General features: G+C 36.0%; 8 protein-coding genes and 1 long non-coding RNA gene across 11 annotated transcripts; 6 read left to right on the top strand and 3 right to left on the bottom strand.

Moving 5' to 3' along the window:
- Positions 1-4,609: 4,609 nt before the first annotated feature.
- Positions 4,610-8,833, top strand: LOC130725935 (nucleotide-sugar uncharacterized transporter 1-like). 2 transcript variants are annotated; one of them, XM_057577131.1, is made up of 7 exons: positions 4,610-4,978; positions 5,380-5,531; positions 5,643-5,851; positions 5,931-6,024; positions 6,858-6,964; positions 7,082-7,252; positions 8,184-8,833. In XM_057577131.1, exons 1-7 carry the CDS (start codon positions 4,906-4,908, stop codon positions 8,458-8,460), a joined length of 1,083 nt encoding a protein of 360 aa, XP_057433114.1. In that variant the 5' UTR covers positions 4,610-4,905; the 3' UTR covers positions 8,461-8,833. The 2 variants fall into 2 exon arrangements, with proteins under 2 accessions (XP_057433114.1, XP_057433112.1); XM_057577129.1 differs by having other exon boundaries at positions 4,612-4,978; positions 6,798-6,964.
- Positions 8,834-18,256: 9,423 nt separating this feature from the next.
- LOC130724021 (WRKY transcription factor WRKY51-like) lies at positions 18,257-19,678 on the top strand. The gene is made up of 3 exons (XM_057575182.1): positions 18,257-18,864; positions 18,967-19,092; positions 19,200-19,678. The coding sequence occupies exons 1-3, from the start codon at positions 18,323-18,325 to the stop codon at positions 19,354-19,356; spliced, it is 825 nt and encodes a 274-aa protein (XP_057431165.1). The 5' UTR covers positions 18,257-18,322; the 3' UTR covers positions 19,357-19,678.
- Positions 19,679-27,420: 7,742 nt separating this feature from the next.
- On the bottom strand, positions 27,421-31,372 carry LOC130723355 (putative disease resistance protein At1g50180). The gene is made up of 2 exons (XM_057574360.1): positions 30,009-31,372; positions 27,421-29,336 (listed from the first exon to the last, which is right to left on the bottom strand). The coding sequence occupies exons 1-2, from the start codon at positions 31,066-31,068 to the stop codon at positions 27,616-27,618; spliced, it is 2,781 nt and encodes a 926-aa protein (XP_057430343.1). The 5' UTR covers positions 31,069-31,372; the 3' UTR covers positions 27,421-27,615.
- A 1,191-nt stretch (positions 31,373-32,563) lies between these two features.
- Positions 32,564-33,475, top strand: LOC130724619 (uncharacterized). The gene is made up of 2 exons (XM_057575892.1): positions 32,564-32,904; positions 33,142-33,475. The coding sequence occupies exons 1-2, from the start codon at positions 32,718-32,720 to the stop codon at positions 33,261-33,263; spliced, it is 309 nt and encodes a 102-aa protein (XP_057431875.1). The 5' UTR covers positions 32,564-32,717; the 3' UTR covers positions 33,264-33,475.
- A 2,253-nt stretch (positions 33,476-35,728) lies between these two features.
- Positions 35,729-38,743, top strand: LOC130724618 (uncharacterized). 2 transcript variants are annotated; one of them, XM_057575890.1, is made up of 5 exons: positions 35,729-36,106; positions 36,883-36,959; positions 37,050-37,535; positions 37,633-38,239; positions 38,319-38,743. In XM_057575890.1, the coding sequence occupies exons 2-4, from the start codon at positions 36,885-36,887 to the stop codon at positions 37,894-37,896; spliced, it is 825 nt and encodes a 274-aa protein (XP_057431873.1). In that variant the 5' UTR covers positions 35,729-36,106; positions 36,883-36,884; the 3' UTR covers positions 37,897-38,239; positions 38,319-38,743. The 2 variants fall into 2 exon arrangements, with proteins under 2 accessions (XP_057431873.1, XP_057431874.1); XM_057575891.1 differs by lacking the exon at positions 35,729-36,106 and having other exon boundaries at positions 36,754-36,959.
- An 873-nt stretch (positions 38,744-39,616) lies between these two features.
- LOC130725581 (protein FAR1-RELATED SEQUENCE 5-like) lies at positions 39,617-43,636 on the bottom strand. Its single transcript, XM_057576798.1, has 6 exons — positions 43,158-43,636; positions 41,382-42,457; positions 40,191-41,324; positions 40,038-40,109; positions 39,867-39,944; positions 39,617-39,769 (listed from the first exon to the last, which is right to left on the bottom strand). The coding sequence occupies exons 2-6, from the start codon at positions 42,444-42,446 to the stop codon at positions 39,617-39,619; spliced, it is 2,502 nt and encodes an 833-aa protein (XP_057432781.1). The 5' UTR covers positions 42,447-42,457; positions 43,158-43,636.
- Positions 43,637-45,961: 2,325 nt separating this feature from the next.
- Positions 45,962-48,099, top strand: LOC130726188 (glutaredoxin-C4). Its single transcript, XM_057577417.1, has 4 exons — positions 45,962-46,182; positions 47,118-47,191; positions 47,527-47,625; positions 47,731-48,099. The coding sequence occupies exons 1-4, from the start codon at positions 46,025-46,027 to the stop codon at positions 47,805-47,807; spliced, it is 408 nt and encodes a 135-aa protein (XP_057433400.1). The 5' UTR covers positions 45,962-46,024; the 3' UTR covers positions 47,808-48,099.
- A 4,696-nt stretch (positions 48,100-52,795) lies between these two features.
- LOC130724339 (homeobox-leucine zipper protein HAT22-like) lies at positions 52,796-54,879 on the top strand. Its single transcript, XM_057575541.1, has 3 exons — positions 52,796-53,323; positions 53,552-53,631; positions 54,364-54,879. The coding sequence occupies exons 1-3, from the start codon at positions 52,994-52,996 to the stop codon at positions 54,650-54,652; spliced, it is 699 nt and encodes a 232-aa protein (XP_057431524.1). The 5' UTR covers positions 52,796-52,993; the 3' UTR covers positions 54,653-54,879.
- A 1,337-nt stretch (positions 54,880-56,216) lies between these two features.
- Positions 56,217-59,722, bottom strand: LOC130726689 (uncharacterized). The gene is made up of 2 exons (XR_009014943.1): positions 59,157-59,722; positions 56,217-56,475 (listed from the first exon to the last, which is right to left on the bottom strand). It is a non-coding gene; the product is annotated as an uncharacterized LOC130726689 (long non-coding RNA).
- Positions 59,723-69,830: the final 10,108 nt, after the last annotated feature.

Raw genomic sequence — 69,830 nt, 5'->3', positions numbered from 1 at the left:
GCAGCTCCGGATTGGAGCACGTTGGGCGCGTGCACGACACGCGCCGACAAGGCGCGTGTCGTGTCAGTTGGAGAGGAGAGAGAGGACAGAGAGGATAGGATGGGACGCGTGGCAGCGTCCCATTGGCGGACCGGATTTTTTTTTTTAAAAACTTTAAACTGAATTATCTTGTTGAAAAAAAATAATTTTAATTTTTTTTTTTTTACCAAAATTCATAACTTTTTTTTCTCTATAAATAGAGACTTGGTTTGTTAGATTTGGACACAGAAAAAAAAACCAAGTTTTTCCCCATCTTATTATCTCTCTCACCATCTTATTATCCTTCTATTAGCATTTGTTTTGAAATGGATCCCAACAATCATCATTACAACACCCAGAATTCTTCAAGCTACCCAATTTCCAACCAAAATCCCAACAACTATGAAGATCCAAATCAATTTTCTTACCCACGTCCTCAAAATCCCACCAATTATCAGGTCCCACATCAATTCTCCAACCAACGTCCTCAAAATCCAAACTATTTTCAAGTCCCACATCAATTCTCCAACCAACATCCTCAAAATCCAAACTATTATCCAGATCCAAATCAATATTCGAACCAGTCATCATTTGTTCCAAACTTTCATCCATCTTATGGATCTGTGAGATATCCATCTCAAACACCCCAGTCTAGTGGTTATATGCCAATGGTTCGTGAAAATTTTCCTAGTGTTGATGGACCGGAATTTCCGGAATTTTCAACACAAGTCAATCTTGGTGACGGGTCAGCTGATAATGAAGTCAATGAAGTCACTCCTAAGAGCAAAAAAACGCATGCACCCGCATGGAACACTGCACAAAATTTGGTGCTAATTAGTGGGTGGATTAACTGTGGAACAAGCAGTGTTGTGGGGAAAAACCAGAAAGGAGAAACATTTTGGAGAGATATTGCTGAGTATTGTAATGAGCATTGCTCATTCGATCCTCCGCGTGATGGAATTGCATGTCGAAACCGTTGGAATTATATGAACAAAATACTGGGTAAATGGATTGGCGCTTATGATGCCGCTAAGCGTCAACAAGGAAGCGGTTGGTCGGATAATGATGTTTTGGCAAAAGCGCAGGAATTATTCGCATGTGGGAAGAATGTTCAATTTACTTTGATGGAAGAATGGATCGCTCTCCGTGATCTACCACGTTTTTGTAGTCAAGTAGGAGGAAATGGTGGCTCAGCAAGTAGTGGATCTAAGAGATCTCACGACAGTGATGCATGTGGCTCAACCACTATAGGATCAATTCCTCGTCCAATGGGTAGGGAGGCAGCTAAAAGAAAGAATAAAAAGAAAAGTAAAGAACCTGTCGTTGAGGAGAAGGGGAAAGTTTGGGTTGAATACAAAGATTTGAAGGCTCAAGAGATTGCACGAATTGATAAGCTAACAATGGTGCAAGAACAGACTAACCAATTGATGAAAACCAATTTGTATCTCAAGCTAAGTTCTGAAGAGGATCTCGATGACCGTAAGAAAGAGCTGTTGAGTAAGTTGGCCCAAGACCTATTTGGTAATTAATTTCAATCGAGTATTTGTCTGTATTCGGTCAAACCCGCCAGTGGTGTCAAGTCTGTGGTGTTTGCTTTAACCATTTGTCAGTGTTGTCGTCAAGTATGTTGTGTTTGCTTTAATAATTTGTCAGTGATGGCAAGTCTGTAATGTTCGGCTTTAATGTATGAGTTATTGTGTTTGAATATGTTCCACTCAATTCGAATCTACTCCTTTTCCGATTATTAACTCTAGTGGGTAACTTGTTTCGAATCTGTTAGTGGTGTCAAGTCGGTGGGGTTTGCTTTAATAATTTGCCAGTGGTGTCAAGTCTGCAGTGTTCGGCTTTAGTGTATGGGTTATTGGGTTTGAATATGGTCCACTCAATTCGAATCTACTCCTTTTCCGATTATTAACTCTAGTGTGTAACTTGTTTCGAATCTGTCAGTGGTGTCAAGTCGGTGGGGTTTGCTTTAATAATTTGCCAGTGGTGTCAAGTCTGCAGTGTTCGGCTTTAGTGTATGGGTTATTGGGTTTGAATATGCTCCACTCAATTCGAATCTAGTCCTTTTCCGATTATTAACTCTAGTGGGTAACTTGTTTTGAATCCGTCAGTGTCCACCATTCAATTTACTTATATATATGGATTCATAGATCAATTTATGTACCAATATCCAAAACCTCTTACTTTCTACTTCGAATTTCACAACAAATGGATCCTTTTGATCCTTTTGAGAATCCTTGTGAAAATCCTTTTGATATTGCAACATACCTTCAAAATTCTCAACTTGAAGAAGCTTTTATACTCAACCAATTAGGGTTGGGTCCAAACCAAAATTTGGAAGATAGTGCACCTCGTAGAAAGTATGTCCGTAGAGATCATGCAGCAGCAAACCGAAGGCTAATTGACGACTACTTTGCCAATGAGCCTACATATGACGATTCAATGTTTCGTCGTCGGTACCGGATGCAAAAACACGTTTTCCTTCGAATCGTTGCGGACCTTTCAAGTAGTGATAACTACTTCACCCAGCGAGTTGATGCAGCCAAGAAAGAAGGTATATCACCCTTAGCAAAATGTACCACAGCAATGCGAATGTTAGCATATGGTGTGGCAGCAGATGCAGTCGATGAGTACATCAAAATAGGAGGTACTACAGCACTGGAGTGTTTACGTAGATTCTGTAATGGAATCATACGATTGTATGAGCACGAGTACCTGAGAGCACCAACTCAAGAGGACCTGCAAAGAATACTACAGGTTAGTGAACAAAGGGGGTTCCCAGGCATGATCGGGAGTATTGACTGCATGCACTGGGAGTGGAAAAATTGTCCTAAAGCATGGGAAGGTCAATTTACTAGAGGGGATAAGGGAACCACTACAGTTATTCTTGAAGCAGTTGCATCTCATGATCTATGGATCTGGCATGCCTTTTTTGGATGTCCGGGAACGTTGAACGACATAAACGTTCTAGATCGATCACCAGTGTTTGATGATGTGGAACAGGGAAAGGCTCCAACTGTGAGTTTCATTGTGAATCAACGTCCCTATAATATGGCATACTATCTAGCTGATGGTATCTACCCTTCTTATCCAACTTTCGTCAAATCGATCAGACTTCCTCAAAGTGAACCGGATAAGTTGTTTGCACAAGTTCAGGAGAGATGTCGGAAGGACATCGAACGTGCATTTGGAGTTCTTCAAGCTCGTTTTAAAATCATCCGTGAACCAGCTCGTTTGTGGGACATAGCTGATTTGGGTATCATTATGAGGTCATGCATCATATTACATAATATGATTGTTGAGGATGAACGAGATACATTTGCTCAACGTTGGACCGATTTTGAGCAATCTGGGGAAGGTGGATCTAGTACACCGCAACCATACTCGACCGAGGTGTTACCCGCTTTTGCAAATCATGTGCGTGCTAGATCCGAGTTGCGTGATTCGAACGTTCATCACGAACTGCAAGCAGATCTAGTGAAGCACATATGGACAAAGTTTGCAAATGCTTCGTGATGGAAGATGATTTGTATCGTACTAATTACGTTATTTGTGTGTTGTGTGCTTAGTTTGTTGTCTTGCATTTTAAGTTAAGAAAATAAAATATATTATTGTGTGCTTCGTTTATCGTCTTCCATTTTTTAGTTAAGGAAATAAAATAAATTATTATCTATATTAAAAAAAATTAATTCGTTAAGTGTTTATTATTTAATTTAATTTAAAATAATAATTGTAATTTTATGTAAATAAAAAAAACAAAAACATAAAATTAAATAAAAATATGAAATAAAAAGTGGTGGGGTAGGGTGAGTGGTGGGGTAGGGTGTTGAGAGAGAAAACCATTGGAGTGGGTATTTGTTGAAAGTGTGTTGAATTGGAGAGAGAAGATGATGTGGAGTGTTGGGAAGAGAAAAAGTGGTGTTGAATGGAAAATTTTTGTTTAAACCATTGTACATGGTCTAAATGAAAGTTTGAGCTATATTAATTAATTTTTTCCAATGATGCCCTTATTAATTCTAACTTGTAAAATGTGTCTCATTAATTATTCTCTCTCTTTCCCACTTTCCAACACTAATAACAAAGGGTAATTTTGGAAGTTTATTTTGATTTAAGACAAATTTAATGCATTTTATCTAGTTTAAATATATTTCTTAAACTATGTGAATTTTTTTTTGTTGCTTATAAATAGGATCGGAGGGAGTATTATTCTTCATCCATTTTTTTATTAGGGAATATTGTTATTTTTTTTACCTACTTGTCAAATATTTTCATATATACAATTGCATTATTAAACTCTCAACGCTATCAATTATATAAACAAAACATTAATCAATCTCATCATATATTTTCTTAACAATTGTGCTAAAATGATCTTGTAATTATAAAGAAAGAGCATATCATATGTATTAACTTGATTTTGATGATTCCAAACAAGCACTAAAATGGTGTATTCACTCGAGATTTAAATACACCTGAATCTACTACCCTTTATTCTCTCTGATACTATCATCAATCTTTGTCTAATTTTTTGTTTTTTACTGAATTTCACAATCAATATTTTAGAGTTTCTGACAGCTGCCTGCCACATTTCGCAATTACCGGTGCTAAATCCACGTGTCGTCTCCCTTCTTCCTCTCTCTCTCTCTGACTATTTTCCTGCATTTTGAATTCAACCAAACAAACCTTAACAGCAACTGTTCTTTGCCTAGTGTAGAGTGTAGTGTTTTCCTGTTCTGTTTTCTGTAGCAATTTAGCTACCAAACAACACACAGTCACACACACACACACCCTTTTCACTCTTCTCTACATACACTCCCCTTCATTCATTCAATTGTTATTCTTCTCTGCTTGAGTTGAGCTTCTGCTAGGGTTTGGTTTTGTAAAATGTTTAGCTTCTTAATTAGGAAAGATGCCAGAAAGATTCTCAAGCGCAAAGACAGTGATGCTGGTGAAAAAGGTTCCATTTTCATCCTACCCACTTGTGTTTTTGGATGCTTGTTTATGGCTGCATTTGGAATTCAATATTTTGTCATATGGGTTTGCTTTTTCATGATTGATTAGTGAAGTTTGTCTGCACAATGAAGTTTATTCTGCATTATTAGTAAATACTTAAGTTGTTTTTAGAAAAACACAAATATTAGTTGATTCTTTTGTCATATGGGTTTTGCTTAGTGAAGTTTGACCTGCACAATGGACCCTTTTCAATTTTCATGTACTTAGTTAGTATATACTCAAGTTAATTTTTTGAAAAAGCAAATATTAGTTGATTCTTCTGGGAGAAAAATGAATATAGTTAAAGCAAAATGTTCAAGTAATGGAACCATGTTCTTCCATTAACTTTGTATGGTCATTTTGCAGGAAGAGCTTTGGAAGAATTGAGAGCCTCTCTCTTTAATCGATTCCGATCCCCTGAAGGTGCTAAGCGTCAACAACAGCGTACATGTGGTCCAGCTATTGCACTTTCCTTCAATTTTCTGGTTGCTGTTGGCATTATTTTCATGAACAAAATGGTTTGTTCAATCTGCCTAAAGCTGTGTTCTTTGTTCAAGTTTTGATGTAGGTGTAGCAGGACTTTTTGGTGCTGACTTTTGTTGTTGTTTGGCTTACTTGTTTTGTTTCAGGTGCTTCAAACTATTAAATTCAAATTCCCTATATTTCTTACATTGATTCACTATGGAGTGAGCTGGTTCTTTATGGCTGTACTAAAAGCATTTTCTTTCCTTCCTGCACCTCCTTCCTCGAAATCAACTCGAATGTCCACTTTGTTTTCTCTTGGATTTGTTATGTCTCTATCTACTGGCTTTGCTAATGTCAGCTTGAAGTATAATAGGTAAAGCAACCGTCCCACTAATTACTTTCTTATTCAATTTTTTTGTTTTATACTCTTAATCTAAACTCCATGTCTTCAGCATTGGTTTCTATCAGATGGCAAAGATTGCAGTGACACCATCAATAGTTTTGGCAGAATTTGTATTGTACAGTAAGAAAGTTTCTTTGCCTAAGGTATATTCACTCACTGTGGTTGTGTATGTATTTCTGATTATAATATGTATGAATATACGGGCCTGGCAGGGATACTGGCTATTATATCATTTGTTAGGGTCTAGAGCTTTTATTTAGCTAACTCATTACTCATGAAATATGTATAGAATTTGTACAAGGGAGATATTTAATTTAAACAATATGGAGCTTCCTTCAATATGAGGAAATTGCTGCTCCTTCAATATGAGGCAAAATGCATAACCAATTTGTAATTTGTAAAGCTAATATATGTATTGAACTTCCTCATGAATTATGACACCTATAAGGCACCCATATGTTTGTCGAGGATAACTAATTGTAGTAGATTTGAAGTGATTTCACAAGTGAAATTTCATTGTATGTACTCATAAGATCCTATGAAGGATGCAGCTCAAAATTGTGATCTAAAGAAAGGGTCTAGCCACTGAGACCATAGTTTTAGTGTTTGTGATTTGTGATTTGTTAGTCCATATAGTATTGTTTTAGAAACGACTAGCTTCATCTTGTATTATCTTTGTATGATTTAGCTTCTACGCTCTACATCGAAATGATATCTGCATTGTGTATCCCAAAACAGAAGTTTAACCTTGTTTTCCTCCAAGAACTTTCATGATGACATGGTGTGTGAATATATGTCTGTGTGTGTGTGTGTTTTGTGTTTTTTTTTTGGGGTGGGGGGGAATGGACTTGTGACTTTTATTGTGCTCATCTTGTTCTAGGTTTAAATTCTTACTACAAAATTTGAAACTTCACAGACATTAGCATTGACGGTGGTATGTATTGGTGTTGCCGTGGCTACTGTCACTGATCTGCAGTTCCATTTATTTGGTGCTTGTGTAGCATTGGCATGGATTGTACCAAGTGCTGTAAACAAAATCCTTTGGTCTAGATTGCAGCAGCAAGAGAACTGGACAGCATTGTCGTGAGTAATTTACTATATACCACCCTTATCTCTCCTTCCAAATTTCTAATACTTGGTGCTGATTTGCATCAGAGGATTTCTTTCTCTGTCTTGTCTAATTTGTGGATTGATCAACAGGCTGATGTGGAAAACAACACCTATTACTTTGATTTTCCTGGCTGCTATGTTACCCGGCTTGGACCCTCCAGGTGTACTCTCCTATGATTGGAACTTAAGCAACTCCTTGGTGATTTTTGCATCAGCCATTCTTGGATTTTTGCTTCAGTGGTCGGGTGCTTTAGCACTAGGGTAAGTGACATTTCCAGTTCTTTTACAACCTTCGCTAGAAAAAGGATTTCAATTTCTTAGACAATGTATAGGACCTATTGAGTATAACTTTGTAGAGACCCCACTTGTTTATGATCACTTTAGTGGGCTGTGAAGAACACATTGATGAAGTTTCTTTTAAGAATGAACTCATCTCCAAGGGACCAAGTTTATGTTCTATGATATTTAAAAGTGCAGTAGCATTTCACATTGGAAATTAAGGGTCTATATCACTGTGATGATAGGTTATAGGAAGGCTTGTTAATAGCGCTCTATAGCGTAGTGCCGTGGGGGTTCACCACTACTCCACTATTCACCGCTAAAGCGCTGCAATAGCGCTTGAAATAGCGTTTTTTGGGCTTGCTGCTACGCTACGCTATCCGCCATTAACAACCCTGGTTATAGGTTTACTTTCATTGAATATTTAAATGTTCTCTGTGGCCATTTGGATATCTCTTATGGTTCTAAATACTTAATTGCCCTTATTTTCAAATGATGTCTCTATTGGTTTCGTTTTAGCTAGATACCATCTTCAAGTTACAGATTTATTTAAATTCTTAGAAACATCTAAGAACCCCATCAAGTAAAATATTTTGGAAATTTGTATATTTTTGCACCCCCAACCTTCTGATGTCAGTAATCATCTTGCAACCTGCTATAAAGATTGATGGGCCATTTACTTTCAACTGAAGTTTGTACTAAATGGCATTGCACAATTAATTATGTCCAATATCATGTTGCTAACATTGAATACTAGACCATGTACACATCACAAGCATGAGAATCAAAAGCTTGTAAACCAGAACATTATCTTATCATGTTTTCTTTGGCTAAATACTCTGGATTTACTTCTATTGAGGTTTGCCTTTTTTTTATAAATTGTAATCTACTTATCATGTTTTTTTCTACACAGTGCTACATCTGCCATCTCACACGTTGTTCTTGGGCAGTTTAAGACATGCGTCCTTCTGCTAGGTAACTATTATCTCTTTGGATCCAATCCTGGCACAATCAGTATATGCGGTGCATTCACAGCTATCGCCGGCATGTCTGTTTTCACCTACCTTAATCTGAAGCAACAAACAAACAAGACATCTCCTCGACAAACTTCCTCCACATTACCAAAATCTAAACTTGGCAAAGAAAATGGCAGCACCCATGAGGGACATTATGGGACAGAGTCTGTCTAACTAGATACCTTACTCTGCATTACATGCTGCGATATATGACACATAACCAATCATGTTTCCTTCTTTCTCATGTTCCTAGACTCTGATCGATTCATTTTGGGTGTTATGATGTATTCCACATGGAAGCTACTGTTCTTGGTTGGAAACTTGGAACACAATCTGTATATGAATGATTTGGTGGATTCCATGCTAGAGCCTTTTTTTTCTCTGGCCTTTGTAATAGGAGCAATTTTGTTGTAACAGAAAACCAAACTTTGTTTGTAGCTTTTACATGGCTATCATGATTTGCTGCAAGTTGCCATGGTGCTTTGTAGATTCATGTCAATCTTTACTTGTGGGTTTACATATTGAAGAAAAGGCATGTTTATATTCTTATCTATTTCCTACAAAGAAAAGTTAGAGTTGAAGAAGCACATAGTAATATTACGGGAAGCGCCATTGCCAATGCAAATATCATCCTGCAAAGTTTATAAAGTTTCTTTCAGAATGATAGAAAGAAGAACGCAAGCACATAAATATTGCTGTGACATAGGATTATGGCTGGAGAGAGGTTGATAAGGCCCAAAAGATAGAATCCCATTTGTGCATTGAAGTACTAAGTCCTACTGATTCCAAGCCCAAGAGTGTGTGGTTCATAAGCCCAAGGGGTTGGAAGGTTGTTTTTTCATGTGTAAGTGAGATTTGATTTTCGTTCTTAATTGGAACAAAGTTGTAAAAACACATGCGTTTAGAGAAATTTTTCATTTTTAGTCATTGTTTGAGAATTATCTTAGATAACCATGTCATGTGTATGTTGGAGATGATGTGACACACTACATGTTTTAATGAGGATATCAAAATTAAATATTTTGTTCCGATAACAGTTTTATTATTTCATTAATAAAGTAAGAATAATATTGTGTTCACACTCAAAATCAAACTTCAGCTAGAGATACAAAGAGAATGGAGAAAAATGTTGGATATGATGGGTTGTGTGATAGGAAAAGAAGTAAGAGATAACAAGAGAGATAATGAAAATGAGATGAAAGAGTAAGTGAGGGGTGAATGAATCAAAGGCTCATAAACTAATTAAAAGCTAATTTGAAAGATTAATGAGGGACTAAAATCAAATTTCTTTATCTCCTTCCCATCATGAGTCTTATTTAGTGTTTTTGAGTGTTCATTAATATTCTTAAAATGAGTGTTCATCTTCATAAAACTGAGAAACTCTCGGTGTCTTGCAGGAGCTTTTTGGGAGAAAATTGGCTAGCCAAACACAAACCTAATCTCCCAATTCACCACTGCTATGGACACATTAAGATTGCTAAGTTGTTTGTAAGTTAGTTTTTGGAGGTTTTTATGGCTTTTCCTCCAAAATCTTTCAAAAACTAACCCACAAACAAACCGTAAATGTTGAAGAGTTCCTCAAGGCATTAATGCAATAGGTGAAACTTATAAAGTCAATGATTACTTGGATGTGAAGAATCTGACATATTATTTTAGGTATGGATGCTTCTATCAATGTGTAGCGCTTTGCAAGTTTGGGGTTATTGTTGGGATTTGATTGTCTGTGCAATGTGGTCCCTTGTTGGATATGGTATGCATGCCTAGTAGGAACCCATGTAAGTAGTTTATTCCTGAGGGACTTTGTTGAAGTGCACCAGTGTGTTGACCGAAAAAAAAATTGCACCAATGTGAGCATGTGGTTGCTGAGCAGCCATGGATATTCATATCATAATCAGAGACTTTTTTTGGTCAAATATCATAATCAGACTTGATAATAGCTTGCACACCTAAAATGTACTTGACTTTAGTATTCAACTGGTATTTTTCTTTATGCTACTTGGTCCATTGGGCTTTGGAATTGTATTTCTTGTATTTTCCTTGAGCCCATAGTTTCCATTTTCCATTTTTTCACCAATTTTTTTTCATCGGAATGGAAAATTAAACCATCTAGGAATTGATCTCAAACCTTCACCTCTCAAATTCATATGTTATCTATTCAAATAATAAAAAAATGGCATTAGTTTATACTTGTTCCACTCTTGTGTTTTCTGTAAGATAATTGAATTGGTGAATATTATTCCTGAAATGTTACAATATTTATACAATGTATAGTTGACTAATGCATAAATGCTAAGCCTAATTACAGAGTAATTACAGGTAAACAAATATGGAATAATTGACATATTCCTATTCTATCACACCCCCACAGTCGAAGCGGGAGGTTCACTGACGCTGAGACTGGACCGAAAATCATCAAAGAGAACTCGAGGGAGGCCTTTAGTGAAGATGTCTGCAATCTGGTGACGTGAAGGAACATGAAGGATGCGTGCCTGACCACGGGCGACCTTCTCTCGAACAAAGTGAATGTCCATCGCAATGTGTTTAGTGCGCTGATGCTGGACAGGATTGCCGGATAAGTAGATGGCACTAACATTATCACAGTAGACTAAAGTAGCCTGAGAAAGAGGAAAGTGAAGCTCCAAAAGCAGGTTGCGTAGCCAACATGATTCGGAAACCACCTTAGCAACGCCTCGGTACTCAGCCTCAGCACTGGACCGGGAAAGTGTGGGTTGTCTCTTAGACGACCAAGAAATGAGGTTGTCGCCCGAGAAACACACAATAGCCAGAAGTAGACCGACGAGTGTCAGGACATCCACCCCAATCGGCATCAGTGTAGGAAATAAGCTTCTCGATAGGAGAAGGATAGAGATGCAAACCAAACTGTAAAGTGCCCTGAACATAACGCAGGATGCGCTTCAGGGCAAACATATGCTCTGTGCGAGGGGCATGCATGTGAAGACACACCTGCTGAACAGCATAAGATATGTCAGGACGAGTGAATGTGAGATACTGCAAAGCCCCAGCAAGACGCCGATATAAAGTAGGATCATTACACGGAGTACCAGCAGAAGTACTGAGTTTCTGCTTGGTGTCAACTGGAGTAGCAGAAGGGTTGCACGATGCCATACCGGCTCGAGCAATAATGTCACGTGCATATGTACTCTGACTAAGAAAAAGTCCACCTGCATGTCTGGTGACGGCAATGCCAAGAAAATAGCTCAACGGTCCCAAATCCTTCATAGCAAACTCTGAGGCAAGAAGGGCCATGATAGATTTGCGAAGATCATGAGAGGAGCTGATGAGGATGATGTCATCAACATAGAGCAGGAGGTAAGCCATATCAGAGTCTCGTCTGTAGATGAAAAGAGAGTGATCAGAGGTGCTATGCTGAAACCCAATGGTGGAGACATAGTCGGCAAAACGCTGGTACCAAGCGCGAGGCGCTTGCTTCAACCCATAAAGAGATTTCCGCAAGCGACACACATAATCAGGATGAGTACGGTCACGGAAACCTAGGGGCTGATGCATGTAGACTGTCTCATGCAGATCACCATGGAGAAAAGCATTCTGAACATCTAGCTGGTGAATGGGCCAAGACCTGGAGAGGGCAATGGTGAGAACTGTGCGAATGGTCGCTGGTTTCACCACAGGACTGAAGGTCTCATCACAATCAACACCTGCAATCTGTGACCTGCCATCACCTACAAGACGAGTTTTATAACGCTCAAAACAACCATTAGCTTTCGTCTTATGACGAAAAATCCACATGCAGCGAATGATATTAACATCACTAGGACGAGGAACCAAATCCCAAGTTTTATTTCTAATTAAAGCATCAAATTCAGACTGCATTGCGGATTTCCAATTTGGGTCTGAAAGAGCTAGCTTCGGGTTTTTGGGAATAGGTGAAATGGTGGGATCATCAAAAGAAGAGGAAGAGGTCGTGGGGAGTTGTGGTGTGGTCACGACTAGAGGCACCCCGGTAAGCATCAGTGAGGCCGGAGATGAGCTGCAAAACCAGACGGTGATTGTTCACAGGAGCACCGACATCACGGAGCTGGTCAGAAAGCGTCTTCAGACGCTGACAGTAGGTGGCGACGGTCGGAAATGCCTCCATACGAACAGTAGAGAACTCCTGCTCCAAGGTGACAGCACGGGCGTTCTGATTATCCTGAAATAAATCTGTCAAACGCGTCCAAGCAGTGAAAGCAGTGGAGTCAGGCTCCATGATGGTAGACATTAGATCAATAGAAATGGTGGAATAAATCTACTGAAGGACCGTGACATCCAAAGTGACCCACTGCTCATAAGTAGGGTCTGTTACTTGCGGGGTAGGCTTGTCCGCAGCAGGGGCAATGTGATGCAGAACTCGGTGGGAACGAGCATGAATGCGGAAAAGCTCCGCCCAGGTGCCATAGCGATCGGTCTCCATGTCAAGCATAATAGGAATGTGATTCCTAATATTTGAAACAACGAGCGCCGGGTGAAAATCAGGCTTGGCCGGCGAGGTGGGAGGAGCCACCGGGGGGACTGTAGTCGGAGAGGTGACGGGCACGGGAGTGCTGTCCGATGAGGCTAGAGAAGACATGGCGGTGAAGGGTTTGGCCGAGAGGGAAGAAAAAAAACAGGTTTTTTTTTTTTTTTTTTTTTAAGGTGAAGGTTGCTGGCTGGTCTGGGCGAACCGGTCTGGGCAGAACCGGTCTGGGTGAACCGGGTCACTAAAGTGCTGAACCGGGCAGCAAACAAAGAAACAAATCTCACATAAACACGTTCAAGGTGAGATCTGGAGAAAAATGGACGTTGCAGGTCAAAGCAACAGAAGCAGAAGGGCGTTGCGGGCCTGTGGTCGTGTTGGAGTGGCGTGAAGAGATGAGTGCGGGGCTGGCTGCGGTAACTGGCGGCGTAAGGAGGATGTGGAGATGGTGGTGCGGCCTTTAGTGCAGATCGGGAAAGAGAATGAGTGGAGAGGGTGGCTGCGGGTGTGCTGCAGCGGTGGGAGAGAAGGATTGGAGAGGTTGGCTGCAGAGGTTGTGCAGCGGTGGGGAAGAAGGATTGGAGAGGGTGGGTTGCGGCTGCAAGGGAGAAAGCAGCAGCGTAGAGTGGGAATTGCGGAAGCAAGCGCGGCTGCGGCGGCGGCGCGGGCCTTTGTGCGTTAGGCGGTGCAAGGAAAAAAGAAAGGGGCACGACAGTGATTACGCACGGAGGCTAGGTCTGGATCAGAAAAGCTGCTGATACCATGTAAGATAATTGAATTGGTGAATATTATTCCTGAAATGTTACAATATTTATACAATGTATAGTTGACTAATGCATAAATGCTAAGCCTAATTACAGAGTAATTACAGGTAAACAAATATGGAATAATTGACATATTCCTATTCTATCATTTTCTTTCAACTCAATGTTTTCTTTCTCTTATTTTCTTCCTTTATTGTAAAACATAAATAAAGCACCATCACGTGTTTTAAGTCTATGTTAATGAAAAAAACGGATCAACTTAACCTGATTTATGTTAATTAAGGTTTAATACCAAAAGCTAAACAAAAAGAATGGTTAAAAGGATAACTATTATAAATTGATTGTACATATTAGAGGTCAAATTAAGTAAGTATTAAGATATGGAATATGTTTGTTTCAAAAAAGATATGGAATATGTATGTGGTGATTTTTTAGGGTCTTACTAATCGATCTATTAGGATGACTAGTAAATACACTTTTTTCGGTATGGGACCATATAAATATATTCGCCACAAATGTTATGTTATAGTTATGCTAAAATAATAACCGTGGATGATAATTAAAACTCTCTTCCATTGTATATTCAGCACTTGAACTTACTTTGACTCCTAAGCCATCTATGCGTTAAGTGGTTAATTCAATATTAAATATAGGGATAGATATGTTTCTCCCCTAATATTGATTTTTATCCCTTTAATTTTTCGGTGACTTTGATCTTTTTAAAATAATGAATTATTGATTTTTGTCCTTCTATTCATTTTTGTGGCGGTTCAAACTGTTACTAACACATTTTGTGACAGATTTGTGCATTAGTGATTGTTTTTAAACCGTCATAAAATGTGCTAGTGTCGGTTTAAACTGCCACAAAAACAAATGGAGAGACCGAAATCAATAATTCAATATTTTTTTTTTGGAAAGTTAAATGGTTTCATTTCATCATGAAAAACTTCGAGGCCCAAACAAAGGACAAGAAGGGGAGACAACTCAAATAAAAAGAGGGGCCAAAAACCTTTATAGAGGAGAAAAATAAAAGCCCACCAAATCAATAATTCAATATTTTAAAGGAACCAAAATTAATAAAAGAAAGAGTAAAATACACTCACCCCCCTCAAGGTTTGTGAGAATAACACTTAACTCCATTTTTATCCAAAATATACACTCCACCCCAATAATAATCTCATAATTACACTTAGCTCAATTCTTCTCCGAAATCTTCACTCCACCCCACCCCTTTAACACCATCCAAAAGATGCTAACGGAATATTCCTTTAACTCAAATTATTTAATTAAAATATAAATGATAAATAAATTACATTATCCTCTAACCGAATAATAATTGTACTATAATTTTGTAAATATTCTAAATATTTATAAAATATTTTAAATACCTCCAAATAACAAATAATAATTAAACTTGATGTTTATTATGGTCAAAATATTTCTCTCTCTAATATAACTCAAATTTAAATAGGGAGTGTTTCAGTCAAAATATTTATCAAATGATGAGTTCTTAATACCTGTGTATAACCTTAAACAACTTATATTTTAAAACTTAAAATGCCATGTGCTTAAGTGCTCATACAACCTAATAACTAAGGTAATCACATATCGTCATAACACAATTATATTTTGAAAGTTTAGTAAACTTATTGACAATTTTTTTTAGTAAACTTAGTGGTAAAGTTTTTGAGTTTTGATGGTTCTGACATTGAGTTAAGTTTTGCTAAATTTGTGATGGAAAATGTTGTTGCCTTGAAGAGGATGATTTCAAACTTAGCTGGAAGCTACGTAACTCAGATATGGAAGAAGTAAAACAAAAGTTGTTCTCGTTTAAGAAATGTTCTAGTTCTATGAATTTGGAATTATACCAAGAAGGCCAGAACATGCTTTATTGTAAATCATTTGTGCTACCCTCCAAATAACAAGGATTTATTTACTTGAATGAGCACTGATTATCTCGTGCTACTTTTTTTTTTAAAAGTATATTTATTATTTAGTTAGAAGATAATGTAATGTATTTATATTTAAATTAATTAATTTTGAGTTAAAAGAATATTCCGTTAGCATCTTTTGGATGGTGTTAAAGGGGGTGGGGTGGAGTGTAGAATTTAGAGAAGAATTGAGTTAAGTGTAATTGTGAGATTATTATTGGGGTGGAGTGCATATTTTGGATAAGAATGGAGCTAAGTGTTATTCTCACAAATCTTGAGGGGGTGAGTGTATTTTACTCTAAAAGAAATAAGGGGGCCAAATTCAATAATTCTATATTTTTGGAGGAAAAAATATCTTAACCCTTAAATATATTAACAATTAAAATATTTTTCATTAAATATAATATTTTTAAAATCTCAGTTATCATTTATCTTTTTAAAATTAGTTCAAAAATAATTAGTCATAGCAAGTTGATCATGGCCATCCAAATGGATGTTGGTCACAATGGTTAAGACTTAAGAATAGTTGTGTAATCTTCGAAATTGAAAATTCAATTCTTATTGCAGCTTTAACATTTAGCAAAGATGGATCAAATATGGATTGTTTTAATAAAATGGTAACGTGTACAAATAAAATAAGGTGAATTAAAAAGTTGATCTAGGCCACAAGTCAACAAACACAAAAAAACAAGAAAACCATGAAAATGAGTGCAGATCAAGAAAAAAAATTGTGATTGCATTTGTATCCGACCCTTTAGTTGCCGCTGCGCGCAGATCTAGAAAGACAGACACAAATAGGTGGATTATTGGATTTTGCTGTACCCTCGGTGGCTTTGACCAAAACTTCAATATAAATTTATAAGCATCATGATGTGCTTGCTTTCTAATATTCATCGATTTATTCAAATCTAATCTACTCTTTGGTCAACTACCACAGCCACCACACCATGTGGCCGTTCGATCATCATTGGACTCATCGGACGGTCGTCATAGATCTTGCTTGAGATGCTTTAATTTTTTGTATGGAAGTGGTGAGCTAGTATTGTTACTTGCATTGCACTAAAACATTGAGCACATTATTTTAATTAATTTCGAACAAGTATCATATAAGTGTCAAACCACTAGACCCAACCCTCGTTTTGTTTATTTAAATGATCTAGCTAGCTAGACTTTGACCTCGCAAAAAAGCTCAAAATTAAAGGTGTTATATCCCTTTGACAACATTTTCATATTTATTAAGACTAGTGTAATATGCATGCTGTCCTATAGAGATTCCATACTAAATTTTAAAAATCAAATTAAAGTGGAATGATTTGCTAGCTGTTTGCTTTTCTACCCCTACGTATCAAACATATATGTGGTCAACTTGCCATAAAGAAAAGCACAAGATGAAAAAGAATGGAAGGGCGAGGCTTTTCATGACTCGCATCTTTTGATTTTACTTAACTCGCAATCTTAATGTATTTTTACACCAAATATACACTCACAACAAAAGGTGAGCAAGAAAAAATAATGTGAGATATGTTGTGTAATTTGATGAAAACAAAAATATAAAAAAGGAAAAGAGGTGAAAATGAGAATGAGAAAAAATTGTGTACTATATCAGAGTTCTATTCTTTAGTTCATAAGACATATTGAGCAAGTGACTGTCAAAAAAAAAAAGACATATTGAGCAAGTAAACATTATTATATAAAAAGCAGAAATATTGATTTCTCCATTTTCTAAATATGAATATATATATATATATATATATTATTTCAAATAATTTGATAAAATAATTGTTATCTTAATATCTTTTTATTAGTTGAACATGTTCAATTATATCCTTATAGATATCTTGAGATTTTTTTTTGTTACATCGAAAAAGTGCTAAAATTACAAAAACAAAACTAAGGGGCTCCTAAGGAATCTTGGAGCAACATCACTTGAAGCTCTTGATAAGGACTAACCAATAACTGAAGTTTTCTGTAACCTTGCTTTGCCAACCAATCAGCAATGGAGTTACCTTGATTTAGTTGACCTTTTTATATTTTATATTTTTTGAAATCAGTATTTTATGACTCACCTTTTTTCATTAACATTCACCAATTAACATGATTAATTAATTATATGCAAGACATCGATCATAACTTAAGCGCCCTTGTCCTAACTTAAGCGTCAAAGTATCTTTACAGTTGCAACCTAAATGACAAGTACATTCACCCTAGTTTTTTTAGTAATCACAGCACTATGCTCATGAGTGATTAGTTGGATATTAAAGTAGAAATCTATATATTAAGTAGTGGCATTATTTTTTTTCCCTTACATGTATTTTTAATTTCTTTCTCAACAGTATTTCACCCACAAAGCTCAAATTCTAGACTTTACTACAGGCTTAATTTTTTTTTTGTTACAGGTGGAAGAATTATTAGTTTATTACAGGCTTGATTAAGTGATAGCATTATTGAATATATTCAACGATAATAACCTCATCAGAAATGAAGGCTAACTCAATTTTTTTCCCAACCTTGAAAAGGTAATTTAAATCAAGACTTCAGTAAATTAAAAACAAGTTTTACTTACTTATTTATTTTAGATAGAGATGAATATAAATAAACATTGGCTTACTGTATTGATGTTTGATGAAGTGAGACTGACTCCAAGTGGTAGTGGACCCCACCACCAGCACCTGTTTTTCACCTTTACAGTAACTCATGTTTTTGTCGCTTCTTCCAACCCAATCTCCACCCTTGGATTCGCGAACCTTGTTTGACTTTCCAACACTCCTTTCTCTCTTTTATATTCACCCTTCTCAATCCCCCATTTTCTCCACTCTCCTTCACTTTCCCTTCTCCATAACCTTCTCTGATCTCTCTCACCTCTGTTGATGATCATGGCGGTGGAAACCTTCAACATGATCAGGATGAATGAACACACAGCCATACAAGAAGCTGCTTCAGCTGGCTTAAACAGCATGGAGCATCTCATCCGAATCCTCTCTTCTCAAACCCCTTCTTCTTCAACTCCATCATCATCTCACAGAAACAACAACAACAACAACCTCGACTACTCCGAAATCACCGACTTCACTGTCTCCAAGTTCAAACATGTCATCAACCTCTTGAACCGCACCGGCCACGCCCGATTCCGCCGCGCACCACCACAACCACAACCTCAAACTCAGATCAAAGGCTTAACTCTAGATTTCGCTAAACCCACCAACAAGGACGACACCCTCACCATCTCCACCACCAACACCAACTCCTCCTCCTTCAAATCCTCCATCACCGCCGACGGCAGCGTCTCCGACGGCAAGATCGGCCCCTTCTTAACTCCAGCTGCCAAGCCACCTCTCTCCACCTCTCACCGGAAAAGATGTCACGACGCCGCCGCACTCTCCTCCGGCCCTTGCCATTGCTCCAAGAAAAGGTTTGATAAAATTCTTCCCCTGTTTTCCAACACCCATCTTCCAAAACTCCACAAATTCACTGAAAAAATCAATAATAGCTAATGGGTTTTTGTTATTTTCAGGAAATCACGAGTGAAACAAACGATCCGTGTACCGGCGGTGAGCTCGAAAATCGCCGATATCCCACCGGACGAGTACTCATGGAGGAAGTATGGTCAGAAACCGATCAAGGGTTCACCTTATCCTCGGTATTACTCCATTCCTTTCGGGGTTTTCCCCTCTAATTAGTGCTTGAAAGATGATTAATCGTTGAAAAATGATGGTCACTGATGTTTGGTTTGATTTGATTTTGCAGGGGCTACTACAAGTGCAGCACCGTGAGAGGGTGTCCGGCGAGGAAGCACGTTGAGCGAGCTCAGGATGATCCCAACATGCTGATAGTGACTTACGAGGGCGAGCACCGCCACCAGCAACAGCAAACCGCCGTCGGTTTTAGCCTCCGGTCAAACTGAGCTGATCCACGGCGTCGTTTTGGAAACTCCGTCATCGGCACCGTTAAAGTGGGTCCCTCATTCCGTGACGGTAACGGCGGCCCCGGCTGGCTTTTACGGTGAAGCGTCAAAACAAAGGTTTTGAACTAACGGTGGAACAAACGGAGCAAAAGTCAACTTTCTCATTGTAGAGAGTTTGACGGAGTTGTGTAAAAGTGGGTGAGGACTTTTGTGTAAATTCACTATATTGGACCCAAAAAATGAATATATCTTTTTTTTTCTTTGGCATGTTGGGAATTATTTTTCTATTTATTGAAAGAAAATTGTCAAATTTGATGATGAATTGTTGGCCCCACAACTGTGTTGTTGTATTCATTATTCAATGGTGAGATAATATATGTTGAAAGATTAGAATAGATTCCTTTGGTTGAAAGAAAGAGCATTGTGTTGTGTGAGGAAAAAGTCAAGGTGAGGGGTCCGTAGAAGCACGTGGAGAAGGAATAATGATAAGTTGGTGTTTTGTGGCAGTTGGGGAGGGTCATAGGTCAATGAACATTATGGAGAAAATGGACCCCTACCCCTTCTGCTTCAAATGTGTGGGGCTCTTTGGTCTAAATCCCTTTGACTGAGGTAAGGGGTGGGTGCCTTTAATACGTACCTATCTATCCAACTTAGATGTAAATTTAGTTTACCTTAAACAATGTACTGACTTGGATTTGGTTCCTATTTTTGATTGTATAATGAGGTAGAGGAACTATGATCCATTTAAGTACGTATTAGTTGACCTGGGTTTTCATGTAACCACGGAGGGTCAAAACCGAACCATGTGCATAATTTTCATCTAGATAACATGTTCCTGTCAGGCTGCTAGTTGAAGCTACTATTCCAGCCAATTTGCTTTGTCTTGTTATGAGCATTCTTTGGCCTCAAATTTACTCTTATCTCCTATCACATTGTACATATTCTCGCTTATGTTGGTTATTATTTTCAAGAGGCTGAGTGCCAACCGCTTTGGTTCTATCTTGGCTACCTAGGTTCAAGAATCAAGACTGAACAATGTGCCTATCGTGTGGCCATGGTAAAAGGTTTTTCAGACCGCCAATGAGTAAGAGACTTTGAGACAACTAGAGAGTGGCGAGGATGATGATGGTAGGAGGATCCAAACAAAAGGTTGATAAAATCTTAGAGGGGGGAGAAGGTCGTCACCTAGCGAGTGTTACAAGTCATAGAGACATATCGAGATTCTTTACCAAGGTCTTCTACTTCAGAATCAAATAAGAGACCTCTTCATTCATATGAAATCAAGGAAGAGACGCTTCAACCTACACAAAAATAGGAGAAACTTTTGGTCATTTTCTTTTGAAATTGTCGCGACCGAGATCCTAGACAAATTTAAGACCATGAAGTTGAGCACGTATGAGGGCTCAATTGATCCTAAAGAGCATTTTATGAGGTTCAATGCAAGAATGTAATTTGGAAAGGTTATATGAGCATTATTTGTTAAGAACATTCAAGGAAGTAGGCTTGAACGTGGTTTACGACGATAATACCCCAGTCGATTCAGAGCTTCAGAGAATTCTCAGAAATAATCCAAGCCCGATTCCCTAGTAACGACCTTGGAAGATAACTCATGCATACCTGTTTGATGCAACAATTTCCTAGAGAATTCTTAAGAGAATATATGGATAGGTTCGATCACTTCAGTTGTTGCTAAGTTGCACCCAACTATGTATGTAGTGGTGTTCGAGCACGGTTTGCGTAAGGGCCATTTTGACGATGACTTGGTGACGCAATTGGTTGACTCAATGGAATGAATTTAATTTGCATATAGGCACAAGAGATTTATTGAATTTGAGGAATAAGGCCGTGAAAACAAAAGTTGAGAGCTTGGAGGAAAAGGCATACTGATTAATGCCCTCGTAAAACCCTGATCGAGTACGCAAGCCAGATGGACTGGAGAAGGGCCAACACCTTTTAACATGACATAGGAATTCATCGTTAACAACTGGAAATGCCTGAATGATCGTGGGGTGTGTCAAGAAGTGAGAAAAATCCCTTAGAACGAACATAAAGCCAGAGGTTAGAGCTTTAGACAAATGCCCTAAAAGGAATGATTGGTCGAAGCTTTTCCTATTTTAACTTATAGTAAACAAATCTATAACATAAGCATTCATTATAACATTGTAAGAAAACAGAATAAACACATGTAAATCAGATGCAGGATCGCATGACATTTTGGAATACCATTCGAAGGAAATATCAAATAAAGGTTGAGATTCCCCTTAATATAAGTCCAAGTTGAAAGGCACACGCCATTCTTGAGGTGCCTTGAAGGGGGAATTGATTGGTCGTCGATGAAGGTTGACCGTACCAAAGGCAAAACTTTGCAAAAAATATAGATTTTAGATAGAATTTAATATTTAGGCACTCATAGTGTAAATACTAAATACTTATATGATCAATCATATTCCATAACTTTTTTTTTTAATTTTTTAACTATGATGTGATGATATAGTGGAATTTGATCGAACATCCTTGTAAAAATTGTTCACAAATGTTTAATTAATCATTAAACTCTGCTAGAAATACGTTTTTTTATTTTAATTCAGTGTTAACTTTTGTCCTCTTTTTGCCCTTTATCCAAATGTACTTATTTTTATTATGACTATGTTTGACATGTTTAGTTGATAAGTTAGCTGAAAGCTGAAAAGCTAGTTGAAAGCTTATAAGCTAGCTGATAGCTGAAAGCTGATAAGCTAGCTGAAAGATGATAGCTGAAAGCTGAAAAGCTACGTGATTGAAACAAAAGTGTTTGGTAGAACTAGCTGTTAAACAAGCTGAAATTGTAAAATGACATAAAAGGACATACTTGTATAATTATTTTTATATTTAACATTACTTTATTTTCACATTAATACCAATATGATATTAATATTAAAATTATTATCACTTTAAATATTTTTATTAGCTACAGTTATATATCATCTTAAAAATATAATATTTATTTTTATTAATATAATATTTATAATACTTGTGGTGCGCAGCGGTGTGGCGGGAAAGGTGGCGGAAACTGCATACGTAAGTGTGAGGGAAAAATAAGTTTAGTGTTTTTATAAATATATAAGGGTAATGGTAGAATTTTAATAAAATAATAAGGATAAAAATGAGAATAAATTTAATAAGCTATAAGCTTTAAGCTATAAGCTACCTGAGATAGCTTATAGCTTAAAGCTTTAAGCTACTAAAATAAGCTTCTTCACCAAACACTTTTCAAGAGCTTTTAAGATAGCCAAATAAGCTTTAAGCTAGTCAAATAAGCTATAAGCTAGCTGAAATGGCATGCCAAACAAAGCCTATATAGTTATATAGAGCCCGTATATGGGCCAGTCCTTGTATAAAGCCCATAATGCCAAGGCTAAAAAAGGTTACTTTTTTTGTTTTGGTATTGAAAGCTTCATATAGTTAATTGAAGGTGCAATCATGCGAGCATCTATAACCGCCAGCATGCCGCCACAAACTCGATATCTTGTGATTTTTCCACAAAAGTTTCGTTGGACTTTTCTCGTCAATTTTCTTAAGAAAATGATTATATGAATGAACTCCTTCAGAATATATTTTGTTTAATAATATATATCATTGTTCATGAGTGTGAATATTTACTATGTCCTCAGAAAACATAGGTAGTATGATGTTTCATATGTTATGGCATTTAAAGAGAAAAATATATGTTGCGATATACCAGGTTCTCCACCTCATAATTATGTTCCACCAGAGACATATTCATGTGAGTCACGCAGCCTTTGCTTATTAAAACAGCTATATATGATTATTAGATTTGGATCTAAAGCTATATATAGCTACCGAGTTATGTTGATTGTTGATCCAAGTTAAAAGAAACAGTGATCACATGAGAAAAAGAAGAGCGCCACGTGAAAAGCAATAGTAAGTTGACTTGCATGTAGTTACTAGGGGAAAAGAAAGATAAGAACGTGGATGATGGAAGCAGCAGGGACAGCGAGGCAAAGGCAAAATGGAAGAAAAGGAAGACTAGCAATGAGATTTGGCTTAATTACCTCTCTTTTATAGGTTGTGTGTTCAATTTTTACTGTTGTAAAAGTTATGTTAGTGAACAATCTATCAATATCTCTAAAAATGAAAGAAAATGATGTTGATCCCCACAAGACAAAGACAAACCCGGGAGTGTTGTGGGAGCGACCACAGCTATGGCATCATGTGACATTGCATGTGTCAGATCAAGATCAAGGTTGCTCCAAGCTTCTGCTTCACTTGTTAACTTTTCATTAACAATAATAACAGTAATAATTAATAACAGCACAAAAGTATAATTCTTAAAAACAATCATGCTATTCTTCTAGAAAGTATATGAGATATGTGATAATATCATATACCTCAAGCCAAAGTGTGGCAAGGCAGGGCAGAGCAAGAGGTGGAGAGCAGCTAGTGAAGCGAGTGTACACAGTGGTAGATGTGCTGGCAAATGACACTTCAATGCTCAACTCAGTGAAGGAATTCAAAGAAAATTCTCTAAATATGAAGGAACTATTTTTTCCCCTCTTAAATTTTAATGGCTTGTGATAAGATGATGGTTATGCTTGAGTGGTTTATGGATTATCGACATTGTTAGCTTTGTCTTTGCCCGAGTAGCTGCGGATGGGTCACAACTTTACTTTGATCGACCTAACAACCAACACACGACCTTCATTCTTTGAAGGTTGTCTAACTAGGACGATATTAGGCTTTTTTTATGGTCGAAGAACGATATTAGGCTATGTAAGCATTATTTTATTTTTCAATATCTTTAAACAAACATAAAAATGATGTGAAAATTTATGTGCATACACAACTTCTTTTATTTAGACAACTAATACAACACAAAATGTTATTTTTTCTTAATTTCTCATTCCTCATGCAATACTAGACCACTTATTACATATTATTTATTATCTTTCCTTCCATTTAAGGGATATTCCATTGACTGTTTAAAATTATTTTCCATATTTATCCTTTTCCTTTTTGTCAGTTTTTTTTCTTTCACTTTAATATGTTCCCATTAGGAATTTTCACCCTGTCATCAATCTGTTCCAGTTCTTTTTCTCTCCTAGCTTATACTATACTCTGTTTTCATAGTTATGGTTCCCATGTGTACCCCACAAGCACAACCAACCAATCTATCTCTCTCATATATCTGTCTCTCTTTCACCGCCAGTAATCATCACCTTCTCAATTCCTCTCTGCACGCCATCTCTCTTTCTCTCTCGCTGAAAATCCCACAAAACAAAGACACTTTGCTCTTGTTTTAAAGGGTGCAGATCAAAGTGAATTTCCCTGAATTGGAATAGAAGCTAGTGCTCTAGATTTGGAGGCAAATGGGTATTGAAAACTATGAAGAATTTCGGCCCATTACACCTATTCGAACCACTGTTGTTCCCATCACAGCTAAAACGTCCTTCAAACATGTCACAGAAACAGAGCTATTCAATGCAGAGAAAACAGAGGAGCACAAAAACGAGGTAGATGAAGAGTGTTGCACACCAACATCACCAACTCAAACATTGAGGATCGAACAATTGGTTTGTCCTCCAGCTCCAAAGAAGCCAAGACTAACCAGAAGGAATAAAAATTCAGCAGCACCACCATGTCAAGGGTTCTTTCAAGTGACTCATGATCTGGCTTCTGTGTTTGTAATTCGCAAGTCAATTGTCCTTCCCAACAAGATCAAAGCAAGCTCTTAGCAAGGAACAAATTCCATTCTTGATGAGTTGATTGATGAGGCAATGGAACAATGGTATATATTTGAATGTTATGTTATGTATGTGTTTATTAATGAAGTATTCATTTTATCAAGTATATAGATAGTCTGTTTATTGTTTGCTTGATATTCATTTGTCATGTTATTTTGAATTAATATTAAAGTGTAGACGATTAACTATGGTGTATGATCCAATATTTCTGCCTCTATATATCTAGTGTTGCTGGTAATGGAGCATATGAATTGCTTGTGGTAAATCTAGTTGTATGATCTCTTGCTGTGATGAGGTCTAAATTTGGGTTCTTAGAGACTATGGTAGTGATTATATTGATGGATCTGGAGCTATAGGAATTGGGTATCAAGTTATGAAACTTGAATAGCTAGGCAACTTATGGTTTGGTTGGTTCCATGTGCATTTAATTAAGAAACTCCAGCACTTTCATTGTGAAGTATTACTGACCCAACAACAGTAACTCCCAAAGGTAGTGCTTGGCTGCTTCCTATATTAATGTATCCCTTACAAGTTACCACACCAATCACCCTCACCTTTAGCTGTTTCTAAATATAAACTGTGCTTTTCGTTCTTTGGAATTGAAAAGAACAAAAGCACACAAGCAATAATGTTTTTTCACCTGTTAATTTCACCTTTATTTTATGAGGTAGTGAAGAAATAAGAGATGTGATAGGTGATGTGATTAAAATATAAGAGAGAGATAAAAAATGTATGAAAATGAGATGAAAGAGAAATAAAAGTGTGAATGAATCAATAGTCCGTACACAAGAAAGTTACTGTTTTTATAGTTGGCTGTTCACAAAACCAAATTTTTCAAAAAAAAATTGTTTTAGTGTAAACTTTTTTTACGCACCCAACTTATTTTCATTCAGAAATTTATTTTTATTTTGATTAAAATTAAAAGGACATAAGTCCTAGGTCCGTTTATACCATGAAAAGAAAAATAGATGCAAATATGTATGTGTAAACAACTTAATTAAATCTTTATGTTGATAAATTCTTATCATAATTAATACATTAATAAGCTAATTTGATAAGGGTTGTCGAAACCATTCAAGATTTACATTGGGTAAGATCACCATAGTTTAGGTGATTGAATAATATTTTAACACGTGTCTTAGAAAATTCTTGCTCATTAATTAACACACTTCAAATATTGTTTAAACATGTTGATTTTGCCCAATATTTACCTTGAATGATTTAGACAACCCAATTTGATAAATGTATTGAGATAACCTGAAATTATGTTATAGATATAAATTTAACATCTTATTGTTATGCTAATCAGAACACCTTATAAAAATAAATTAAAAAATAACTTATATGTAGGTCATACAAAAAGACTAGGCTCAAAGAAGTAAAATAGCAACTAAACCTCTCAAAGTTTCGTTTGACTACAAGCTAAGACAACAAACAAGTTTAACTCGACTTGTACATTTAAACTTGAGGAGAGTGTTGGAACTTAATGAAGAAGAAAACAATATTTTATAAGTGAGGATGTTAGAAGTCTACTTGCTATAGAGCTAACTGAAGCCCAAATACTCTCCTACATCCTGAGCACCATTGGGTTAGTCAGGGTCGGTCCCGACATTTTGGAGGCCCTGGGTAAATAATAAAAATGGACCCCTAAATTTTTTTTTAGAGAAAGTTTAATGGGAACACTACGCCAAAAAAGAGCCTTTTACAGCGGTTCGGACCCGCTGTAGAGCTCGCCGCTGTAAAAGACTATACAACGGTCCGATCCGCTGTAAAAGATAGATTATTTACAGCGGTTCGGGCCTGGGCAAGCAGGCTCACAGCCCAGGGCCGGCCCTGGGGTTAGTACACTGTCCTTTTTTTTTTGAACTTGGTTAGTACACTGTCCAGTCCAACAAAACTTGTCTTTAGATAATGATTGGTTTAGATCAAATGAGTGTAGATTACTAGAGAGAAATATAAAAAGAGACGGAGATATAAATGATTAATGTGATATATAATGTGATGTGCTAGAAATAAAGATAGAAAAAAAAAAGAGGTCCTCATCTTTCTAACTAATTCAAAGCAATCAAATGAGAGTGAATAAATAATTGACATACCAACTATTATCATGAGAGAATTTCTGAAATCTATTTCATCTCTCAAACTCCCTGTTGTTACATCCTTCAAGCACGCACGCATACATCAATGCTTCTCTCATCCCTCATTCATTTTACTTTAACTCTAACTAAATCTTTTATAGTATTGAAAAAAATCTGAAGACTACTCGTTATATCTCCTCTCATAATTTGATAGTTGTTCACTTTTTGGGTTTCGAAAAGAATAATTAATCATACGTGTGGCCTCTTGATTTAAAGTGGAGAAATATGTACTATAAGAGTATTACAAAAAATTTCATTCTATACTGTATCCCCTTCTTACTCTTGGTATTCACACCAGAGCCAAGAGAAATAGCCTGAAAATAGAAATAGAAACCAAATAGTTCATTTGCAATTGAAATATCAAGTATGGCCATCACAATCTAATAGTCACAATAATGAAACACCACGGTTGGCACATGTAGGACTTTGTAATGATCCTCTCCTCCCTTTTCAAGTTTTGTTCTGAAACCTGCAAACATTGATCTGATCTCCAAATCCTGAAGACTAGTGACAAACCTTAGCCCCTCTGGAATCATCTTAAGCTTAGTACAATTTGATATCCCAAGCTTGTTAAGACTAGGCATAGCTCCTTTATCCACCTTCCACTCTTCAAGGTTGGTCAAGTCAGACACAACCAGAGACTTCAGCTGAGGGAAACCTTTGCTAGAACAAACAAGTTGCTTCCCCATGAATGAATCAAGTTGCAACTCAAGCAACCTTAAATTGGGAAGCTTCTCCAATGTTCTCATTGGATCTTCAATTAGTCCAGAACCTTGCAACTTCAGCTTGGCAAGCGCGGGAGAAATTTGGTGTGGTTCAGGAAAATTCACAATAGGCCCTTCTATGTGTAGCTTGTAAAGATTGGGACATCCTAAAGCTACTTGGAGAACTGATATTTCCTCAGAGCTAACAAAAAACAATGACTCAAGGTAGTTAAATGTCACATTAGAAGACTTGAAGATATCTCCAAATTTAGGATCATCTATCACCAATTTTCTTAAATTGGTTAGTTTCATAAGATCTCTCACATCACACTTCTCTGCTGGGAAGTTAACCAAGGTCTGCAAGTTTTTCAGATTGCAAAGATCCCATTTTTCAGTGCCATCACCACAAGACTCTGGTAGATATAAGTGTCTCAATCTTTTCATGTCCCCTATTACATTAGGTACTTGCACAGTGGAATTTCCTGTTAGAATATCCAAGGTTTGCAAGCACTTTAAGTTCCCTATTGAGGGAGGTAACTCATCAATTTTTGTGTTTCTTAGACTCAGAAACCTTAGGTGGATCAAGTAGCCAATTTCTTTTGGCAACTTCCCTATCTGACCTTGTATACCTTCCAAGTTTAGGACTCTAAGTAACCTGCATTTTTTGAAAACCTTCTTCACCAAGCTCCACTCACTAAGCCTAGTTGTTTTTTCGTTGTAGCAAAGGAGGGACCTGAGATGGTGGTGACCTTTTAAATTTGAAGGAAAGAATCTATCCATATTGTCTTGATCAAGATACAACGCGACCCTTCGAACTCTTGGTCTCAAGGCCTTAGGATCATCTATATTCCATGAATTAATCAACTCAAGAAAGTGTTCCTGCTTAGCCTTGGATCTGCACAGGTCCCACATGAGGTTATGCATTTGGCAAGTTCTGATTCTTCCAGTTGAACTCTTTTCAACTACCTGAATCATGCACCTTTCCACGAGCTCAGTGAGGTAGCGCTGCGCAACATCCTCAAGAGCTTCCTCACCTTCTTCTCCTTCACTCTGAAGAACCAATGATATGATACCTTCTGCCACCCATATTCTTGTTAGTTTCTTTGTTGGTATCTCTGTGTTTTCTGGGAAATGGGCTAAGTGCAGGAAACATGGTTTCAAATGGTATGGCAATTCGTAATAGCTCAAAGCCAGAACTTCAGATACCCCTAAGTGTTGCTCATGGCCTTTTTCTCTTCTCAAGTATGTATTGATGTTCTGACGCACTGTGTTCCATTCATAAATTGTAGGCTTTGATGCTAGCAGTCCTCCAAGAACAATTATGGCCAGTGGTAAACCTCCACATCTTCCTACCATTTCCTTTCCCAACTTCTCCATCTCTATGCTGATTTTGAAGTCTGTGTAAAACATAAGGAAATGCATGATGATAACTTGAAAATGAATAAGTCCAAATTGGAATAAGTGCAAAACATGTTGTATGATTTGTTAGAGGGTGCGGTTTCCTTTCCATGTGCAAACCCTCTATTTTTCATTCCTTTTAACAAAAATAATTTTAGTTTATGACATTGTTGAACCTTCAAGTGAAAGAGAAGCTGATACAAACATGCTATTAGTATATGACATTGTTGAACCTTCAGCAAGGAATCAATGCATACACTTAAAATGAACACTTAAAATCTGAGGCATAAGAAAACAATTGAAATTGTGAAGTAAGGCGATTTTAAAATTTCATTAATGAATAAATGTGGCTATTTATGACTTCCCAATTCTAAAATGTGCAGAGAAAATTTATAGAGGTCATTACAAGATTTGACAACTGTTACTTTCTTAAATGAGCTCATGCAAGAACAGGAATTCTAGCTCATTTTTTTGTATGTCTGGTTTGCTGAGTTCTATGAACTTATAAACATAGATTAATTGTTTGGTTTCAATCAAAAACCATTCCTTAATTACTAAAAGAAAGTAAAATTTGAAGCTTTAAAATATAGAAACTAGCAATTTATCAACATGTCTAAACAATGTTATGAGCACGTTATATTATAGGAAGAGGGTAATGCAAATCTATGTACCTGGATCATCATTTTCTGGAAATGCCTTCTTTTGGAACAACACCCAGCTGTCATCTTCATCTAAACACCTTGGTTCATGAAGATAGCGAGTAGGTTCCATATGCAATGCAACATCAGTGTTTCTAGTAGTTAGCAATATTTTACTACCAACTGCCGATAGTGATCTCCCAGTTGGGAATGCAGGACTAAGATGACTCCATGTATCTGCACTCCAAATATCATCAAGCACAACCAAGCATTTCTTCTCCACTTGAACTTCCTTAAGCATCCTTGCAAGCTCATCATCTCTCAAATTGGCAATTTCTTCTCTTTGCTCTTTAGAAGGAGAGATCAGCTTAAACAGAATCCCTTCCCACACATACCTTGCTTGGCAATGCTGAGATATGTGAGCCCAAGCAAAGCTATCAAAATGGTGCCTGATATCACTACTATGGTACACTTTTTTAGCCAATGTAGTCTTTCCTAAACCCCCCATCCCACAAATTGCAACTACTCTATAGCTTTTTTTGGTGTCAATCAAACATGACTCCAAAGTCTTCACATCATCATCCACACCAATTATGTCCTCTTCAGTGATATGAGAGTAAGATCTCCTCAAAGATCTCTGTCTCCCTTGCACAGAATCTGAAGCTGCTCCTCTTTCAGATTGAATGCCAAAAGTTTCAAGACTCTTTGTGATGCTAGAGATTCTTTCTATGATGTTATCAACCTGAGATCCAACCTGATGGATTTCTATGAACCGTCTGATGAATAAAGCACACTTTTTGATGAGGTTCAGGTTCAGGGTAGTACCTGCAGTCAAGTTTCTTCTTCCTCTGAGTGCATATGCCTCAATAACATCATCAGAATCATAAGCAGCTTCTCTGATTTCTGAAATCCAGTTGCGGAGGACTTCAGCTTCGTCTTGCCTTCTGTCTGCATCTTGCAAGTAAGACTGCATCATCCTCAATTCAGTTCTCAGCTGCTCCACTTTGTCTTCCACCCCATACAAGAAAACAGCTTCTTGAATGAGCAAATCACCAAGACTTTGCACTATGAAGGTCACTATAGGCTGGGCCATCTTAAAAGATAGCTTCTTTTTTCCACCAAGCAAAAGCTTTTTCCTGATTATCCACTAACCATTTGCTCCAACATGGAGATTCAACCTCAACCTCAAGCTTCTACTCTGCTATCAATTTAACAAAGGGAAGAGCAAAAAGCAAAGATGAAGCTGGGCTTGACTTTGGCATTGACTTACTGCAAACTATAGCAGATCTAACCTTACAATCATTTTCCTTACCACTTTATACATGTGGATTTATAAAAGTCAAAAGTTTGAACCACTAGGTTGTGGAAAATATTGGACTAAAAAGCTAGTTTGGACAATAATTAGCTTGCATCTTCCATGAAATAATATAGAAGAAAATCACCTCAAGTAAGTGTGACAGCTCCAAAACAAAACTGTAAAACGCATGGTGTGACATTTGGGTCCTAACTCCTAAGTCAACAATCAAAACAACCAAATTAAACATTTTTGGAAAAGTAAGGCCGACATGGTGTAAGAACCTTCAGTAAAGGGTGGAACTTTGCCAAATTATCAATTAGCTAAAATGAAAAAAAAAATGTTTAAGATGGGCAAGGAAGAGTTGAATGTTGAAAATTTGGAGCCGTGAGACACTTTGATACATTATTATAAGGAAAAAGTTGTGTTCAAAAATGAAAATAAAAGTGTAAGATGGGTATTGAAAACGTTAATGGAAAAAATTAAAAAATAAGTTGAATAATCATTTAAAACACAATTAGTACTAAAAACTTATTTATATAGCCGAGTTCCTTAAGAGCTAGTGTTAAGCAATTCATTATCTCAAAAACTTAAGCTATTGAATAAGAGTTAAATGAATGATTTTATATTATATTCCAACCGGTAGAGTTCGATCCGTAAACGATCTGTATGGAAAAATATTTGTTTGGAAAAACCTATTCACTTATCGTGATCGTAGTCTCGAGAAATTGGTCTCATAACTATCGGCTATAAAAATACATTGAGAAAGAAAACGAAGCTAATAATTTAGATTGATTGGATTAAACTTAAACAATGATTAAAAATAAAAAATTCATGCTTTGATTGAATATCTTTTCAAAAAAGTAGTTAAATACTAATTTAATTTTTATTTAATATGAAAATTTATGTCAAAAGTTAAAGATATGGCTTCATGAGATTCAAGATTGTGTACTCAAATGTAATGTACGAAGGGTGGATTAAAAATATAACTCATTTTAATTAGCTCAATATTTAAGTATAGGTATTATATTAAAACAGGAAAAATTAATAGTAAATATTAAATTAAAATAGGATAAGATATAACTTATCTTATCTAAACAAGTTTATCCTTACAACCATGAAATAGCATAAGATAAAGTTAAGCTCTACCCATCTCCCTAAAAGGCCAAAATATAAAAACAAAGTTATAAGTAAAAAATAAACAAAATTTCATTTTCTCACAAGAATCCTTGTATTCTCAGAATAGAATATACAAAACCAATAAATATAAATATATATATATTTGATCTATGCTTTGCTTGCTTTGTGAAAAGTCACAATTTGAGAACACCCAACCAACTCCATAGAGTCTTGAAAAGCAAGCGAAAGCTGAATTCAACCCACCGCCACCTCCACCGCCGTCTCAACCCAACGCAACCCCTTCTCCTCCACCCAAATCTACAACAACAATGGCATACGTAGATCACGCTTTCTCCATCACAGACGAAGATCTCTTCGAAACCTCCTACACCGTCAACAACAAGCCACCCATCAAGGAGATCGGCCTCGCCGTTTCCCTTCTCGTCTTCGGCGTTCTCGGCATCGTCATCGGCTCCCTCATGGCCTACAACCATGTCGGTGGTGACAGAGCTCACGGTATCAAAAACCCTCTTTTAAATTCCATCTGGGTCTTCTCAAAACCCCTCAAAATTTGATTTTTACATTTCTAATTCTAGAAAAGATATTAAATTTCGGATTAGAGGGTAGAGATTGTAAATGGGTAGCTGGGGAATTAGAGATTGCTGCTAAAGTTGAAAACTTTTTTACTATTGTTCTATATTTCTATTTTTGATTGATTTTTGGTTTTTTTTTGTTTGTTTGAATGGTTGATAGGGCTGTTCTTTGCAATACTGGGAATGCTCTTGTTCATACCTGGTTTCTACTACACAAGGATTGCATATTATGCCTACAAGGGTTACAAAGGGTTCTCTTTCTCTAACATACCTCCTGTTTAGCATCTTCCTAGCTAGTAGCTATGGTTATAATTTAAGATCACATAGTGTCCACTTGTACAGAACTACAGATCTTCCCTGGTTGTACTCTATGTTCTTTCTTTCTTTATTGTGTTTTGGTTCTTTTTTGTTTTCCTTACATATATTGAGTATTTAGATTGTAATTTGTAATTGACCTCATGAGCTGAATATAAACTGCTACTTATTAGTTATTAGTATTACTGTTAAGGTTTTGTTATATGGTGTCAATTGTCCTGCTCTGATGAATGGTTATATTTTGATTTTCTGTAATAATAGAGTAGAAGCACAATTTGAGGACTTGTTTACTTTTTTTTTTCTCCTATACTACTTCATATTTGTTGCATTGCATTGCCCTGTACTTGTTGCATTAACCTTCAACTGGTGGTCTGGATGTGAGTTGTAGAAATTTTATATCATCACCTGTCTTTTGTTTTTGGTGTTCTCTCGTGGCTTCTTCTTCCATTTGAACAACGGTAGGAAGTGAGATTATGGGTCCTTTATGTGCCAACCTGTGATGTATATGCTTATTTATCATGTAACTATATATGTTTCATGCAGTTTTGATATCTGATTTTGCTCAAACTGAAACTAGGCTGTGGGTATTGGCAGTTATATTGGGAACTTGGGGGAAGATTTGATTGAATTATTTTATGTGGGAGGTATATTTGCGAATAACCATCATCAAGTTTTTAGGTGCTCATATGGAGCTCAATTTGCAGGTTGAGTCAAACTTCATTGTTGTTTTCTTATTCATTGTGAAGATTGGTTACCAAGATCCTATAAACCAAATGGAGTGGTGACCTTGTGAGTGTCACCATCTATTCTGAATTCTGCATCTTCGACCATTCCGTTGTGTATATTGTTTTTTGCATACTTGTTTGAGATTTTTTAAACCATTTACAACATCATTCTCCCCATGATATCAGTTATGCATGCGAGGAGAAGATAGCTACCGCAGGAACTGAAAATCAAACATAGATGGTTAAGACTTAAGACTTGTGATGCCCAGTTGAAAATATATACATCATTGAAAATTTAGCACAGAGTAGTAGTCATGGCAGTTTTTAAATGCTAGGTGTATTACTCAGGAAATCACAAGTCTTAAGTTTAAATCCGTGATTTGAAAATTGAAATACTTGAACTGATACTTGCCTTAGTGGACATCTCATATCTTTGCAGTCATCCTTTGCTGTATTGTGCTGCAAACTTGCAAAGGGACTTAGAAAAGCTTGGTAGTGTAGGGAAGGTTGCCATTGAAGTTAGTCCATAGCAATCAAATGTGGGATGGAACTATTGACTTCCAAACACCTATATTTTGTCGGGAACTGTTGAGAACAGAACGAGCGAATGATGTTGGAGATGTGATAACATGCAAAGTAGTGGTGATAGGATTTGTTCACTGTTCTGTATGGTGCTGAGTTAAGAGAAGCTCTTCTGAATAAAGCTAGTCTTGCATGATTCACACTTTTAAATTCCACGATTGGCACTGCCTCTACCAAAACTTCCACTATATATTTGCTTTGCCAATACAAGGCATGTGATGTAGCATTACTCTGTTTTTCTTGTTATTGCGATATTTATTTCATGTGCAGCAACATAAAGTTTGCTATTGTCAGGTTCTGCTCGTAAAATGGACTCAATTTTTGGGTCTGAGTGGATAGATTGACATCAATATTTTATTCGTTGGAATAACAGAGATTATGTGAAAAAGAGACTCTAACGCTTAGGCCATTATATGATAGAGCAGAATAACATTATAGAGAAAGTGTGTACACATTATAATATCAACCTGATGAGCCCTACCCTTTGGACACAATCATGAGACCCTAACTTCTCAGTGACGCATTCTCCTCTCTTTAACAAGGAGAAAAATTCTTTGTTGTTTTGGTCTATTTTTGATTGAACAAGACTTCAACTCCAACAGCAGACAAACATAAAATTTTAATTTTGACAATTTTCACATCACAATTTAGACCCTACCAGAGGGTTTACACGGCAACCACCACCATTTTTTCCAAATTTGGGGAGGGGAGTTCTTCCCATTAGTGTTCATTTACCCATTTTAGAGGGTCCTCTCTCCATTATAAGAGTTTCTCTAATTTTTTTTTTTTTTTTTTTGCGTTTTGGTCTTGTTAGAGCATTTCCAATGCAAGGTTTTTAGTTCTTATTTTAGAGTTAAGAACTAAGAACTAAGAATTTTACCATTGGAGGTGCTGACATGGACTCCTTAGTTCTTAAAAATAAGAACTCAGTTCTTATATAAGAAGTTTTGTTTTTTGAGTTCTTAGCTTAAAATATTAATTATTTCTCTCTCATCCAAATTACTTTATTACTTTATGAGTTTTATTTTATTGGTGTCTGCTGTGGTGCCTCCCTTCAAATGAGGGTGTGGTGCCTCTGTCTGCTTGGACCAGTAGGAACCCGCCCTGTATTAAATGAGCTTTTTTTTTTCCGGAATGATTTTAAATTAGTGGAAAGTAATTTTGAAAAAACCGTTTAAAATAAAAATAAAGTTAATTATATTGCAAACTGGTCCCTCCCTAATTCAGTTACCATGGTTAAAGTAAGTTTTTTTAACCTTTCAGATTAATTGACTTGACTGTTCAGTTTCCCTCTCTTTTGAAAACTGAAACATTCATAATTGTTCATCATTCTCCATACTCCTCCCTTCCTCATTCACTATACTAAACGTTTCAGAGAAAAAGAGAGAGTTAGCAGAGACGACTAGGGTTCTTTGAGGTCCTGCGGCGGAAAGCACGACGCCAGCGAGAACGACGGTGGTTTTGTGAGATCGACGACGGGAAGGCGCGGTTTCACCGACCAAGGTATGCTCCATTCACATGCACTCGCTTTTGAACAAGTTGAATTAAAATGTTTTGATTTTTTCGTCAAGATCGGCTAAATCCTTGAGAAAAAATCTTTGTTTTTCACCGTATATCATGCAAAGGAAACTTTGATGTTGATGGCTTCCTTCGTTGAATGATTTTTTTGCTGGAGAAACTTTGAAGTTGATTCAACCCCGTTTCCATCCCCAACCGTTTTTTCACTCACTGTCTGCTTAAAAGTTATGATTTTTATGCTGTTGCATGACGTTTTGCATATGATTTGTTGGATGGCCTGATTTTTTTTCCGATTGCATGGTTGCTTGAATTGGTTGTTTGGAAAGAACAAATGTTTTCATGCTCCTTGTTTCCATCCCCAAGCTTCTTTGAAAAAAGTTTTGATTTTTATATTGTGGATCATGTTTATATTATGAAGAACATATGCATGTACGGTTTTCTTGTGATTGAATCTGGCCTGAACTGGAAAAAGGAGTTTTGAATGTTAAATTTAGCCTCTATTTAGGCTACAAGTTTGGGTTTGGAATTGTTTTGTACTGAACATAACTGTAAAAATGAGTTTTTTTTTTATTTGTTAAATTTACCCTCTATTTTTTCCTCTACCTGTCCTAAACATATGCATGTATTAAGTTTTGTACTGAAAGAGAAAGGGCTACACTTGAAGATATAATTTATTTTGCATGGTTGTTGTTGAATGCATGGAATGCTTTGACTTACATCTATATGTGTGGATTATTAACTGATTTACTGTATTTTTGAAGAGATGAGTCCTGTCAAAAAGTACGCCCTGAAACCCTCTACTTGGCCTGATTTCAGTGTAGAGTTAGACCCAAAAATGGTAATCCTGTTTTTTTTAAATTTGAATTTGAATTTTTGTAGTATAGTCTTTTGTTTTTAAGTTTTAATAGGTTTATTTGTAAATTCTTAGGAGCACCTGCAAGTACCGAGTGATTTTTATGAGAAACATAAAACTGCCTTGGGGGATCGTGTTGTCATTATGGATCCAGTAGGTGGGGAGTTCTCTTTTAGGTTACTTGATGGGAACTTAGGGGGCTTGATTTTTGAATGTGTTGCTGAATTTGTAAGGAGATATGGCCTGAAAGAAAATCACTTATGTGATTTTTTCTATTTTGGAAAAAACACATTTATTGTGAAGATTTTGGATGGTACCCTGAAAGAAATTAGCTATGGTGTTGGCACTTCCCTAAGCCAACCTATAGTAATTGATGATGGTGATGAGGAGGCTGTGGATGATGAGGATCCAGTGGGAGATGATGAGGATGCTGAAGAAGATGAGGAGGATGATGGAATTATGGAAGTTAGTGAAGGAGAGGAAGAAAATGGTGTGAACAGGGTTCTTCACCCATTTGATAAGGTGATTACTAAATCAGATTCAAAAGGAGATCAGACTTTGGTAAGTTCTAAAATAGATGAAGAAGTGTATAAAAGTTCATTTTGCTCAAATGAAAGTTTCAAATTTAATCCAATTCTGTATTTTTTATTTTTTGCAGTCACTACCCATGATGTATGTTCGGAACCATGTTAGGCCAAATTGGCAGCACGTTGTTCTACAAACCCCGGAGGGTAGAACCTACGCTTGTGAGTTGAAAAGGAGGAATCCAGGAGAGGATGATACTCCATGCAACATTGGGAAGGATTGGAATAAGTACGTTAAGGAGAACAAGTTGAAGAGGGGGGACACCGTGCACTTTAGACCAGATAGCGTAGCTAATAATATGATTTACGTTAGTATTATTCGTAGGAAGCAGCGTTGAATTTTTGAAGTTCTTGGTTATGTAACTTTTGGTGGTTTGGTGTGAACTTTGGAATGATTATGATGAATTTTGTGGTTGTTTTTGTATGGATGATGTTTGTTTGTTACAGTTTATGGATGCTTTTAAAAATTGCAATGTCATTATGTTTTAGGTTTCAATCTATTGACTTTATATTAGTAGATTTTGTAGAAAATTATCTATGGCATCTCAATCTTTTTGTTCACCACAAAGAAGAAATATTTATGTTGATGGAAGGTTATGCAACTGCGGTCTTGTTCCAGTCATTAGGACATCATGGTCCAGTGATAACTACGGACGAAGATATTATAAGTGTCCTTTGCAGGTATAATTTTTTTTTTACTTTTATTGTATTGTATTGTATGCAAGGAACTTAAAGCTTATGTAATGTTAAATATTTGTAGGCATGTGGGTATTTTGACTGGATTGATGCTCCTGGGCAAGGTGTTGTTGAAACCTCTGTGGCTCCTGTGGTGCATAATTTGCATTCTAATGCACTAGTTGTGGCACCAATTGCGGATAACTTTGAAGGCTTAGAGAGGACACAAGCTTTGATCGCTGAATACAAGAGAAGGGAGCAAATGTATCTGATCATTGTTGTTGTCTCATTGGTTGTTTCAATTCTATTAATTTTGTTTAAGTGAATTAAATGTGGTTATGTGAAACAGTAAACATGAGACGTGGTGAGATTGGTTGGATTGTTATGTTTAAGCTATTGACATTTGTAGTATTTTTTGAAGCTTTGGTCCCATGTGAAGTAAACATGAGACGTGGTGAGATTGGTTGGATTGTTATGTTTAAGCTATTGACATTTGTAGTATTTTTTGAAGCTTTGGCCCCATGTGAGTTTGCAATTGGAAACTTAAGTTCTTTTAAGCCAAATTGGTAGTCTATTTGGTTGTAAAAAACTTTGGAAAAAATTAGATAAGATAGAGGGAAAATAAAATTAAGTGTTTAGGATCAATTTAAGCCAAAACGCAACTTAAGTGTTTAGGATCAATTTAAGCCAAAACGCAACTTAAGTGTTTAGAATCACTTAAGTCTTTAGAAACACTTAATAATACTACAAGTGTGTGGAAAATACTTTGGAAACGCAACTTAAGTTTAGGATCAATTTAAGCCAAAACGCAATTTAAGTGTTTAGGATCAATTTAAGCCAAAACGCAACTTAAGTGTTTAGGATCAATTTCAACCAAAACGCAACTTAAGTGTTTAGAATCACTTAAGTCTTTAGAAACACTTAATAATACTACAAGTGTGTGGTATAGCCACCTAAACCTAAGTCAACTTAAGTCTTTAGAATCACTTAATTGAAAAATGATAGGTGATTTCTCTGAATCTTTTCTTTTTCAGATCAAGTGTAAACAAACCATAAGTCCACTTGTTTTTCCAGAGTAACGAGAATAAGCCATGACATGTAGTAAGAAACCTTGTCATAAAGTGAAATATCAAGTAAAAAAAGACTTAACAATTTTGATTTAATGAAAATAGATTAACTGTAGGAAGGCAATGTCATCAAAAGACAGTCAAAAGGCAGTGTATTAAAATCGAAAGATCACCAAAACAAAATCCAGCATACAAAATCAAAATTGGCTTAAAGTTTAACAAAATGGCTACAATGACAAGCGTCTAACACTGCGCAAGTTTCAACGAGACAAAACCCAAATCAACGAGACAAAAAGTTTCAACATAACACGATATTTTAGCAAGTTTGGGGCACTTTTTTCTTCTTTTTTGAAGCTTCAACGATCCTTTGGTAATAATCCAAAGCCTTTGTTAGCATCTGTCCTTGAAGCAAGTTATGTGAATGCAAAACAAGGTCCACACCCAGCTTCAATCTCGTGAAGTTATCTACCTACAAGAAATAAATTAATTTATTAATCAGTAAACAAAAACCTAATTCTGAACAAAAAAATCTTGAAGTTGCAATGTGGCTTACCTTGATATTGTACCCATTGCCTCCCATCTGACGGTGATAAAACATCGCGTTCATTACCTTGAACACTACCAACATTGCCATTATCTCCAACCTAAAGTTTGTACCCAAATATTAGTTATTATTCATTCAATTACAGAAATGTAATATAAATCAAGGCAACAATAAACAGTGTGTTTACGCTTGCCTTTCTTTTGGCTGTGCCTATTTGCCTTGAAGTAGAACCTCCATTATCTCCTCCTGCTAATGACACCACAGTCTGCAATTTCAAATAAAATAATCAAAACATCATGTTTCAATAATAACAAAATGACAAATACAAGAAACAACATTGCCTTACATTTTCAGTAATGTTATCATCATCCAGCTCAACAGATGAATCTCCTTCATCTACTTCATCATCTCTGACTCCCTCAAACAATGTAGGACATGTCCGGATTGTGTGGCCACTCTTTCTGCAATTAGAACAGAGTCTTTTCTTCTTCTTAGTCTTCAACTTCTTTCGTGCACCTCGGGTTCTCATGACAGCTGGGTCACGAATCACAAATAAATTACCTTCAGTAGATTTCAGATGACGACGTTTCTGAACTTTCGAGACCAGTTTGTATATATCCTCAATTACGGCTGAAAAATCTGTAGCATCATCAGCGGCATATTCACTAAGAAAATTGCATGCAACAGAAATGACACCTCTACGCAACAATTTCACTTTTTCAGAATCAAGCTCAATGGAGGGTATTGTGTGTATGTAATCCACCTTCGCAGTCTTCAACCACCGGTTGGAAACAAGAGATGCAGGAAATGTGGTGAAGTCCTCAATCCTCATAGCACATATGATGTGAGAACAAGGAATGCCCTTAAAATCAGATAGCCCACAATCACACTCAAATGTGGTCTGATTCTTATCATAAACAACCAAGAATTGAGAACTGGATCTGCCACATACACTCAGCTTTATCATTACTGTGTTGCACATCTCTGACCGTTCAACAAGGTTAAGGCTCAAAGCTTGTTCCATGACATGTCTAACTTCCCTAAACATATTTCTGGTCAACAGTTTAGCAGCTCCTTGTTCAATGCCACTCAAAGCAGTGGTTAACACAGGCTCCCCATAACATGACCTAAAGTCAGAGGCTAACTCATTGTGCCTATACTCTTCCACAGCTCTCTCAAAATTATAAATGAAATCCAGCATACTATTTTTGCACGTCACATACTTCTTAATGAAAGAGTTGATACCTTCGCATAGCGAGGTAGTCCTAATTCCAGCAAAAAATCTCTCTCTCATAAATGCAGTTGCCCACATCTCCTTTGTTTCATACATTTGTTTAATCCATTTGTCCTCACGAAGATCATACTTTTCAATCATACTCTCCCACTTTGATTCAAACCGCTGAGGACTGAAATTACCAAAGATCAAATAGTCAAAGTCATCTAAGAATTTAGGCAAATGAATTTTCTTAACTGCATTTTGCTGAATGTGCCATCCACAAAGCCTGTGGGTTGAATTTGGAAACACTACCTAAATTGCCTCACGCATAGCTTTATCTCCATCTGTCACGACAGCTTTAGGATGCTTCCCAAACATAGCTTCATCCAATCTTTGTAAAACCCACTTGTAAGTATCCACAGTCTCGTCAGAAACCAATGCACATGCAAAAATAGTAGTCTCCTTGTGATGATTGTAACCAGAAAATATAACAACAGGCTTGTTGTACTTGTTCTTTTTGTAAGTGCTGTCAAACACGATTACATCTCCAAAAGCTTGGTAGTCAAGACGACTGGTTCCATCACACCAGAACAAATTTTCAAGATTATCATTACTTGTTCTTGTGAACCTGAAATAAAACATCGGATCTTTCTCCCCTTTCCGCGTAAAATAGTTTAATGAACCAGCAACATCACCAGCACCTAAACTGATCCTTTTATTCTTATCGACATGGTTGTATAAGTCCTTTTTCAAAAAACCAACTGAATCATGACCTCCTTTTTGTCCCATCATGAGACCCATCATGTTGCAACTCCTCACGCCATAGAGCTTTAGTGTGTCAACTTGAGCCTTATCACCATTAGTCAATCCCCTGAATGCCGGAATTAAATGAACTTGCTTAGCCAGTGTCAACTCATGATTGTGCTCAGGTTCAAAATAAACAACCTTCCACTTGCTGGAGTTTGCCTCGAAACGTACACGAAATTTAGCTTGGCATGATACTCTGGTAATTGGCTTAGCCTCTTTCACTCGACTAACCTTTTTCAAATGCTTCTCATGTCTCTCACCTTCCCTATTACAAACAAGCTGGCGACTAACAACATTACCTTTTCGATCGCGCTGAACATCATCCTTCCTAACCCCAAAACCTTTAAACTGGGCATAGTGCTGGTAAAACTCAACGGCATCCTGCTCAGACAAAAACTCCAGCTCCCTAATTTCATCAATAGTCAACTCAGGAATTAGCTTGCACTGTTGTTGGGAAGAATCATTATTGACCACATCATCTCCATCAGAATTATCTGAGATATCATTCAGATCCTCAAACTCATTCATGCCTCCAGAATTAGACAAGTCCACATGAGCCTCTTCATTAATTTCAGCCATTTTGGAACAACCTAAAATGAAACAGAGACATTAATCCCAGCTCCCAGTTCTTGGTTGTAATAAGAAACCCAAATAAACAACTAAATGAAACAACACCAATATAGAACAAAACACCCTAAATACCATAAAGATTCAAATTTGCAGTCACGTCTATGAAGAACTACTAAATGGAGAAATTTGAAAGGATTTGGATTCACATTGACTATATGACGATAAAGCACAATAAACATAAATCCCAGTACCTAATTTATATCTATTAACCATACTTCTCCACTCTGCTAAATGACATTGAATTTTTTTTTAACTATAAAGGATGATTCATCCAATTAGAAAGTCCTGAAATTTGACGGGAAACTCTAATGCAGTAGCAGATTTATTTGTTCAGACTTGAACATGGAAGTGTTTTACTAAATTTTCAGTAAGCTAAGTTTGGGAAAGCCTCATGGTGTATTGCAAGAGAACGATTTCTAATTGACTCCAAACCTAAAACCCTTATCCCCAAAATCACAGAAACACAAATCGGGTTTTAAAAAATTTGAAAGGATTTGGATTGTCATAGACTATGACGATAAAACCCTAAACCCGAAAAGCACAATAAACATGAATCCCAGTATTTTTGAAAACAAATTGACTCAAAAGCTTTTAAACCCTAATCCCCAAAATCACACAAACACGACTGCAAAATAATGGAAGATATTTTCAAAAACACACCTTTAGATCTTGAATCTTGACCGGTGAACGAGAACGCAGACGAAGGATGAATCGAAACGAGGATTTCACCGATTGACGTAGCAGAGAGCAGAGAAATTAGGGCAACGCGAATTAGGTGATGGTCTCTTGGATGATTTTCGTCGTCACTGGTGAAGATGAGTGCAGTAGTTGAAGATGAGTGGAAGAGTGAGAGGTTGAAGATGAGTGGAAGAGTGAGAGGTTGAATAGGAATCAGTTCCAATCTTCAATGATGGTAAAAATCAGTAGATAGATTTTTACCACAGCCAAGTTTCAAACAATTGCTAAAAGGACCTTCCTATTTTTAATTTCGGTATTTTTTTCGATTTATTGGAAAAAGGCTGAAAATGGATGGAAAAATAAAAAATAGATGTAGTAGTGGCCACATGTCACATTCCTATTGCACAGACCTCAAGGAGGCACCACACCCATACTTTGCCACAGGCACCACAGAATTCACCTATTTTATTACTTTATGAAAATAAAAAGTATAAATAATGTGGTTGGTGAGACCAAATGAATAGTGGTAAGAACTAAGAAGTCTAGAGCTGTCAATATGGGTTGGAACTCGCGAGCTAGCCCAACCCGACTCGTGACAGGGTTGGGTTGGGTAAATATCAGCCCATATGGAACCTGGGCCAGCACAACCCGGCTCGTTTAACCCGCGGGTTAAACGGGTCAGCCCGCGGGTTGAACGGTCAGCCCGCGGGTCAGGTGCTTTTTAACTTTTTTTTTTTTAAATGTTTTGTTTGGATAAGCCCAAATCCCAATTAGTTTTTCTAAGAGAAAAAGAGATAAATCTTTTTTAAATTTAAATTAAAGAAACCTTATCCAAATCACAAAAATCTCCTGCCCTCACATTTCACTCCACAGGTCAAGTTCTTTTTCCCCTTGTCTCGCTCGTCCATCACCGGCGGCTCATCCTCCTTCTGCGGTGGCTTGTTCTCCTTCACCGGCGGCTCAAACCCATTTCTCCTTGCTTCCTTGTTTCTGATCAACGGTATGAGTGGTCTCTACTCTCTATCACTATCTATTATGTTGCTATTTTTTTTGGCTAGAGGAATTCTTCGTCTCCTACTGTACTGTTGGTATTTGTTGTGATAGGGGCCGGCTTTCCAAAGAGAGGAGGTGGAGCACAAGGAATGATTATTTTGAGTTTATCTTTTGCTACATGTAGCAATTAGAGGGGGTGATGGTTTCTTGGATTATTAGGAATGAGATTTGTATTTTCCTTCTCCCATGCGTGTTTTTGGTGCCTGTAGCTAGTTTTCAATTTATAGCTAGTTTGAACTTGACCTATAATGTGTTAAACTAGTATCGTTAATTCAAATCCACTACCAGTAGTATTACTTCATTTACTTGTTTATGTGTTAATACAGTATTTTAATAACTATTTTTTATAACATTTTCTTTTTTAAAATATTTTTATCCAATTTTTCAGATTTTATTTATTTATGAAACATAACAAACGAGCCAGCCCGCGAGCCAACCCGCGAGTTGGGTTGGGTTCATATTTCTCTAGCTCGTCAAAATATGGGTTGGCCTGATCCAACCCGTTTCCAACCCAACCCGTGACGGGCTGACCCGTATGGGTCGGGCCAGCCCATATTAACAGCTCTGCTAAGAATTAAGAACTCATGGTTGGAGCAAAATTGTTTGAGAGTTGCTTAAACACATGTGGCAATACGGGCCACATGAATAGTGTTAAGAACTAGCATTGGAGATGCTCTTAGGGTTTGAATACCCTTGTTTGTAAGTCTTGTTTAGCTCAGACTTAACTCTTAATCTAATATATTTGCTGGAGAAAAAAAAGAATAAATTTTTTAAATGTATGAATATGGTTGCTGAAATAAAACAAGTTTGGGTTACATAGAAAAATAAACTAAGAAACTACATTAATAAGTTTTTACAGAGATGCTCAATAGCATTAGAAGGAGTAAACTTGTCTAGCCAACTCATTCACAACCATATTACTCTCTCTAGAAACATGAGTGAACTTAAAATCTTAAACCTAACTTCCCATGCTTCTAATACTTAAAATAATATCCCTTAGCTAATGTTTCTGGACATCAACACCATAACTCGCAATCTTCATACAAGGTGATTGGTAAGCAATCTTCTTATAGTACACAGTAAACAATTTAAGTACAAGAAGTTTGTTAAAAATGCATTTCAAATACCATTTTAATGTACTCAATGTAATTTTTACTATTTCCTTTTTAAAAATGAATTAAAGGGATATACAGCGTAGTGTAAACAGATTTTACACAGTTATTCAATTGAATTCCGCCACATCATAAAATGTATCTTTGTTTTAATTAAAATATTAAAATATAAAATGAAAATTATTCATTCTCTTACATGACATGTTGTGATTGGTTGTCAGTGTAAAACTGTTTTACAGTGACGGTACATATCCATTAAACTCTTTAAAAATATACTCAGTTAGAATAAAAAAATTCTTTATATTCAAAAGTAGTCACATTTTTATTTTAATTAAATTGAAATTTTATTTTTTTGATGTACACATAATATTGAATATTTGGGCCTTAGTTTGTTTCTTGCGTTTAACTTTCCTCCTGTAACCAAAAAAAAATATTGAATATTTGAGTCTTTCAAAAAAAAAAAATTTGAGGGATACATTAACAGCATATTGTTGGTCAATGAAAAAAAAATGAAACAAAGGAAAGTATTTCAAAAAAAAAATGAAGATAATTTTTTTTTTAATATTATCATATTTTTTTCATGAGTAAACATACAGTATAAAAACATATTCTAACACTCGTAGTCTCAAATCTGGTCTTCTGAGTTAGCACAGCAAACACTACCAAGTACCACCCACTCGAACCATGGCCGCATCTGCGAGAATCACGGTGGCAGCTATGGCGGTGATAGCCTTAGCCGCCTCTCTCTGTTGGGTTTCAGCTTCAGCTTCATCTGTGGGCGAGTTTGTCCACAACACCATCTCTTCTCACAAGATCGTCATCTTTTCCAAGACCTATTGCCCGTGAGTACCCACTATCTTGTTCTCTGCGCTCTTTTCTGATTCATTTCATGCTCCTATCACTCTGATCTGGTTGATTTGATTCTTCGCACATGTTAGCTTTTGTAGTTGATGATGCCTGCAACAGCTTCAAGTGTATAATGGCAGTGCCCAATTGTTGAAAATCCAGATCCGTCTTTTATCTAATTATCTCTATTTAAAATGGGTGTATCCACATCAATGAGGTGACACTTTGATATGATGACAAATTTTTTATAGGACCAATGTGATGGATCATTTGGATTTGATGGATTGAGCTTAGAGTTCACTCAAAATTTTGAAGTGTTGGTGTTTTTTTGTTTATTGGGTGTAGTCATTAGATAGTGTTCTGGTATTCTGGATTCAATGAAAATGGCTCTCAAATTTGAAAATTTTCATGAAAAATGAACAACATTACAAACTTTGAAATGACAGCATTCATGGGTATGCTGTGATAAATAAACTGCTGCTACATTAGTTTTGAACTGTGACTGGCAATGTTCTTTGTCTGCTCTTCATATCTGGAAATGCTTGAGCAGTCATGGAAGCTTTAGTTAATTCGTTGTCTGGAATTCGGGTTTATGCTGGGAATTGGAATAGTATTTGAATACTTTCCGGCAGTTTTTTATGTTTTGAATAGGACTGCGGGGATCTAATATTTTGGATAACACTATTGATGTTATGTTTGTATTTGCTTATTATGGATTGTGAATTTTTGTAAACTGATTAGTGCTGTATAAAACACTAATATGTCTTTATAACACAAAAATAGAACATTCCATTGGCTCCTCTGTGCACAATGTGTATATCACAAGCTTTTTGAGGATTACAATTGAGTGTTTGTTGCTCATTATCATGTATGGCCTGGGGGATTCATTATATTCTCTTTTCTTTTTTCCTGATTTCTTTGTTGTCTTTAGGTACTGCAATAGAGCAAAAGCTGTTTTCAAAGAGTTGAACCAAGTGCCGTATGTTGTTGAGCTTGACGAGAGAGGTATAGTGCAAACTTTAGGTTGAAAGAAAGAAAATGTTTTAATGTTTTTGCTAGATTTAATTCTAGTTCTGAAAAGAATCGAATGGAAGGTTCATAGTTAGCTTTTATGAAAAGCTGGGCTTGTTAGCATCATACTTCTTGGATTGAAAGCTTTGTGGGGGGGGGGGGGAATTAAAGAATTATAAGATGTGAAAATAAGCTTGCGAGTGTAGAGAGGGAGAGAAAAATGAAGAAAGGTTTTAAATTGAAACTGTTTTTTGACAGCATGTTTATGCTGTATATTTATGTTAAGGAGTCATCCCTGTTGCTGAGATAGTGAGACTTTTTTTTGGCAGATGATGGATCCAAGATTCAGGATTACTTGATTAACATTGTTGGGAAGCGTACTGTGCCACAAGTTTTCATTAATGGCAAACACCTTGGAGGCTCAGATGGTAAATCTTTCATAACAAGAAAAAAAATGGCCTTTCCAATGTTCAAAACAAAATATGGTTCTCTTTGAATTTCTCTGAAATACTTAGTGATTGCGTAATTTCCAGATACTGTTGAAGCCTATGAGAGTGGACTTCTAGCTAAACTTCTGGGGATTGAGACACAGGCTCACGATGACCTTTGAACTAGATTGTTGACAAGGGAAAACTCTTCCGGAAGACCAGATTGTATTCTGTGATAATATGGAATCTTCACATATAAAGGCTTGATGAGATTATTTTGGCAGAGTGTAAGTTTTCATTTATATATAATGTGTTAAACAGTTTTCCTATTATCACGGCCTCACAGGCTCCATCTCCCCCTACTCTCGCTTTCAGCTTCTTTTGTACTGTGAAACTACTTGGATAGGTATCCATCTTTGGATGCAGTAGCTTATTTACAGAGTATAATAACATGGAATGATTGTTGAGGAGTCAGTGAGAATGGAAAGATGAATGAAATGCATGTTGAAATAATCATTTCATTACCCATATTACAACACACTTCAACTCCATTTGGGTTTCACCAAAAACAGAGTGGTGTAGGTATTTTAGTGGGACTCATAAAATTCATCAAATGATAAAGTTTGTTAAAAAAAAGTGATGCCTATCTTGAACGGATTTGACTTACTTCCTCCATTTTCTTTACAGTCACTTTAAGGTTATGGCTTGTATATTAAAAAATATAATAAATGTTTTTTATTTTTATTTAAATTACCATATGATTTCCTGATATACTGTTTTATCTTATTAATAAACTTTTTTCTCATTATTATTCTAAGTTAAATGTATAATTGGTAAATAGAATTTAATGTTATCTTAAGCTTTGAAAATCATGCATCCTACAAAGGCACCAGGGGAGGATGGTTTGCAGGCCCTTTTTTACTAGAAATTTTGGCATTTGGTGGGTAGAGATGTAGTAAGGCTAGTACTTCAGATCCTCAATGGGTCCAGATCTCTGGAGGATATTAACATGACTTTAATTCTAATGACCTAGAAGGTAAAATAAGCCGAAGTGACTAGTGATTACAAGCCTATCGGTCTTTGTGATGTGATCTTCAAGTTGGAACAAAAACGATTGTTAATAGGTTGAAAACGATTTTGTCAGATATTGTGGGGGAGAATCAGAGTGTTTTTGTGTCTAATCGATTGATAACTGAAATCCACTCACTGTCTTTGAATGATTCTACATGAAGAAGAAGGTGAGCGGGAGGAAAGGGTATATGGCGTTGAAACTTGATATATTAAAAGCTTAAGATATGATCGAATGGTCCTTCCTTGAACTTGAAGGGATATGTGTTTTCCAGAAAAGTGGGTAGCTTTATTTATGGGTTGTGTATCATTTGTATCGTTCTCCATCATGAAGACAACCTTATTTTATTTTAAGCTACAACGGGGTTTGAGGCAAGAGGATCCTTGTTAACCATACTTGTTCATTTTTTGTGGAGAGGTTTTCTCAGCTATGATACATAGAGCTGTTGCTTTTGGTTGCTTACAAGCTTTTGGTTGCTTACAAAGGTATTAAAATTGTACAAGGGCTCTTTTTATTTCGCATCTACGCTTTGCGGACAATAGTGTCATTTTCACATGGGCAACTAAGGAAGAGGTTTTGAAGGTGAAAGAGATCCTGAAAGTCTATGATCTTTCTTTTCATCAAAAGATTAGTGTTGACAAAACCGAGCTTTCCTATAGCCGAAACGTTTTTAGTACTAGGTTTTATGAATTGAAAAGTTTGTTGGGAGAAATGCAGTGAACAACTATGTTAAGTATTTGGGGTTGCCTAGCTTTATCAAAAAGAGAGTATGGAAGAAGCTGAAGGAATGGAAAGAGAAGATGGTCACAAGCAGGAAGGGAAGTTCTCATCGTATTAGTTGCGCAGGCAATAGCCAAACATGTTATGTCTTGTTTTGAAATCCCACATAATATTTTTGGGGTGGTGAGGTTAATAAGAGACATTCACCGGGTGAAATAGGAGGAGGATCTTGCAAATTCCAAGAGGCTTGTGGATTGGGTTGGTAACGATAAGGCTATTACTAGCTTTTTTTTATATATTCTTTTACCTTTTTTTTAAATCTTTTGTAGAGCCGTTATTGTATTGTAATTATATTAAATTAATTGCCATCAGCACTTGTGAACAGATCTATATTTTGGTGGGTTCCATACATTCTTACAGGATCAATAAATCAACTTCTAAACGAAATGTTCGAATTTATTTGAAATGTAGCCTGTGGCTGTGGCAATATACCAACCTTAAAACTCATGTAGTATATCATTTATCAACATCAGAAGTCAGAACATAGAAAGGAATATGTCTTAAATGTCAAATGTAAAAACGTGTCAATAGTCATTGTTCGTTTTGTTCTTCTCCAACAACATTGCTATTAAGAACGCAATGACGTTTCTCTCGAGCATAATGAATTCTCTCATGATATTATCATGTAAAATACTATGATTTATATATTTCTATATCTTTTTTACATATATTTAAACAGTTTCACATATTTAGTACGAAGTAAAAGATCGAAACAAAATTTTAACATGATATTGTCATGTACAGTTTATGGACCAAAATCATCGCATATCACATCCAATGTAAAGTGAAACTTGGTATTCAAATAGAAGATTCACCTATTTAATGCATATATACTGAGGGACCGTCACGATTTTTTAATGTGGAAAAGCATGAAAAAGTTTCCACATAAGGGAATCATAATTTAAATTGTTTCGATAATAATTTTCTCATATCTCACGAGTAAATACAACATGAATAGAAACTAGACACAAAATTTCTAAGTGAGTAAATATGTGGAAATTTCCACGTAAAAGTATCTTCATATGAGGTTTCCATATGGCAGGATCTTCGATCATCTTGTAAACATGTGTATTGTTTGGTAGAAGGTTTGACCAGAAGAAATGAAATATATGTGCTATATATGGCTTGTGTTTGAATAGGGTATATATATTTTGGTACTTTAAAAAATGGTGGAACTAAATAGCACATAACAATACATTGTTAAAATTTTAACACGCTTAAAATTACTCTAATTTTGACTTGAAGTTTCTTAGTAATAATATTATAATAGAAAAAGTAAGAAAAATAAAGTATGCACATATAAGTATTAATTATAAATCAATGAGTTACTACTATGTGTTTTCTACTTTTTTTTTTTTTGCATAAGAAAATAAAATTATTGTGTTTAACTAATTAGTTTGCCTAGAAGTTACCAATCACAATACATCAACATTCTTATATCTTTGATTTTGTTCTATCTTATTCGGTTTCGTGAGGAAACGCTATCATAAGAATAATGGTCAATCTTCCCCACATAGCTAGCGTGAATTTGGTAGCAAGTTATAAGGGTCACAAGCAGCATATGATTTTGGCAGCTACATCAATAATGCCATCATCCCACGCTCCTTAGTCCTTGTCACTTGGGTACAGACTCCAGAGATAGGAGCAGAACAAGCCAAATTCCATATATGAACATGCCTTTAATTAATGTCATCATCACTCTTAACTCTTTTAGCCGTTTCTTTGTTGAATATTGACTAGGGAAACGCTAAATCTCAGTCTGGTCCAACCTCAATACTCCAATTACTAACAGCAAGTGTAATTAATTATTGACTCTCTCAAGTCACTGTAAAATTCTGAAACAGTTCCCCACTTACCCACATCCTTATTAATTGCTTGGGTTTTGTGTCCACTAATCAGTTGCTACATCAATAACTCCAAATTAATGTTGATTTTATTATTTCACTAAATTGCCCCCTCGTACCCCATCAAATTGCAGAGAGGAGCTCTCCCACCCAATGTGGGGACTTCTATCATTGAAAATGGGACCATTTTTGGGATTGTTGGCTTCTTTAATGTTTTGGTTTTAGGTTCATAATTGGACATATGGGATAATTTGACAACAACTGCAAATTGTGGTAGCAAATATCACCAAATTGTGGAGTATTCTAATATAATCATTTTCTTTGTTTAAATTATGTGACAATAGATTTTTGTCTAAGGAGAAAGATTAATTAGATGTTTGGATTTTTTTGCCAAAGCTTCTAAAATAAAATCAATTTTGGAAAAAAGCTCTCATAAGTGACTTCTTGATGTCTAAATTAATTGTAAGAAAAATTAATCTAAACATGTTGTAAATAGTCCTGCATTATTTCTTTTTACAAATGTCCTCACATTTTCATAATCATAATTGTGATGGAAATATTAAACGAAGAAAATTATTTTTTTAAATATATTTTATATGTTCTACTTTTGATATACTAACATTTATCTTTTTCATTAATGCTAGTTGATTTTTGTCAAATTATTATTTATGGTTCTAACAATTGCATTTAGAGCGCGTTAGAGTTTTTTTTTAGATAAGCCAAAATGTATTAAGGGGAGAACAAGGGGTACTCAAACCCAAATACAAGAAGTTAAAAAAAAACAAGAGAGACAGATACAAAACAAAAAGTTTAGTCCACATTTTACTTCAAAGTCAGTGCTAACGTCAATTAATATCGTAATTGACCGAATTTAGACATAAAAAATTAATAAAGTATTTAATGTTTGAATTGACTATTTAATACATTATACTTTAAATAATACTATTTTAAAAGGTTATTACTTAAATTTTTTTTTTATCAAAGACGGATGTCACTATTAGGGAAATGATTCTATATCCCTTCAAACAACTATCTTTTACGGGATTCGAATTTATAATTTCATCCTTATAGTGATATAACTTGCTAACCATTAAATTAGTAGATATCCCACAACTAATAGTCATTAACGTTTAACGCCTGAGACTAATTTTTTCGACTTTTGAGTCTCAAAAATCACATAAGTGAATAGAATTCCCCTAGTAAAAAATTTCAATGGAGAATGATAGCCTAAACAACTATAGTACTAATATTATAATGCAGGAATGCAATTTTGGGTTTGAACCCACCTGAAATGGCAGAGCACAATCATGGGGAAAGTGTTGGGAAGATACGTTTATCTGGTGACTTGAAAAGTCAACATTTGATGTCATTAAGGAAGTTTTGGTTTCCTAAAAGGAGTCAGACTTGTAACGCATGCTTTTACTCCTTTTGCCCCCTTCTCATTATTGCATTCAAGCTACAACTTTTTTCACTAGAAATGTTTTCCCCTATACAAACAAGAAGTCCAATAATAACTGATTAAAACTGATTCTACATAATAATTTCATCAATAATTAGACCAGAACCCCAATAATAAAATCAGTATTATATTCTCACCTCTTCATAACTTAACTTTCCCATTTCACTACTACACACACCAATTCATCTCTCTCTTTCTCTGCTCTCATTTTTTGCCATGGAAGGTGATGATGAAGCATGCAACAAGGGCCTGAGTCTGGAACTGAGATTGGGGGCATATGAGTCAAAGGATCAGGAGAAGCAGAAAGTGGAGAAACCTGTTGCTGCAGCTGGTTTGGACTTATCTTTCGATGATGATCATGATCAGGATCATCATGATGACGATGAGGGAAAAGGACTCTTTCTGAAGAGAGGAAATGAAGAACACCATCACCCAAATGAAGAGAGTCCTGATAACACCAATGACAGCAGAAAGAAACTGAGGCTTACCAAGGCACAATCATTCAGACTTGAGGATGCTTTCAAGATGAATGACTCCATTAATGCGGTATAACAATTCATTCATACATTTTCTGGAGGAATTTTCTTTCTTTCTAGAATTGCTTCATCATCTAGATTACATGTATATACGTGTGTTTCAATTAAAAGACATTTTATTGATATTTTTGTGTGATACATTTCTGTGGTTGTGTTTTCTATATAGAAATTTTAAGGGTTTGTAACCCACAAGGTATATAAAGGGAATTTATGCGTTGGTTTCGGTTTCCACATGTAGGCTCAGAAGCAGGCACTTGCTGAGGAATTGAATTTGAAGCCAAGACAGATCGAGGTTTGGTTCCAGAACAGAAGAGCAAGGTATGTTACTGGAGGGTTTCAAACCCTTGTTTTCAATTTTGGTTTGATCTTGCTTTGACCTTTATCTCCTTTTCATCATGCTTTTACTTTTGATGATATGGGTTCCTCTCCTAACTCATGTTTGGATTTTTTTTCTACCAACGATTAATTCTGACACTCTGAAGCTGCACACTTTAAAAGAAGAATCAATTCTAAAAAGAAAGTTATGTAAGTATAGCTTATGGATTCCAGAATTGATTCTGATAAGAGTAGCTTTCAAATTAACTTGTTTAAGACATAATTAATCAATTCTGGAAATAAAGTAATCTGAGCGTAGTTTCTGTGTAATTCTAATAAAAAAAGAAGTTGATCCACGCAATCTAAGAATTGATTCATATCATGTGTACCGAAGTTTTTCTCTAAAATTAATTTTGGTTATAAAATTAATGGTAGAAAGATTTACAAATGTGTTATCACTTATCAGGGTACGTCGGGAAATCATTCTACAATTGATTTTAGAACAAGAATCAAAATTTGTTCATTGCTCACAATTGATTTTGAAACAAGAACCATCAATTTATGAGGAATTCATGCGAATGACTTCATTAATACTGTGAACGAAAGAGAAACTGATCTAAAGATGTTATCTGAATTTAGAAAATTGAAGCTTGATTTTTTCTTTAATTTTTTGTGTTGACTTGAGTACTTGACTATACTTATCAACGATGTTACATTCATACATTGACTTTCCAGGACCAAGCTGAAACAAACCGAGGTGAATTGTGAGTTCTTCAAGAAAATCCATGAAAAGCTAACCAATGAGAACCTGAGGTTGAAGAAGGAATTGGAGGAGCTTCGTGCACTGAAAGTTGGAGCACCACCACTGCACAGTTCTCATCTCTCCAAGGCTTCTGAAATCCATAGCTTCTGTCCATCTTGCAGGTCACTATTTATACGAAAGCCCAATGAAGGAAACAACAATGCTGCCATTTCCAATGTGGTCCCAAACAGCTGCTGCAAATTGCAGATGAAACGCGTTTAGTCAGAAACTCTTTCATTTGGTTCTTATAAAAAGGACCAAGATTTTTCTTCTCTTTCATGCTTATAAATAGGACCGGAGGGAGTATAAAAAACAATATCCTTAATTAGTCAGAAAACCAAACAATTAATATAGAAGACTAGGTTATATGTGTAGATATTTAACTTTGGTCCCTTTATATTTATTCAAACATATGACAATGATATGGTGAATCATGTTAAAAATTGTTACATCTATGAGCTATATATTTTTACTTATTATAAAAACTAATATTTTAGAATGTGTTATTTGCAATATGTCACTTGTGTTTAATTTGGCCGCAAGAGGCATAAAAATTTGACTATTTGAGAGATCTCCGTATCAAATTAAATCACAAGTGAATTAGATACTATATTTTTTATCTAAAATTTTAAAACATTAAGTGTATAGATCAAACACTTTGTTATAAACTGTTCAATACTTTCTTATTATTCTTTCCCTAATTGACTTACTCAATCATTCTATATTATGGATCTGACTTTTTTGGGTCTATATATAGTAAATAAACCTCAAAGAGTTTAATGGATATGCACTGACAGTGTAAAATAGTTTTACACAGACATCCAATTGAATTCCGTCAAATCAGAAAATATCTTATTCTTTTAATTAAAATTAAAGTCAAATGTAATTATCTCTCCTATGTGGCATGCTTTGATTGGATGACTGTGTAAAACTATTTTACACTGTCAGTGCATATCCATTAAACTCAACCTCAAATAGTCAAATGTATACAAATAATTAAAACAATATTAAACCCACCATTTGTTTTAATTTGTTTATGCCTTTTGTAAAAAAAAAAAATTGTTTATGCCTTTACCAGTTTACCCTGTCAACCAAGGTGCAAATGCATGCAATAGTCAGAACTGTACGGACAGGGGTACGTGTTTGATTTGAATGGTTGAAAATTAGGAGAGATGGCACAAATGAGACGACATAGTCCACTCATTAGAAGCTAGTGTTAAGGATATAATTGTTTTATATTTGTTATCCATGATGTGAGAGGAGTGTTTATGTTTAAATTCATATAAATATGTGACCTCTATATCGCCCTCGATCGTAAGACAAAGACTCTTTCTTTGAAGGGAGAACATGGTGATATGGAAAGAGACATGAGACATGAGTTTCTTTCTTTATTATTAGCAGTCACTAGTACAAAAAATAGATAAGGTAGCGGTTGAAATATAGCAATGGTAGTGGTTATAACCGCAGAAAAGCAAGGCGTAGCCATTGAGCAAGTGCAACAGTAGCGGTTCATAACCGCTACCTTTAAACAATAAAGGCAGCGGTTGTTTTCAAAGGAACCGCTACCTATACTCAACAAATGACACCATGCGAACTTCAAACGTAGCAGTTTTAACCGCTGCCTTTGGATATAATTAGTAGCGGTTGTAACCGCTGTCTTTGTTTAAATATTAACAACAAAGGCAGCAGTTCCAAACCACTGGGTTATTTTTTTTTAAATGTACTCTGTAGGCATCTTGCATTGCTTGCTAAAGAAACATGCTAAATATTTTTCCAAACCAAAATTTACATAGTTCCCAATTATCTTGATTATCATGTAATAATATTTGCTAGAATGAAATACAATTAAAACATGACATAGTTCATTTTTTAAGGTTGCCAAACAAAATAGGCTAAAATAAACATACATATTAAGTGTATACGCCTACACATATAATCATGAAAGAGTAAGTACGATAAAAAAAAAAGACCATAAAAAAAAAGACCACTAAATTCTCCAATAGCTTGCTCATCAAAATTCAAAAGACTTCACTATCTCCATAAACCTGCATCAATAAAACAAGAATCCAAACAAGTCAACATGCATGTGATAATACAATTACAACATTATCAAAGCACGAGCAAAGAGGGCTATGACATAAACACCGCTAAGCCATGAAACTGGAAGATATTATTGAATAGGTAAACAAAACAGAACAAAGAGTACACAGCAGGTAGCAAGAGGTCCATGCCACCCAAAAATAAACACAAGAAATTGAACAACAAAGGAAACAAAAACAAAAGCTGGGCAGCAAGAAAGGCAAACAGAACCAGCAACAAATAGCACAGGACATCAGCCATTCCAGCATCCTAGAGGGAGAGAAACACCAACAAAGGGCAGGGCAATACAGTAGCCACAGTAGCAGCAGGAAAAAATAATAGCAAAGGCAGTAACACATCCAACAGAAGAGGGAAAAAACGTCCTACATGTTGTTGTTATTAAAGTGCAATAGTGAACTGAAACTTCATAGATATTTGACAAAAAAAACTTCATAGATATCATGTTGTTGTTGGTATTGTGATCATGTTGATTGGGATGATGAAAATTTAACTTATTCCCCGAATGAGAAATGAAACCTCAAGTATAGTCCTTTTTTTTTTTAATCAAACCTCAACTTATTCCCCGCTAAAGAAGCTACGTATTTAGCCCAAGGATACCTTAACTCTGAGTTCTAATATTTTGATCACACGATCGCAAGGAATTTTCTATACTCAAGATCATCCATAGACTTACAATATTATAAGTAACAGAAAGTTCTTATAAAATATCAAGGAAGAAAATCCACCACGAAAACATATAAAACCAAGACTGAACATGAATTCTCCACCCAAAAATTTAAACCATGACATGTGTCCATGTGAAATAATTTAAGCATTTGATACCATGATACCAATCCTTGGCCGTCATTGCAAATTCAAGAGTAAAAAACAAAGTAATCAACACCCTTTAACTTATGCAGATTGACTTCTTCAAATCAAACCAGCTTAAAGGTAATCAACACACTAGTATTTTCTACATTTGTGTTCAAAAAGGAATTAGCAATGAGGAAATGAAATGAGTAAAGGTGACACTTTAAAACTATTTGTAACAGCTAGCTTAGACAGTTCTAGTAAGTTAGTAACTAGTCTATATATGAGATACTCTTGCACTATTTCACTGAATAATTCAGTATTGAAGAACAATACACACTAAACAGAGAAAAGAAATCTAATAAGTGATAATGATTCCAATATTTCATTCTAAGAAGATTACATGAGTGAATCATATATAAATACAGGAGCTAGAACTAATTGTCTATACTAACAACAGTCATACTAACTAACAACATTAACTGCTTCTAACAGAATTTCAAAAGCTAAACCAACAGCTTTATAAAGTGAAATACACCTGAGGGTAATTAGTCTAATATTCAGAATCAGATAAACCAATTAGATTCCTTTCTCTCTCAATTCTCTGTTATACTATTTCTCTGTGTTCCCCTCTCATTTCTCTATATAATGACCAAGTAAAATACTATTCAACACAAACAAGGAGCATATATACCATCCTACTAACAAATGAAACGGGCAGTGAAAGCAATCAGCACCTTGTGAGAAAATACATATTATACACTCAAAAGTGTAAAGAATAATTTCTTTCATGTTCAATAACAAAATAAATGTTAAAATTCAGTTTCCTCAACCATTACTTTTTTATGCGTAAGATATAGCAAAGACTTAAGAAGATGCCCTCACTCAAAGGCCTTCCGTGGACTTATACATGTTCTCTTCTACATGAAGAACAAGAATTAAGAACAAAGGGATTCAGAGAATATGGTTACTGTAATTTTTCTTTTTCTTATGATAGTTACTTTATGTCTCTGAAGTCTGAACAATGACAAAGCTAAATTGCAGTCCCTGTACTTCGTCCTTTAATTAGACATTACACATTCATAGTAGCTTGATGCTGAGAGAGACGAATGAGAAATAATACAGAAGCAAAGCCGAATTAGTCACAGCTGCATCAAACCCCTAGTACTCATCATATGCACTAGTCATGCTGGAATTCTAGATCTAACTTTCTTTTTAAATGTGATCTGTCAGCACTGTTAGTTGTTGGTCTATTTGGAGGTTTTAATCTAAAGATAGAAAAATCTAGAGACATTGGCGCAGACTCATTTTTGCCTGTATTATCACCAGCTGTCTGTCTAAAATTACCAACATTGTCATCAACCTTATCCGCCTCTTGCAAAGAATTTCCTTCAAACCCATCACGCCCTGGCATCACTCTCCTAGACTTTGATGGAGGTGATAAGACAGTGGGCTAATATGCCAAATATTAACCCAAAATATGATCCTTACAATCATGTAAGTTCATATGGATGCTCTCTTGTTCCTAGTATATGCTAAACCAAATCAAGAACCCACTCTAGCTCAAACAAAGCACCCTTGAAAACCAGAGTTCCTTGATTCCCAAATACACCTGATAGAAGCAACCCAAATGACCCAGGCTCCTTTCCTACACCTACAGCCAATGATTATCTAACATGCCAACCAAAGAAAAAAATCACACCCCAAAATTTCCTATCTATTTCAGGTTTGATTATCTAACATGGCCACAAAAACATAATGACGCTGGGAAGGATTGAAGAAGCAACAATTTAGTAAACCTAACAACGGTGGAAAGAGTAAGAATAAGGAGAATTACCTGGATTAGGGCGCGAAGAAGGCAGCAGCAACAATGAATGACACAACGATGATGGAAGACGACAACATCAACGATGAATGGCACAACGATGGCGGCAGCAGCAAAATGCGAATGACAGCAAAAGGCGAAGTACGGCAGAGATCGAAACAAGCTTCCAGCAACCACGGTAGAAGCAACCACAAACCGTGCAACAACGGCGGCAACAGCAAGGAGCGAATGGACGGAGTACGGAGCAGAAGAAGAATGGAAGTGAAAAGAACCGTGCACGTCTAAGATGTGGAGCAGCTAGGGCGCGACACGATCTGTTTGAGAAACCTTCAACTTGTTTTTTTTTTCTTTCAAAATATCAGTCTTAGGTAGCGATTTTATGGTAGCGGTTTATTTTTTACCTGGTGCCAAAGCCCACCATCTATGTTTTGTTAGTTAGCCCACTACACATGCCTACCTAAAGGTTGCGGTTGATTTTTTAACCACTACCTTAACCCTTACACACTAATTATTAAAATAAAAAAACATGATAAGGTAGTGGCTTTTTGAAAACTGCTACCTTTGAGCCACTACTTAATCCTTTTTGTGGTGTAGTGAGTAGTAATTAGGAAATCTTCTCCAAAATCTGGTTGACCAATATACTATAACTTATGTTTGTCATTAAATGACAATGGATTGTTTTCAATTAAACACTAATGCGTTTTGAAAACGCGTTTAGCAAACAGAAAAATTAACAAGCTAGTAAACAGAAAGAACCTCATCATTAACTATCATCTCTTTATGATCATAACCTCTATCTTTAAATATTACTCCCTCCGTCCCTAATTATAAGCTAACATTGAGACTTTTTTTGTGTCACTAAATATAAGCTAACCTTGCAAAAGTTAATATTTCTTTCCATATTCACCCTTGCATTTATTGGTAGTGGAGCACCACCATTAGTAGTACAATGATGAAAAAGTGTTATCATAAATAGGGGTAAACATAGAAAGTTGTACATTTTTTTTGAAAACCAATGCATCAATTAAGGCTTTCTTAATAAGTGTGATTTTTACAACTTTAGCTTATAATTAGGGACGGAGGGAGTAGTATATCCGATCTGATTTCTCAATCTTTTATTTTGTTTTTGGTGTGCGCTTTTTTTAGTCCATATGTCTGATGATAATTTCTGGATTTTGAATTATTTTTCTTCTAAAAACCGTTAAGTTTTTGAAGGAGTTTGACCGAAAACTACTTTTGCAAACGGAGGCTTTTGTTTGGTATCAAAATGCAATTAATTTTTGTGGGATCAAAATCGTGAAAAGTGTATAAATGAGGGTCCAATGTGCAATTAAACCTCATTAAAATAATAAAGTGTGAGTTAGCCCTGTCCTAACCCAAATCTTTAGTGGGTTGCAAGTGGATAAGGTTAAAAAAGTCTGAGGCTTAGTGGACTGAAAAATTTAAGAAATGTGTAACCAAAATAAATAAATGACGGCAGCATTACAAGTTTGCAACTCTTTACACTTAAACGTATAACTCGTTGGAAACATCGAAACTGAATTTGAACTAAGGGAAATTAAGAGTATTCTTGCTTGCAAGTACAACCCATGAATTTGTAACAGCAAACCAATAATCTGGTAGCACTCTTATGTTTTCCTAGAGCCCCAAGTGCATATAACTTTTTTTTGAAAGGCCCAAGTTCATCACAAGTAGGCCCAAGAGGCTATCCAATTACATCTTTTTATGTTACATGCATATCCAATTACATCTGAATGCATTTTGTTGCATATCCAGTAATCTGAATGCATCACAAATAGGCCCAAGTAAATCTTACAAGTCTGGGTTTTTTGTTCAACTACCATGCTTTAATTTTGCTCCCTCTGTTTGTTCATGCGTGACCACCTTCTTGGGTGCACAGAGCATTGATGGGTTTTGCCCCATTCTCTGTACATTCTTGGAGCTTGGCTCCTTGCTGATTTAATGAAACACCATTAACCATTGACAAAAAAGAAAGAGTAAACTTTACTTGTAGTTTCTTCATTTCTTAATTTCCAATGTTTTAAGATGTTAAGTCTTTTGATAAACCAAATGCTGTAGATTTTACTTTAAATAAGTTTCATGTGCTGTAACTTAATTTGTTGCTAAGTCAATTTACGATTCCAACTTATCAGTTGCTATGTCAATTTGATAAAACTTAGCTCAATTTATTTCTATGTCAATTTTGCAAGAGAGGTACTGAGGATTCAATTTATACATGATCAGCATCCAAAATAATGATTCAATTCAAGAGGTGGCATAGATGGAAACAGAGGAAAGATGGAAAAGGGAGAGCGTGGAAAAGAGGTATTGAGGCACGAGTTGGGAACCTTGAATGCGGCTTGGGGAGACGAGATGTGGAACGATGATGAGGGACGGTGGTTCTGAATTAGGGGCTATGAGATTGCAACTGATTGAGACAAGATTTCAAACAACTTTTAGGTTAAAAGTTACATTTAAAATATACAAATATGAAAACTACCAAAAAGCTTTAATTTTATTTTTAAAGCTCTTATTTTTTACTTTAACTTATAAGTAACTTTTAAGACGTAAAAAAGCTGGGTCAAACGCTACCTTAGTATTAATACTTAGTTTTTTAGGGCATTTTTTCCTTAGTAAATTTTTTTTTTGAGACCTAAAGCCCTTGTTCGATCGGGTGGTTTTACCTTTGAGCCAGCCCTGGAAATGGATAATGTGGTATTGCAACTTATATTAAAAAAAACTTACATACTCCTCACTGTTAGTCTAGATATGAGGTGTTCTTGGGAACTGTTGTGACAAAGATGCCACAGCCTTGGGTGCTTAGTTAAAAGTACTGCTTCGGTTTAGTATTTGATCCATAGAATGTTAATTTGGACATCATATATTCTACTCATAAATTGTTGATAATGTACTAGAATCAGACTTTGCACTGATGACTTCGTTGGTTGATTGTCTTTGCTTCTGGATCATGCACGTTCATTATGTACTGTGTACTTACCAGCTGGAATAATGTTCTTCTCCTTTTTGACAGGGTCGTGAAGGGAAGTTCTCTGTTTATGTGCGCGCGCATCTAAGACTAAACCAGTTCATGTGAGCCGTTATCTATCTTGTAACTGTTCAGTTAACTATCTGTCACCTATCGACTATATCGTGTCATATTATATTCTTTAATGAAAATGATTATTTAAAGGGTATATGACTTCTTGTTTTTCTTCTTTAATTTCCTTTAATTTATTTGTACCCTTACATATATGTGACACCTCGTCACCTTTTGCTCAAGTTATGGTCAAATTGAACCTCCTGCTTTAGGGGATCTAAATACAAATATAAATCCGGATTTTGCCGGAACCTAGGATCTTCCAATCTTCCAATGTTCTTTGGGCTGAATTTGTGGGGTATCTTCACCATTATTCCTTGGCTTGGTAGCAGGGTTGTCGTCGAGTCCTCATTGAAAGCGACTCTAGGGTGGCTGTGAAGCTCATAACTGAGGGTTATAATGTGTATCATCCGTATTCTGGGCTAGTGCAGCAGATCAGTGGCTGGAAAACTAGAGATTGGGACCTGAGGTTTGCTCACATTTGCAGGGAGGCCAACCAGGTTGCTGACGAGCTGGCCAACTTAGCTCATGATTTGGATCTAGGCATTCATGTCTTGGATTACCCTCCTCCTAGGTGTTATAATTTGCTTCTTTGTGATGTTTCGGAAGTGGCTTTCCCGCGCTCTACTAGGTTGTAGTTTCTTTGTTTGGGCTTAGTCCCTCCTTCCAACAAAAAAAAATACAGATATGAAACCAAGACCCCCCATACTTTGTCAACTTAGACATTAACTGATGGCGTAAGCATTTACAAACGTGTCCGGGGATATAATGTTAACTAGGTTCTTCATCAAAATGGCCATCTGAGATTCCAATATTTTAATCGGTAACTTAAAGCTCCAATTTCACACTTCCCTTCTCATTAACTGGAAATTAGATTTAGATTATAGTTTTTTTTTTTACTTATTCACATGACCTTAGGATTCTGTTAGGAACCCACTCACACACACAACAAATGAATGAGAAAATACTGAGAAGTGATTGTTTATTGATATTGGAAAGGAATTACAGAGAAGGAATATGTTCCAAATACTCTGCCCAGAGCAATGCTCCTATAGGAAGCTGCTCTAGCTTCCTATCCATACTAACAGCTAGCAATTCTCTGGATACCCACTCTACCTTTCTTACTCTCCTTATATACTGGAGATATTACAATCACTCAACCTCTCTCTATTCTGTTAGACGGTTAGTCACTATTCCCATTCTTGCCCCTCCTAGAATATACTTTCCATACTTTAGGGCCCACTTCCTCATGATGAGCCAATTTATCTTGTGGCTTTGACACCTGACCATCGTTCCTAACAGATTCAGCATAACCTTATATAGAAGCCAGCATGCAATTTCAGTCTAGTTTGATCTATGTGAACTTATTTATAATTTATATATCATCATCATCATCACCATTGTCATTATTTTTATCCTTGTTATTATGAAAATGCTTCAGCAATACATCCTGTTTTCAATCATTAATTAATATATTTTTCAAATAATTTCTGAAGGTATTAAGTTCAACTATGGGTCTTGACAGTCGCAATAGCGGTAGCACGGGATCCTGGTCCTCATGGCAATGGCAGGAATTTAGAACATATGCTACCTGAAGTGGAGATTAAGGACTTCAGAAAGGGTGCTCAGGTGAATTTTTGCTTAAATTTCTTTGTTGCTGCTTGCAGGATAATTTGAGTGGTAAAATATTCGTACCTATTCATAAAGATGCCCATTGGCGCCTTGCTGACATCGATAATAAAGATGAGAAATTTCAGTATCTTGACTCAAAGAAAGTAAATGATACGCAAGTTCTGGAGGTTGGCTAGATATTATGCAGATGAAGTGAAGGACAAGACTGGAGAAGATATGGACGTAAGCTCTTGGGAAAAAGAATTTGTTGAAGACCTTCCTGAACTAGAGAATATGTCTGATTGTGGGGTGTTTATGATCAAATATGCTGACTTTTATATTTTATAAGGAAATCTTAAGATTGAAAGCTGACTAAGCATAAGAAGGACCAATTAAAATTAGCTTTTAAAATTATCTTTTATTAAAATTAGCTTTTATAAGAAGGACCATGTTTATAGATCTATGTTTATTTAGTTACTTGAGAGCCAATTAAAATTAGCTTTTATTTCCAGGGTGGGATGAAGCGACATGGATTTGGTGGAGGGCCAGCATCCCATGGTGCATCAAAATCACATCAAAGGCTTGGTTCTAAAGGTCAAAGGGATTGTATGGTTAATTGGGACTAGCATCCCTTGTAAACAAAGAGAATATTGAGTTGTGATGGGGTTTGATGGTGATGGAAGAATTGATGAAGAAGATGAAGAAAAAAAGAAGAAGTAAGAAGAAGAAGATGAGAAGAGGAGATTACAATTTTGTGTTTTTAACTTTTAATTGAGTTTTTTATTTAATCAATTTTTTAGTTAATTTTTTTAAATTTAAATGATTTTCACGTAGGTAAAAAAAAAAAAATTTGTTAACGTCCTTTATACTTTTTTTAACGGAAGGATTAAAGTGACGGACGTTTGACACTTTGGGGGACCGCAGGATGAATAAAATGCATTCAGGGACGAATGTGAAGTCGGTGGACACTTTTGAGGACCAAAGTGACCATTATAAGATACCTTTGGTTAGGAATACACATTCCTGGAAATGGATAATTAATCTAAAATAATTATAAGATGCCTTTGGTTATGACACTTTTTGGTGAAGGACTCTTCACTTCTATAACTAACAAGTCTAGTTACAGCCCCTCAAAAAAAAGGAAAAACCATCCCAGCTGTCTGTTTTTCTGTTTTTCCTTGTTCTGTTTTTTTCCTCTTTGTACATGGATTGAAGCACTCCTAGTGCTTCCTTTAATTCAATTTGCTAAAAAAAAACTTATGTACCTAACTATATTGACAATAACCATTCATGAGTTATGGCATTGTAGAGACTGGACTTACTTTACACATCATCTTAGGTTGTATATAGGAATCCATAAATGAAGTCTTTCATTTAAGGTCGAGGTGTTAATTATGTGATGATAAATGTGCTTCCTAAAAAAACTTAATATTTATAAGCAAATGAACTATATTGAAGAGTAATCATATAAGCTATCCAGATCTTACAATTATTGTGAGTTTATCACTAGCTCACACTGAAGGGAAAATTTTGTTTAAATTGAAAAATAGTGAGTAAAATTCTCCGCTCCTTGTATCGGTCTTGAATAAACAGAATTTGTCCCACCACGACATCCCTCTGTCTTTAGACGTTTGGTTGTCTTTTTTCAATGTAACGTCCAAGAGCACTGCCACCGTACCAGCAACAAATGCTTGAGACGAAAATGGGACATTGATAGTATCATTGAACTGTAAAAAGGTTAAATTATTGTTAAGGATTAATTTTACTAAAACCTTAAACTATCAGTTCAAAATTAAATTAAAGGAGAGAAAGAATGACAAAAGTTGCGTACCCATCTTGCACGAATGTGCACAGGACGTTTGTCTAAAACCTTAAGCGGAATTTGTCCCACCACGGCATCCCTCTGTCTTTAGACGTTTGGTTGTCTTTTTTCAATGTAACGTCCAAGAGCACTGCCCCGTACCGGCAACAAATGCTTGAGACGAAAAGGGGACATTCATAGTATCATTGAACTATAAAAAGGTAAAATTATTGTTAAGGATTAATTTTACTAAAACCTTAAACTATCAGTTCAAAATTAAATTAAAGGTGAGAAAGAATGAAAAAAGTTGCGTACCCATCTTGCACGAGTGTGCACAGGACGTTTGTCTAAAACCTTAAACAAAATTTGTCCCACCACGGTATCCCTATGTCTTTAGACGTTTGGTTGTCTTTTTTCAATGTAACCTCCAAGAGCACTGCCACCGTACCGGCAACAAATGCTTGAGACGAAAAGGGGACATTGATAGTATCATTAAACTGTAAAAAGGTAAAATTATTGTTAAGATTAATTTTACTAAAACCTTAAACTATCAGTTCAAAATTAAATTAAAGGAGAGAAAGAATGATAAAAGTTGTGTACCCATTTGCACGAGTGTGCACAGGACGTTTGTCTAAAACCTTAAACGGAATTTGTCCCACCACGCGTCCCTCGGTCTTTAGACGTTTGGTTGTCTTTTTTCAATGTAACGTCCAAGAGCATTGCCACCGTACCAGCAATAAATGCTTGAGACGAAAAGGGGACATTGATAGTATCATTGAACTGTAAAAAGGTAAAATTATTGTTAAGATTAATTTTACTAAAACCTTAAACTATCAGTTCAAAATTAAATTAAAGGAGAGAAAGAATGACAAAATTTGCGTACCCATCTTGCACGAGTGTGCACAGGACGTTTGTCTAAAACCTTAAACGGAATTTGTCCCACCACGGCATCCCTCTGTCTTTAGACGTTTGGTTGTCTTTTTTCAATGTAACGTCCAAGAGCACTACCACCCTACCGTCAACACATGCTTGAGACGAAAAGGGGACATTGATAGTATCATTGAACTATAAAAAGGAAAAATTATTGTTATGGATTAATTTTACTAAAACCTTAAACTATTAGTTCAAAATTAAATTAAAGGAGAGAAAGAATGACAAAAGTTGCGTACCCATCTTGCGCGAGTGTGCACAGGACGTTTGTCTAAAACCTTAAACGGAATTTGTCCCACCACGACATCCCTCTGTCTTTAGACGTTTAGTTGTCTTTTTTCAATGTAACGTCCAAGAGCACTGCCACTGTACCGGCAACAAATGCTTGAGACGAAAAGGGGACATTGATAGTATCATTGAACTGTAAAAAGGTAAAATTATTGTTAAGATTAATTTTACTAAAACCTTAAACTATCAGTTCAAAATTAAATTAAAGGAGAGAAAGAATGACAAAAGTTGTGTACCCATCTTGCACGAGTGTGCACAGGACGTTTGTCTAAAACCTTAAACGGAATTTGTCCCTTGCGTTCCTCAGTCTTTAGACGTTTGGTTGTCTTTTTTCAATGTAACGTCCAAGAGCATTGCCACCGTACCAGCAATAAATGCTTGAGACGAAAAGGGGACATTGATAGTATCATTTAACTGTAAAAATGTAAAATTATTGTTAAGATAAATTTTACTAAAACCTTAAACTATCAGTTCAAAATTAAATTAAAGGAGAGAAAGAATGACAAAAGTTGTGTACTCATCTTACACGAGTGTGCACAAGACCATAGCCATTGAACGATGTGTACTTGTTGAAGTATTGTGGTATAGAGAAGCCCATTAAAATAGAGAAGCCTAAGATGATTTTAGTTCTAAAGCTATTCAAATTGCAAAATTGAAGGAAACTGAGACCTGCAGAGCCTGTAATAGGGAACATAAAACAGGATTAAACAAATAAAGCTTGATTGAAATTTTGATGACAATAGTCCAGCTTCTTTTAAGTTGATAATACATAGTTGGTATCCAAAGTTTATAAGTTGGTTTTTATAAGCTATTGATATATATAATTTTTATTTCACTAATCTCACTTTGTTTCTGTTGTTGTATTAAACCTACATGTGTCATGGTTTATGTGATGCTTTCCCTCCATACAAATATTCTGTCAAATATGACCAGGTTGAAGGAATGGAACTAGTGTATCTGATTCTTCAACATTATTGTCTTTATACATTTGCTTCCAAGGGCAAAATTTCAGTCACTTAGTATGCACCATGACATAGTTTTTGTGACATAGTCTGAAAGGAATATGCTGAAAATAGCAAAAAAACAAGGAAAATAAAATGCACTTACATGACCAAGGCACCAACAACAGGCTGTATAATTTGTCCATGGCCAAGCGTGCATTGATTTCTGATTGTGGGACGTGGTCTCACGGTATTTGGCAGTGGACGCTTCCTTGGCGCCGTCCTTTGGGAGGGTGCGAGCAGCGTTTGTTGGATGATATGTTGTATGCTGTTGATAATGCTACACTTCGTGAGGGAGCTTGCGACAAGTGGACTTGGAGACCTTCTTCGGATGGTTTTTATTCTGTGAACTCTGCTTATGTCTTTTTGCAGGAACCAGCGGTTGGCCCACCAGAACGTGTGTTCAAATTCATTTGGAGCTCTTTTGCTCCTTCAAATGTTAAGGCATTCACTTGGCGTTGTGTGCTTGATCGTGTTCCTTCTATGGAGAATTTGCTCAGGCGTGGTATCATGCTGCCAAACGGGGCGGAGCTGTGCAAGTTCTGTTCGTCGCAGGTTGAGTCGGTTTCCCATTTGTTTCTTACCTGTCCCTTGGCGTCGAAATTGTGGCAGGACTGTTATCATTGGATTGGTTACCAAACAGTGCTTCCGGGGAGCATGAAGGAACATTTTCTGCAATTCCATTTCGGATGGAATGAGCAACATCAGTTGGGTATGTTATCAGTATGGTATGCAATGGTTTGGACTATTTGGTTGATTAGGAATGGGATTGTGTTCAGGAATGAGCAAACTTGCTGGGCTAGTGCGTTGGAATTGGTGAAATGGCGGGCATGGCATTGGAACAAGGCGAATTTTAGGGGGTTTGGTTATTCTCTGTTTGAGTGGCATTCAAATCATCTCATGTGCGTGACTTCCTCTTAATTGTTGTGCTGTTTTTTATGCAATGTGGTGGGCTGTAGCTGTTGTTCCATTTGATAGTATTTGGCTATTTGTTGTATACCGTGCTGCACTATGTTGGGCATGTGATGATGTTGGTTCATTTGCTCCTTGTCTTTGTGGCTGGGTATCACCTTTCTTGCTTTGATTGATTGGTGGTTTCTTAAGAGGGGAACCTTTGGGTAGCTGCTGTCGTGCTTGGTGCATTGTGTTTTTAGTTTTAATTCTGTTTTGTACTTTGCTTTGTTTTTGCTTTGTTTTTAACTTTCTTGTATTGGGTTGAAGTACCCCTTGTACTTCTTTATCAATACAAATTTTGCTTATCTAAAAAAAACCAACAACGACATCTTTTATGTGGGTGGGTTTACAAACATATCATTATATTCTAGAGGTCCTATTCCTTCCTTGCTCTGTATCATGCAAGAGGGGATAGTGAATCCTATTCCTTCCTTGCTCTGCATCTCTCTCAATAATGATATACTCACACCTCATTTTTTCTCTACTTTATTTCCACATATTTTTATTTATATCTTTCTTCTCTTATTATCTATCATTTTCTCTCTCTTACTTTTTCTTTTTTTCCTATCTCTTTCCTCTTTCTACCTCATTTTTTAGGTGTGAAAGAATAATTATTCGTATCTCTCTTATTAAAAAAAGAATCAATAGTTCTTCTCATCTTACTTTTAAACTGTGGAAGAAAGTGGCATATTTCATATTTGTATTATATAGATCACTAGTTGTTAGAAAACTTTCATAGAACTACTCAAGCACTCTTTGTATATGAGTAAACTAACAAGTCCAAGTGATTATGTTGGTTACTTTATGACCCGTGTGTTTGAGTTATTTTTCTAGTTTATTTCCATGCATTTTAATATATTATTTAGGATTATTTCATGCATTTTATTATTTTTATTTAAATTTAAGTTATTTTATTTACTTTATTTTATTTTATTTTAAATTATAATCTTTCTAGTACTTTATTTTGATTTATTTTGGTATTTTTATTTTATTTTATTTAGGAT

Source organism: Lotus japonicus, chromosome 6 (genome assembly GCF_012489685.1).
Source record: "Lotus japonicus ecotype B-129 chromosome 6, LjGifu_v1.2".
Lineage (NCBI taxonomy): Eukaryota > Viridiplantae > Streptophyta > Magnoliopsida > Fabales > Fabaceae > Lotus > Lotus japonicus.
Note: the sequence above shows the minus strand (reverse complement) of the source record. Positions and strands in the feature narration are given on the sequence as shown.

Bases quoted from the DNA above. Each gene is read 5' to 3' on its own strand.
- LOC130724618 (XM_057575890.1), top strand. From the start codon at position 36,885: ATGAGTCCTGTCAAAAAGTACGCCCTGAAACCCTCTACTTGGCCTGAT. The intron at 36,960-37,049 runs GTAATCCTGTTT...GTAAATTCTTAG, and splicing joins TAGAGTTAGACCCAAAAATG to GAGCACCTGCAAGTACCGAG. The intron at 37,536-37,632 runs GTAAGTTCTAAA...TATTTTTTGCAG, and splicing joins CAAAAGGAGATCAGACTTTG to TCACTACCCATGATGTATGT.
- LOC130724339 (XM_057575541.1), top strand. From the start codon at position 52,994: ATGGAAGGTGATGATGAAGCATGCAACAAGGGCCTGAGTCTGGAACTG. The intron at 53,324-53,551 runs GTATAACAATTC...TTCCACATGTAG, and splicing joins TGAATGACTCCATTAATGCG to GCTCAGAAGCAGGCACTTGC. The intron at 53,632-54,363 runs GTATGTTACTGG...TTGACTTTCCAG, and splicing joins TTCCAGAACAGAAGAGCAAG to GACCAAGCTGAAACAAACCG.
- LOC130726188 (XM_057577417.1), top strand. From the start codon at position 46,025: ATGGCCGCATCTGCGAGAATCACGGTGGCAGCTATGGCGGTGATAGCC. The intron at 46,183-47,117 runs GTGAGTACCCAC...TGTTGTCTTTAG, and splicing joins TTTTCCAAGACCTATTGCCC to GTACTGCAATAGAGCAAAAG. The intron at 47,192-47,526 runs GTATAGTGCAAA...TTTTTTTGGCAG, and splicing joins TGTTGAGCTTGACGAGAGAG to ATGATGGATCCAAGATTCAG.
- LOC130724619 (XM_057575892.1), top strand. From the start codon at position 32,718: ATGGCATACGTAGATCACGCTTTCTCCATCACAGACGAAGATCTCTTC. The intron at 32,905-33,141 runs GTATCAAAAACC...AATGGTTGATAG, and splicing joins CGGTGGTGACAGAGCTCACG to GGCTGTTCTTTGCAATACTG.
- LOC130723355 (XM_057574360.1), bottom strand. From the start codon at position 31,068: ATGGCCCAGCCTATAGTGACCTTCATAGTGCAAAGTCTTGGTGATTTG. The intron at 29,337-30,008 runs GTACATAGATTT...TGTTTTACACAG, and splicing joins TCCAGAAAATGATGATCCAG to ACTTCAAAATCAGCATAGAG.
- LOC130724021 (XM_057575182.1), top strand. From the start codon at position 18,323: ATGATCATGGCGGTGGAAACCTTCAACATGATCAGGATGAATGAACAC. The intron at 18,865-18,966 runs GTTTGATAAAAT...TGTTATTTTCAG, and splicing joins TGCCATTGCTCCAAGAAAAG to GAAATCACGAGTGAAACAAA. The intron at 19,093-19,199 runs GTATTACTCCAT...TTGATTTTGCAG, and splicing joins AAGGGTTCACCTTATCCTCG to GGGCTACTACAAGTGCAGCA.
- LOC130725581 (XM_057576798.1), bottom strand. From the start codon at position 42,446: ATGGCTGAAATTAATGAAGAGGCTCATGTGGACTTGTCTAATTCTGGA. The intron at 40,110-40,190 runs GTAAGGCAATGT...TTGAAATTGCAG, and splicing joins ATGATAACATTACTGAAAAT to ACTGTGGTGTCATTAGCAGG. The intron at 39,945-40,037 runs GCAAGCGTAAAC...TACAAACTTTAG, and splicing joins TAGGCACAGCCAAAAGAAAG to GTTGGAGATAATGGCAATGT.
- LOC130725935 (XM_057577129.1), top strand. From the start codon at position 4,906: ATGTTTAGCTTCTTAATTAGGAAAGATGCCAGAAAGATTCTCAAGCGC. The intron at 5,852-5,930 runs GTAAAGCAACCG...CCATGTCTTCAG, and splicing joins GTCAGCTTGAAGTATAATAG to CATTGGTTTCTATCAGATGG. The intron at 7,253-8,183 runs GTAAGTGACATT...TTTTCTACACAG, and splicing joins TCGGGTGCTTTAGCACTAGG to TGCTACATCTGCCATCTCAC.